Genomic DNA, 72,089 nt, shown 5'->3' on the forward strand with positions numbered 1-72,089 from the left:
ATAGAATAATATTAAAAATTAATATTTATAATTATAAATGAAATAAAAATTCTACCAATTTTATATTTATATTAAAAATTGATTTTCTACTCTCAATAAATTTATACAAATAAAAATATTAATAATAGAATAATTATTTTAGTACTTAAAATTCATGCATTTATACATGTATGTATGTGTGTGTGTGTGTGAATATATATATATATATATATATATATATATATATATTGATATATATATTATAAATAAATTCATACATGTAAAAATGTATGAATTTATTTATAATATATATATATATATATATAAATTATTAATTGATATTTTATTTTACACTAGATAATAACATATTTATTATTTATAAAAAAAAAATTGTTTGCAAAATATTCAAGCATACAATATTATATGGAATCTATCAAATACACTAATTTAAATTTATATAAAAATGATTTCTTATTTCAGAAAATTTATTAAAATAAAAATGTTAATAATGGAATAACTATTTTAGTAATTAAAAATTATGAATTTGTGCATGATATGTATTTTAAAAAATTTTAATATATAGATAAGAAATATCTTAAGTTAAAATTATATATTTTATCAATAAAATTTATTATTTACAAAAAGAAATATATTGTTTATCAAACATTTCAAAATTTAATATTTAGTTGACTTTTTTTTGTTAATGTTGAAAAGTAAAAATAGTAAAATAGAAAATAATTGATATAGTAATTAAAATATAATAATTGCATATATTTTGTTTCTTGGACTTAAATAGAATATAACATAATAATGGTTTTATGCATGTGTTAATTTGTAAAGATCTATATAGTATGAGTCTTAGACTCTTGATTGATGGATTATCAACAAAATTGTATGATATCTATGCATCCCATTATATTAATTGTGGTTATTTTAACCTTAAAGTTAGTGTAATTAATGTATTTATGAAATTTGTATGTATTTTTCTAGCATATCTATGTTTTTTCATATATTTCGTCCGTATCCATGCATTTCCGAAGCGTCTACGTATCCGTATCGGTATTCAAACTGTTTGATATGATACTCGATACCGATATTTTGATCTTTGATCTTTGATCATAGCCGGACCAAAATTGCAGTAGCTTTTTCATTAATTTTGGACCAATGAATAATCAAGGGTCATTTACTAAAACACCCTTCATAGTTTCAAAGATTTACTAAAACCTACCCTATAGTTTGCATTTTACTAAAACACACACACCTATAGTTTACAATCAATTTTCTTAATCAACCTTTTATTAGATGGAAGTGGAAAATGATAGTTTTGACCTTATCATCTTTGGGAGCAAATCTATAGAAAGTAAAAATGAAAACATCAAAATGTGGGAAGAAACTCTATTTAGTAAAAATTGTTATTTACTTAAAACGGAAGACATGCCATTAATGATGAAGAACCCTAGATGCCATTATTCTCTCTTCATTTTGTTGAAGTCAAACATTTTTTGATAGATTTTAAAATCAAACTTTGTTTCTTTTTAGAAATTTGGTATGAAATTTTAGGGGTATTTGTGCCTTTAAATATTTTCTACTTTGTTTATATGATCACAAAAGATCGATCAAATAAGTTGGTTGCAAAACGTAAAGGATACTTTAATAAAATGCTAACTATATGATATATTTTAATAAATTCTTGAAAGTATAGGAGTATTTTAATAAACGACCCAATAACAAATACAAATGAAAACACTTCATTTACTCAGGGTCAACGTTTCGCTGATTCATTACCCCCAAACAATAATATCGTATTTTAAAATGTGTTGGCTTTACAAACTTTAGGAAAAAATAAATAAATGAGAAAAGACAATAACTATGATGCCGGAGGTTTGCAGCAAACAAACCCCCGTGAATTTCGGTGAATGTAGGGTTTATATTTTACAACACGCTGAACCAATCATGATACGCCACATCAGCCTAATAGGACCCACGATTGGTCCAGTACTACGACGATTTGAACTCTGGTGGCTCCCGCTGTGAGACTCGAACTCAAAAAGCAAAGAAAAGAAAAAAAGCAAAGCCCCAGAAAGAAAACCACCAGACAAAACCTTTTCCAGTTAAGTCAGGCCGGCTGCCCCAGGTGGCGGCGATGGCCGTGGTCCGGTGGCGGCGCTGCTAGTATTGCCATTCGCTCTCTTAAACTTTTGAGACGGTACACGAAAGGTATAAACTAACAACTATCTTCACCACGGAAAAGGGAAACATAAACTACAAAGAGAGAATTACACTAAAACGAAACAAAACGAAATCAAAAGTCGAACAGAGAAAGGAAGAAGAAAGAAAAGGCATACTTTGAGAGAGGGAAAGAGTGAAAAGGGAATTGATTCGAAGCCCCCAAGAAGCTCTCAAGCCATCTTTGGAGGGGGGGAATCTGGTCTATGGCATGCCAACAGAAGAAGCATTGCATCGAAGGAACTGGAATTGAGGTTGTCGTCGTCGTCGTCGAGGTTGGTGCTTTTCTTCGCTTTGTATTAGTTGTTCACGCTAATTGGGGTCCCTATTACTACAAATGGAATCCTCCTTCGCCTTTTCCTCCTCCAAAGCAATGGGGAGTTCTTCTTTCTTCCTCTTCTGGTCTCCTCTCCTCTTCTCACTTATCTTCATCTCTCCTATAGGTACGTGCTTACTTTGATTGGCCTTATTTGACTTAGAGTTCTCTTATGGATTAGATAATTTTGCTATTCTTGGTCCTGTTTGGCTTCGACTGTTCTGGACTTCTCAACTATGCAATTTAGTGTTGGGCAGATTTAGGATACCTAGCTTGGGAGGTTTTGATGGATGAATTGGAGATCATGTTGCTGGATCAATATTATTATGATCCAAAGTTTGGATAATTTTATGTAGTTGTCTTTTTTTTTTTAATTTTTAATTTGAGATGATCTTTTTTGTTATGGAGAGAAGTAATTCAGAAGTAAATAGAGCTATTTCTAAATTTAAGTTGTACTAGTACTCATTCATGTAGTTGCTTGTCGGCATCTGTTTTAAATGTTCATAGAGATTCCATTCCCCTCATTTGCTTTTACAGAATGACGAACATAAGATAAAAGAAACATATTTGTTTAATTTGATACAGTTGTGGGGGTTGGTTAACTGGTGTAACAATGGAAATTGTATGGCACTACAGATTTGTGTGACTTATTGTGAATTCCCTGATCTTCCCTCTGTTTTGGAATCTAAGTTTGTTATTTTAGTGTTGCTTCAATAGTTTGAAGTTTGTAACTTGGATAACCTCATTTTGTAAAGAATTCTTGTGGTTTCGAAGATAATAGTGGTTAACAGAGCGATTTCTTTCATTTCTTTGTGCAGCAATAATGACAGTGCAAGCATTTACTGGAACTTATGGAATAAATTATGGCAGGATTGCTGATAATATCCCTCCTCCTGAAAGCGTTGTGACCCTTCTCAAAGCAGCAAAAATCAAGAATGTTAGAATTTATGATGCTGATCACAGTGTCCTCAAGGCCTTTAAAGGTTCAGGCCTCGAAATAGTGGTTGGACTTGGCAATGAATACCTCAAGGACATAAGTGTGAATGAGGAACGGGCCATGGATTGGGTAAAAGAAAATGTTGAGCCATTTCTCCCTGGGACACAAATCCGTGGGATCGCTGTGGGGAATGAAGTTTTAGGTGGGAGTGATCAGGATCTCTGGGAAGCTCTATTGGGTGCAGTAAAGAATGTTTACAATGTCATTGAGAGGCTTCATTTGACTGATGTGATTCAGATCTCAAGTCCGCATTCAGAGGCAGTGTTTGCAAATTCCTTTCCTCCATCCTCGTGTGTTTTTAAGGAGAATATCCTTCCATACATGAAACCACTTTTGGAGTTCTTCTCACAGACTGGTTCTCCTTTCTTCATCAATGCATACCCGTTTCTGGCCTACAAGAATGATCCTGAGCATATTGATCTTAACTATGCTCTCTTTCTGCCAAATCCTGGGATCCATGACCAGAAGACTAATATTCACTATGATAACATGTTTGATGCTCAGCTGGATGCTGCTTATGTGGCTTTGGAGGATGCTGGATATGGAAAGATGGAAGTCATTGTTTCAGAAACTGGCTGGGCTTCTCATGGGGATGAAGATGAAGCTGGGGCTACAGTTAAGAATGCAAGAACTTATAACTATAATCTGCGTAAACGGCTAGCCTTAAAAAAGGGAACCCCATTCAGACCAAAGATGGTAGTAAAGGCATATGTCTTTGCTTTGTTCAATGAAAATTTGAAGCCTGGGCCAACCTCTGAGAGGAATTTTGGACTATTCAAAGCTGATGGAAGTATTTCATATGATATTGGGTTTACAGGACTAATACCTTCATCTGCAGCTTCATCTCTTCTATCTGTGAAGGTATGGGATTCCTCAGTACCTCTGCTGTTTCTTTTTCTATTTAAGTTTTGAAGGTATTGCTATGTTAGATTAGCTTTTTTAAATTGGGAGTCTTTCCTTGATATATTTTAATTCCCCAGGAAGTAGCAAATCCTTGAAAATAAAAGAGAAGAAGAAAAAAAGGGTTTGTTATTTTCTTCTCCCCTCTTCCCCCTTCTTTCACTAGTAATACAATGCTTTGAAACTATAGCAGCAGAATGTTAATAAGATTTAATATTCTAGCTGTTAAATTGAATTTATGAACCAGTGTAGCAGATATTACAGAGTATCAGTCAACTTTCTTTTGCTAATTTTGCACCAAAGGATCTAGATTGTCTTAGGATGGTATTTTTAGATTACTAAACTGCCAAAGTAATCAATATTTCATTCAGAATCAGTTGGTGGGAGATCCATATTAAACAAAATAAAAACCTAGTCAGGCTAAGTAGGAAGCATAAGAAGATAAGAATGCTATAAATGTTTTTCCCCTTATGTTTATAGTTTTATGTTACATAGAGAGGAATGACTAGATTTCTTTAGATTTATATTTCTCCTGTGATTTGGAGAAATTATTTGATGAGTATGGTTTTCCGTATTTATTTGGTCAGACATCCTAGTTGGCCCCATTAAGGACGAGGCTTAGTTGAATTGAGTTGGGTTGTACATCCCATGTCCATGTTAATAACATGCACCCTTGTTCTACAGTGCTAAAGTTGAAATAATTCATCAAATGTCTTAAGTAGCTTGAGGATAAAAAATCCCTACTTGTAGGAGTTTAGAGCTATCCATTGCTGACATGCATGAATATAAAAACAGATGGAGATATTCTTCTTCAGCCAAGCTGGATTAATTAATAAGATCATGGTTATATAATACCATTTTAGTGCGAAGGAACACATATCCCTTTCACTAATTATCCATCTTTTGTGCTCAACCTAGCTGTAATATTAGCTTTAGTATTCTGGATAATATATGATTCTACAACATCATCAATGATCTTGCTCGTTGCCACAGATTCTCTTTAGCAAGTGCACTTGTCATCCAAAAAAGTTTCCTTGTTAAACATCTGAAAACTTATCAAGACATAATCCTAATAATTTATTTTCTAGTTCTCATCATTATCCTGACGTGTTATTCTCATGGTCCCACCTCAGCAGCTTTATGTTTTAGAACTACAATTCAGGCATTCCTTATCAAAATTATGAGTCAGGAATTGTTTTCAGCATTGGTGAATCTACCAAGGAGGCATCCATTGCTATAATTAGTCACTGCCATAACTGCAACCCAGGCCAGGTTATGTTGGGTTATGACCCACCCTAGCCCAACCTGAGGTCTTAAAACCCTCAACACTAACCAAAGGTTTTTTTTTTCTTCTCTCCAACCCGATTTATAAGGAAAAACATTAATTAATTAAAGGAAAGCTACTTGTAGTCTCTCATATCCTCTCTCTCTCTCTCTCTCTCTCTCTCTCTCTCTCATTCTACAGTTCCTGTCCTACTAAACTGTGTACATTCAATAAAACAATGTTGCAAGTGAAAATTAGCATGCAACAAATCATACTTTTTTTGGTATGTTGTAAATCATACTTTTATTTTTGTCTATACAATAAATTCAAACAAACACATTGGCTTCACATGGGTTTGGGTTTCCTGAGGCCTCAACTCCAACCCAACCAGATTTTAGACTGGGTTGACATATCTCAACCCTAATCCTTACTGTTCAATCCATCCAACCCCAACCCTACAGCATAAATCCACTGGCATTCTAGGCTAATTCTTATATTTGTATATCCTACTTTCAGGTAGAACTGATAGGGTCAAAGACCTTGCATTCTAGAATTCCTTGGTGTATATTTGACTTAATCACTACTAATAAAATCCTTTTTAGTTACTGCTAGAAAGGACTAGCCAATCATTTCCAACATCTACCTCCAGTCCACAAGTCCCACCTACCTCATCAACCAATAACATCGACATGGAGAACTCCAAAAATAAGCTGTTGATTGATAAGTATGTGGTGTAATTGGAAATGCTGTTGTTGTATCCATTAGTGTTCATTTGCAAGATGCCAAAATACAATTTATTGCAGTAGTTTCTGTGCATCAAGATGCACCCTAGAGTTGGCTATCTTCCATGGAATTGGATGCCTGGTTCAATTAGCCAACATGCTCTATGTAGCAATGAGGTTCAATTACTATGACATGGGCTGGTGACTTTGGTGATATTTGCACCAATTACACCAATGTTTGCCTTAGTTTTGGCATTGACGTGCTTAAAATAGGAATATTCACCACTATGTTTTAGTATCTCTTGCATGAACTACTCTAGTAAATTCTTGCACTTCATGTTACCTTCTACTTCTCATTATTATCCTTCTTTTATCTGATGTTTAACATCACAGGACATCCAAGCTCGAGGCTGGTTCGGACCGTACTCAATGGTTTTGATATCATGTGCTTCATTGCTGCTTCAAATTTTAATATCATGATTAAATAAAAAATCGGAGGTTTGGTGCTCATTATTTCCTTTCCCTATTTTTTCACTTTTACTGTCAAAATTGGCATGTGGAAGCACTCGAAAGTTTCCAATTTGATAACATACTTGTAACATTTGCATGTATACCCTTTTGTCATCAATTATTGTTTGTAGATGTGACTGGAAATTGCTGATGGTTTTTATTTATTTCAGCAATGTATATTGATCTTGTACCAAACATATATGTCCCATCATGATTCTAGTTCCTTCCAACTTGCATGTTCAATTCAGGCATTTTTAGTTCAACAGGCATAGAGGTGTGAAGAAATAGAACCTCAGTCTCTGTGAGGGGTGATGCCACAGATTGGAATGATTTTGTTCTTCTGTTTGTGTATGCGTAAATAAGAGAGAGAGAGAGAGAGAGTATCGTTCATCCTATATGTTGCTTATAGGATGAACATAAGATTTGAATACCAGTGCATACAACGAGGTTTAAATCCCCTAGTTGTCCTAGGATCTATGACATCTTGGCTCTGCATGAATCATTTGATTAAGGTGGCATGTTGACTTTGAAACAGTTTCTTTTGCATATATTGTTGCCAGTTCTTTCACCATGTGGAAGACAGGTAGGCCAGGAGAGGAAGAGTGGTGGACAAGCTCTTCCAAGTAAAATGATACATCTTAACCATGTTGAAAATGCAGAGGGCCTTCATTTGATCTATTTGGATGTAAGGGTGCAACTCAGGTGGGCTTGGGTTGGGATTTTGTCAAAATTTGAATGGGCCTGATGCAGTGTAAAATCTTAAAATCAGGTACCTGACTTGCACCACTAATTGGGTGGAAATATCTCCTCTGTTGGATCAGTGTGATCATAGATCAACTATCCTATTGATTGTAACCTTCCTTAGTTCCATTTTTTCCTTATTCAAGATGCTTCATTGTTTAGTATTTTGGTGGTCTGGGTATCATTCATGCAGGATTGGTTATTCACTATTGGTCCTTGATTGGTTATTTTTCCTGCATCTTCCCACCCAGACGAGGTATCATATACCCCTCAAAATAAAGAGCCTTGGGTACTAGAAGAAAAGCACCTATACCCAACAATATTAGTGAATACACAAAATTGTGGTCTTTTTATTTCATTTTCATGCAAAACCAAATAATGGAGAAGATTCTTCAAGAGTCTCAGGTTTGAGAGGAATGTCAACAAATCCCAGTACTAAAGGAAATTACGTGAAAATACTCCAAATACAAAGTATGGAAAGGTGTCTATAAATTTCCCACCAGGACGTACTCCCCAACCTAAAGTAATGAGATGAGGGAATACTATATATTTTTCCTGTGTAAAGAGTGTTTTTCTTTACTTTCTCTTTCTTTTTCTTTTTTTTTTTTTCCTTTTTCTATCACTTTGTGAAGATTGTTATAATGGCTAAAGTAGTTAATCTTTAATTTTCCCTTTTTTCTGCTTACTTTTCCTTGTAGAAAGCTTACTTCCAGAAGAACCATTTAAGTTCCATAAAAAGGAGGTTATTCTGTAATATGAATGTAAGCTTGAATTTCTGTTAGTTGAGTTGGTAAAGGAGGTAGTGGGACTGAACAGGTTCACATCACCCTTTCTCCATTTGGGTATGAACCCATTGCATGTCAAAAGAGTCTTCTTTATCAAGGGTTGTAGGATCTATTGAATTTTGAGTCTGTAAGTCTTTATTGTTATTTTTAAAACATCCTACTATTTCCTTTTAATTATTCTTTTTTAACTTCAATTTTTATGGACAGCAAAAAATATGTTATTATCAAAATGAAACATATGAAAGATGTAGAGTATTAGATCAAACTTCTTGGTTAAAAGGGAGAAAACTCTGATTCTCAAAGAGGATCTTAGTAGTAGAGATCAGAAAACTATTGCAGAAGTTTTTGTGACCTTATTTAAATATATACAAAGAATAGCAAGGGTGATTAACATAGTTGGATCAAACAGGGTCTTAAAATTTATGGAGTATTAATATCCCTACTTTTATTGGTACAAATATGAATCACTAATGTCCCTATTTGTTCTGCTGATTGGATTCTGGGTTAACACTGCAGTTTAATGAATAAATAAGTTTCCTAACAAATTGAAGTCAACAAGAAACTGGTAATACAAATAGATAACCTATATAGAGAAAGCTGATCTTTGATGCATCTAACTCTCCTATTCCTACCCTAGACAAGACCTTGTGCAAATCTGTTGACAAATTTATGGATCAAATTTGATGAGCCATTCTGAATACTAAATTTATTGCCTGTGTTATGTTGTGCCTCAAAATCTGGGTGCCTCTAGAGCCATCATTTATCTGATCAGAGCATTTGAACAAGTACCTTCTCTATTCCAACGCACTTGAAACCTAAGGAATACATCAAATGCACTGGATAAATACCTACTTTAGTGGAAGTATCATCTATGATCGGGTAAGTTTTCAAAGATGACCCCCTAAAAATACTTCTATTGACTAGGGACAGCACAAGGATAGAAGAAATACCAAAATTTATGGTGGATTCCTCAAGTTGGTGAGCCTTGGTGAAATGGTTAGGTTGCTCCTTTGTGACCTGTGTGGCCAGGGTTCAAATCTTAGAAACAGCATCTGTGTATCTCCAGGGTTAAGACTGCATACATCTGTCCCTCCCCAGACTCCGCATTGGCAGGAACCTTTGCACTGGACTTCCCTATGGTTGATTCCCCAGGTTGTTACTTCTGCGAATATAAATTTTGCAATTTTCTGTTTCGATATTTTGATATCTACTGTTTTCATTTTATGAGCATATTATATTATTTCACCAACTGAAACCTTTTTAAATATTAACTGGTTGAGAATGTCCAACCAGACACAAATAAGGGGCATATCAAAAGCACATCATCATCATCCATGCCTTATCCCAACTATTGGGGTCAGCTACATGAATCCTGTTTTGCCAATTTGTTCTATTTAAAGCCATATCATCCTAGCATATCTATTAAAAATCACTACTTTTATGTTCAAGGATTTTTCAGAATAGTCATCTAATAGGCTTTACCAGCTAGCTTGCTGGTAAAGTCTCTAGCTGGATGCTGGTTGTAGTGGAGACCTGGGATTGAATCCTGCCTTCACCAGGGTTGGGAGGTTTAGGGGTTTACTCTGGGGAAGGGCTACCAAAATACTGAGCATGGAAGTTTTAGGGGGGAGTTGCTACCCCATGGTCATTAGGCAGTTCATCCTCTTAAAATTCCTAAACAAGCTTTTCTGTCATTTTTAATAAAATATTTAAGTGACTAGAGCATCTTGTTGTGTTAGAAGACAGATTTAAAATTGCTAAACCTCTGGTCTGAGTGCAATTTCAAATCTTAATTGTGCTGTTTGTTTGACACAGCCAATTCTATATAGGGGTTTTTATTGATTTCTCCATTACCTACAAGCACCTTGGACATAAGGCATGCTTAGTGGTGCAAGTCAGGTTGCTCGATTTGAAGAATTTCAACATTGGGCTCAGTTTTGGGTTTGGACCTATTCAAAATTTAGCAAATTCTCAACCCAACCCGACTTAAGTTACACCCCCAACTAGATCATTTAGGCTGAGTTTGGTTTGAAAGAAAAGGTAGGGAAACCTAAATCAGATCATTTCCCTACCTTTCTTTCAAACCAAACTCAGCCTTATGGTATGTTTGGTTGCCACGACCGGGATGAAAAAAATAGGAATATTCACATAAGATTCCTATTTTCTCTTGTTTGTTTTGGTCAAAACAATGGGAAGGGATGAAAACTTACATACCAAAAGTAGAGAGACACGGGGTCTCACCAGATTGGTGCGACCCTGCTGAGAAACGAAAACAATGAGAAGTTGGTGAGAAAAAAATGTCGAAGACGACATCTCCATTCACCTCCAACCACTGTCGAAGGCGACATCTCCATTCATCTCCATTTACATGTCCCTATAATCAAATCTCCAACCACTGTTTTCTTCACCTCTAACAAATCTAAGACCTCTGTTTACCATCTCCATTTATGTTTTACATTTTTGAGCCATTTTGTATTTTTTTCTTTGAAAACTCATTATCTGTTATCTTCCAAGTCAAGCTTCAGACTCTATCGTTAGGGTGTTTGATGCGTATAGATTACACTAGCAAGTGCACTAGCCGATCAAGTAATACAATGATGAGTAGAGTATCGTTCCTACGAGGATTGATCCAACAACTACTAGTAATGAATCAGCTGTTTGTTATCTGATAAACCGAAATATTAAACAAATCAAAACCCTAATTCCTAATTAGCAAGCTACCCTAATCAGTTTCGGATCAATCCACCTTCATGCAATGAGAAGAAAAGTTGTATGTAAATACTAGCAGATTCGGTTCAGCAATTAAACCATTAAGTTATTCAATTGATGTGAAATTCAGCCATGGTTTGGCGAAACCCTAGTGGCATGGGTAATCTCTCTCGAGCACAACCCACTCTATCTATGGGTGACAATTCCTATATCTCTATCAAGAATTTAATCCCCATAGATGCATTAAGAACAGTTTTTAATTGCTAAATTCTTTCTCAACCAATTCAAGCAATCCAAGAAAGAAGAACAATTCGGCCAAGATTATTCTAGCAATTAAAAATCCTAATCAAGAAAGCCCAAGAAGGAATCCAATCAATCGAATAACATAACAGAATTACTTACATATTTGAATCAGCACTTAACATGGTTCGAATACTAGCAAGAAAGAAAGATTTAATGACAAAATCCATTAAACCCTAGCTAAATCTAGGTTACCAATTGCATAGAACCAAAGAAGAAGACAAAGATTGATTCTTGAATCAATTTTTGATCTCCTTGGTGTGATTCTTCTTTAATTCGCATTCAACAACCTCCTTCTTTCTCTAGCACTTCTCTTATTCAGTTTGCTTTCAGGGGTTCAAACCCTCATCTCCTCCTCTTCTTTTCTTTTTATATTCTTCTCTTTAGCCTCCAAGAGAAGCCTACAAAATCTCCTAAAATTTTTTTAGATAACAGTCTGTAAGTCTGACTCATCAAGAAAGAATTCAAAAATCAGATAAAACTAAGTTCTCGTATAAGTGGGAGAGTGATGAATTTCTTTATGAAAACTTGAAGGCTAAGGAATGGCTCCAGCACATCAGCAGACAACAGCGCGGTTGCAGATAATTCGGGCCCGATTTTGACATCGATGCAGTCCGTATCTATCAAAACTCAAAACATGAAAGTTGTATAATTTTTCCTTATCTTTCCAACGCATCTTGAATCATCTCAATCAGAGTCTGGATGAGAGAGTTATGCCCAAATTACGACGCAGTGCCGAAACTGTCCATAATTACCCGATTAACCTTGCTTTTCACTTAACGCCTCATTTCGTGTTCTAAATCAAAATATAAGAATAATGAGTCCATTTAGGCACTAAATAAGTATAAAAGACTAAATATTAAGGGATAAAAATATGATAATTTTCATTCTCATCAGTGTTTCATCTCCAATGAAGTTAAGACATGGAATCTCTTCCGTTTTCTTTCATTGAACCTTTTCTTTTTGTATTTTTTCTCAAAAACCTCATTGTTTTTCTTCCTAGCTAAGCTTCAGAACCCCAACTGCCAAAGAGTCCAATCACTGTTCTTCATCTCCAATGAAGGTAAGACCTATCCATGCTCTGTTTCTCTCCGGTAAGCTATCTTTTGTATTTTTTCTCTAAAACTTCATTGCTTTTTTTCCCATCCCTGATTTCTTAACCTTTCGACAACCAAATGTTGGTAGATCTTCTTAAACCTCTGTTCTCATCGTTGCAGATCTAACAAGTTTATAATTTTTTTCATGATATATTGGTTAGGTTTCTTAGGCATCCCTGATTTCTTGGTCATCACCATCATTGCAGATATGCTAAAACCTCTATTGAAGATTTGTTATCATTGAACCTCTGCTATTAAGTAGAACGATTTATTGTTGCAGATCTAAACCATGCTAAACTTCTGTCATCATCATTGATAATGGTTGAAGGGGAATATAGGAGACAACCATGAGTGTTCATGTTCCACCGTTGTTAATGGTTGAAGAGGAATGAAATCTAGCATCTTGCAAAATTTTCTCAACAATCAAACACTGGAAAACAAATTTTGCAGAATAATTGATCTCAACAACCAAACATAGGATGTCAAAATGAGAAAATAAAATTTGCTTTCTCATCCAATCCCTTCTTATCCCACTATTTCTCGGCAACTAAACGGACCATTAGGGAAGAAGCTGTAAGGAAACGTTATAAGAAGCTCCATTGACTTGGATGTCTCTCCTGGCATAACATTGATTGGCAATTAGGTCCAGGTCCACCGGTTAAACCATGTTTGGTTAAAATTCAGCTTCAAAGAATACCTATTTGAAAAATGAGTTTTGAGCCAAACATGACTTTTTTGGAGCTAAATTTTTTAGCTCCAAAGAATCAATACTTGGAAGGAGTTTTTTGAGCCCCAAAAAAGAATTAATTCTAGCAATTTTCATAAATTTTAGAATCACAAATTTCATAATCTTCTAAATGAATGCCAAAATAGCCTTAACTTCCCTCGTATTTTGTGGAGTGGCTGGCTTCAACATAGAATCTCCGCTTCCCAAGCTAAAATAAACCCTTGTCATGGCGGGGTGTCAATGGTATTCTAAAATTCGATTTTGAATTTGAGATTCGACATAATCGAATCGAATTCGGATATCCTATTCATACCGATAGCTAATCGGATTCGAATTTGGATATGACCTGATTCAATTCGATAAATATCCAAGTTCGATTGATTATTTAATTCTTATATATAATATATAAAAATTTTAAATGTTTTATATAATTTATATATATATATATAATTAAATTATATAAATAGTTTATATATTTACATAAATAAAATATTTATTAATTACCTAAAATAATTAATTAGTCGAATTTGAATCGAATCGAATTCGAATTCGAATATTAATTTTCAATATCCATCGGATATCGAATTTTTTAATCAGATTCAAATTCAGATATTACCTTATCCAACTTAAATTCTTTCTATTTGTATCCCTAATCATGGAGATAGGTCCAACAATTACAGCAGTATCAGCGTACTATCTATAGTAGCAGTATCAGTAGTAGTTCCCACCACTGTAGCCGAACCAGTAGTCGATTCCACCCCGGCACCCAGGGTTGCGTTAGGGCCAGAACCCCAATACTTTGGTTCTTTAGTCCCGAACCGGATTGGGTGTCGAAGTGTCTCTATGTTGAGGTGGTTTTTGGGCCAAGGTGGCTGAACACCCGAGCTTCGAATGTTGCGAGCCGGGATCGTTTGCCTGAGTTGTCACCCCTCGTGCCAAATCACCCTTCATCAATTGCCCCCCACTCCCCGTGCCAGGGGTCCTGATTCAGTTCGGGGAGTTCATGACGAGTCCAGGTGGGTTATGAAGTCTAGGCGGCTTGGAGGGTAGAGTGCTTGCGCTGCTTGCAACCCTCAGAAGTTGAGCATGTATTTCGCGACCCCCATGAAGGCTTATGTGGTGGACACTTGGGGGGCAAAGCCCTCGCATAAAAAGTGTTAAGGCAAGACTATTATTGGCCCACAATGAAGGCAGATGCACTCGAGCTCGTCAAAAAGTGTGACAGGTGTCATGCCACCACCAACCTACTGTTGATTTGAAATACCTCACCAGCCCGTGGTCCTTTGCGTAGTGGGGAATCGACATCATCAGTTCTTTCCCGCCAGCAATAGGCAGAGGAGGTTCTTAATTGTAGTAGTAGATTATTTTACGAAGTGGGTGGAAGTCGAACCCTTGGTAACTATCACAGCCCGTAACATACAGAATTTCTTCTAGAAAAGCATAGTATGCCGCTTCGGACTACCCTGGGTGCTGATTTCCGACAATGGGAAGCAATTCGAAGATGTTAAGTTTCAAAACTAGTGTGCCGAGATGGGAATTCAGCAAAACTTTACCTTGGTGGCACACCCCCAAGCGAACGGACAAGTAGAAGTAACTAACAGGGCGATACTTCGCGGACTGAAAGCTCGCTTAACTTGAGCCAAGTGATTGTGGGTAGACGAACTGCCCAGTGTCCTTTGGACCTACCGAACTATTATCAAGACTACAACGGGTGAGACCCCCTTTAACCTCACGTATGGCACATAGGCGGTGATCCAGGCAGAGATCAAGGTATCCACATTACAATTGGAGGCTTATGATAAGGAAACAAACGATGACGAGCTCCATACCAACTTGGACCTAGTAGAGGAGGTGCGAGACCTGGCCTACATTCGGACCGCAACCTGCCAGCAGAGAGTAGCTCGGTACTATAACGTCCAGGTCAGAAAGCAACAGCTCCGTGTCGGCGACCTGGTTCTTCAAAAAATTATGGTACCTGAGCCCGGCGTAGGTAAGCTCGGACTAAATTGGGAAGGTCCATATCGTGTAAAGCGGGTATTCGGGGAGGGCACATACGAGCTCGAGACTTTGGAAGGGAAGCAGGTACCTCGAGCATGGAATATCGATAACCTAAAAAGGTACTACTTATGAGCCCGTGACTCCAAGGCAAAATTTCTCTAAGTCTATGCGACCACTAAACTGATAAAAAAAGACGATTGACTGGAGAGAGGACTGTGAGTCACTCCCAGAAGCCTAAGGGCTATGGCACCGAGCTGACAAAAGATCTCGGCACTACAATAAGTCCTAGTTGCCTCTTCGGCATAGGCAGACAAGTCCTAGTCGCCTCTTCGGCATAGGCAGACAAGCCCTAGTTTCCTATTCAGCATAGGTAGACAAGTCCTAGTTGCCTCCTGGGCATAGGCGCAACGATCCCCAATCACCTCCTCGGCTTAGGCAAGTATGTAGCCCGTGCATAGACAGGTCGGGTATATACCCTACAGTGTCTATCCACCTCGGCATACAACAAACACAAGGATTGTTCCTACTTGGAGTCCAATTCGCTAGACTGGTACTTCGGGATAATCAATTGCCTTTAAGTATGTTAGACAGTTTTGTATGCCCTTAGCTTCAATCATTTTGATGTACTTTTGTTATTTAGTGGAAATAAATAAAGTGCATGTTTGATTCATGTTGTTTGGTTTAATTCTGTGTAAAACCCTAAAACTGGACATTTGTAGAGACTCATGTTAGTTTTAAATGTTCACAGCCGTTGGATAAGTCTGGGGAGATTTATCCTGTCAAGGCTGATACTGGTGTGCCACCAAGTGTTGGGATGGCCTGTCTCAGCCATCAGGGTAAGACCCGAGGCACATACAGCATGGGATTACTTGAATCCTTGAACCGGACCAGATTTCCAGTCTTGCCCTGGACCTTGGAGATAGATGGGCAAAACTGGAAAGTTACACCTGACCCCTAGACTCGATTATGACACTTCACTAGGTGCTGGATCAGGCTGCCTTTGATATGCCAATTAGTGAGATCCTTAGTGGGGATCAAAACCTGGGTATGTTGGGGCAGTTTGAGAATTCATCTGAGTGGGTGGTCATAGTGACAGAATCAGCCACTTTGTCGGACAAAGGGTAATGATCGGGAATGCACTCTCTCTGATGGAAACCAAACTGCCGGCAGTTGATTTCAATCGTTGGAATTTTGTTTTTGCAAAATTAATATATTTACATATATATGTACGGTTTCAAAATGTTTGCAAATGGTTTTAATTCCCGGGATCCATGTGAGAGGAGAGTGCGGCACTGTTCCTTGCAGCCGAGGGAGAGGTCCTCTCTTGTCGGGCAGTGCTTGATCATTAAGGGCTGAGAGGTTAAGTGTAAGACTATTTAGGATAATACCTGATGGGCTAATCTTGCACCTGCCCACAGTCCCTGGGTTTTTATAAGATGGCTTGGCCCAGGGACCACTTAATGTAAGTGTTGGGCCCATAGGGTTCATACGATGGACTCAAGGGGTTCATTGAGATTTTCAGTGAATTTGGCTGGGCCTTGTATTAAAGGCTGGGCCGAACCCATGTGGCTGGTGTGCAGATCAATGCTTGGGTCCCACGCCATACAAAGAAGCCCAACTGGGCAGCAGATTGGAAACTAATTAAACACTGAATACTTAATGGGCCAAAAGCCCATTTCGAAGTGGGCTGATATGATCACCCATCAATGGGGCGAATTTGAGATTGAAGTTAGCAAAAAGGATTGGGCTCTTAGCCTTATCCACTCTTAGAGACCAAATTCAAATCAGATTTGAATCTGGTAACCTCCTGATAAGATCAGGAGTAAGCTAACTCTATCTGGGAAAGGGATTAAGATTATCCCCTATCCAAATACTGATTTGGATTGGGATAACTCCTAATTAGGAGATTTCTTAATCAAGAAGAAAAGAGAGGAGATTTTCGAATGAACCAATAGAGAGAAATAAGATTTCGATCCAAGAGGTTCTGGTAAGCAAGAAAGGTTCCTGCGAATTGAGATTAGATCTCATTCTCTCCAGAAAAGAAAACAGTTCAGCCTTTTCGTTTCTGGAAATCTCCTCCTGCCGCCGCCATCTGCATTGTTGCAAGATTTGATCTTTGCAGAAAAGAAAGTCAAGAAACCAGTTCTTGACATCAGTCTTGCAAGAAAGACTGAAAGGATTCAGTGTTTAGTACATCCAGGGGATTCTTGTGAAGGATCCAGTGTGTAGGACGCACCCTGCTGGTTCTGTTCCATCCACAGCTGTGTCATCTTCAGCAGGGACAGATCTTGGAGCATTCTTTGGGCGTGAACACCAACTTTGGGAGATACTGCTTCTCCGGATCAGGTATAATCCTCCCATTTATCTTTTGGTACAGATCTGGTTTGATTAGGGTTCAAGTAGATCCTTGAATATTGTATTCTAAATTCAGGGAATATGATTCCCAGTTGGGAGAAGGTAGGAAATTTTTGAAATTCGCCCCACCCATTCCGCAACCTTTATGGCGTCCATTAGATGGATCCTACCATTCTTTCAAAGTAGCCCGTACATAGACAGGTCGGGTGCATACCCTACAGTGTCTATCCACCTCGGCGTACAACAACGTAAGGTTAATCCCACCTGGAGTCCATCTTGTTAGTCTGGCACTTCGGGATAACCAACACTTAGAAAATTTTTAGAAAGATTATGCACAAGATTTTTTGAATCATTATATTTCATTAATATAAAGGTTCCGAGTACATGCTTACTATAACCGGGCTCAGAGGCCCGGGACATACACTATATGGGGGGGGGGTCCAAGAAAAGAGGCATGTTTAAACATCAGATCTACCAGAATCCCCTCCAGCAGGCGGGTCGATCTCCATGTGATCCTCCTCCATGTCATCTCAGCCTGCCTCCCCTGACGGTCTCGCCTCGAGAAGTTCGTCATCGCTTTCTCCCTCAGAAGAGTCAGGTTCCTCGTCATCCTCCTTTGCCATCTTAGGAGAAACAGTGGACATGGAGACAGATCCGAAGTTGAGCTCGGGAAACTTCTGGCGCATCAACCACTTGCAAAGCTTGAAGTCCGACCGTTACGAGCCAGAGCCATACTCGACCTAGAGGTCGTGAAACTCAGGGGACTCCTTGAACTCCTTGGTGGCACGATCTCTTTCTTGAATCCTCGCCTCTTGAATGGCGGTGTCGAAGATCTCGGTGCGGTTATTTGATACAAGATTAGCTCCTCCTGGCTCCGAGCTCCATTCTTGACTCTAAGAACTTCACCCTGAGCTAAATCCAGATCGCAGTAAAGCTTTCGAGCATTCTCTTCGGCCTCCCGAGCTCGCTTCAAGCAGATCTCAAATTTGTAGACGAGCGAGTGGATAGCGGATCTCACCTAAAAAATAGAAAGCAAGCATAAGTGTCATTGACAGAAGAATAAGAAAGTAAATGAAGGGGCAGGTTACTTACCACCATATAGTAGGAGGCTGCCCTCCCTCCGAACTGGCTTGTTGGCATGTCAGCCCACTCCGCGACCTCCGCAGGAAACACGACATCCTTGCTCTTAAGGAGCCCGAGCCTTGGAGTCATTATGCTCTCCCTTGCTGAAGGGGGCTGAGGCTTGGGCACCGAAGTACCTTCGGGCTCGCAAGGTGGGGTCCCCTCATCCTGAGCCTCGTCCAAGTCAACAACCGGGGGCTGGGGACGAACCTCCTCCCCTGGGAGCTTGGTAGATGGTGGCTCTGGTGCTGCGACCTCGGGATGCAGGAACCAAAGAGGTGGCCTCCTCTCTACGGGACCTCTTCAAAGTCTTTCTCTTCTTCCCCCTTTGAACACTCCTCAAAAGGTTAGCGGCGTCAACACCTGTCATAGCTTCTGCAAGAGAGAAGAAAAAGAGTTAGCTGCAAACTGAAGTAAGTGCGGAAAGGAAAAATGAGAGGTAATGTGTGTGCCAAGGTGGAGGCCTACTAGGAGGACTCAACCCAGCTCGTACAAGCTTCTCCTTGGCCAAGAAATCTTCCATCTCAAGGCCGAGGTCCTCCAAGAGTAGATGACCGCCCTAGCCTCTGCATCCAGCCTCACCCCTGGGTCCTTAATGGCCACTCGCCAGTGAGTCGGGAATGACCATCCTTCAGGGTTCCGAATAAAGAATTACCTCCTCTTCCAGGACGATATCTTGTTCGGGTTACCAAACAGGACCTTGAACCCGGGGCGAGGTGAGATATAGTAGCTTTGCTGGGTGTCCCCATGCAAGCAAGAAGAGTTCTTTTTAATGGAACAAATCAAACTAAAGATGTCTAAAGTAAGAGGTCAGTTATACTCGTGGAAAAGTGAGACCATACCAACAATGGTACGGATGGAGTTCGAGTGTAGCTGGTCAATGGTGACGTTAAAGAACTTAATGATTTCTATGATGAAGGGGTGGAGCGGGAAGCGCAGCCCAGCTACGAGCTGCTCCTCAAAAACTGCAAGTTTGTAATGATCGTAAACCCAAGGGTACTGACCCAAAGGAATGCTGAAAGCAAGAGTGTTGGGGAGATGGCAACGAGCTATCAAGGACAACAATCTGTCCGAGGTCATCGTTGAAGGGCCGAAGTTTTCCGGATCCTGACCTCGAGTAGATGACGAGACCCCCTCTTCGGAGGTTGACCGCTCTACTTGGGGCTCGGGTTCCTCAAGCCTAGATGGCCCGACATCAGGTAAAGGCATTTCTCCTAAAAGGTTTAAAGAGGAGCTCTCTAGCGAAGAGCTAGCCTCACCGATGGGAGCTGAGGACCGCACCTTGGCACCCCGGGCTCGCTAGAGTCACTAAGTATCCTATCTATGCTAGCACTAGACATATTGGACAGGAAAAGGGAACAACTAGTGAAAGAAGACGATAACAACCTCGGACACAAGGGAAAAAATGGCGAGCTGAAAGACTTCGACGCGATATCAGGAAAGCTCAGTTACACGACTTATGGCGAAGGAAATGGGCCCTTCGGTCCCCTATTTATAGTCCACCACATTTGGCAATCAACGGTTGAGATCTGTACGATCCGACGACTCCCATGAAAACTGGCTGCACGCTACCCGAGGACAAAATTGGTTGAGCGCGCTCTTTGGCGTCCGTGGAATTTATAAACAGTGTGACATCCACACGTGACCGAGACGTGATCTAGGTCATTTCGTGGTTGAGCCAGATGATTGAACAGGTCCGACCAGTGATTCGCCCTTCAAGTTGCCTAGACTTCGTGCCAAACCCACCTGGACTCGTCATGAACTCCCCGCACCGAGTCAGGACCCCTGGCACGGGGAGTGGAGGGCAATTGATGAAGGGTGATTTGGCACGACCTAGCAAGAAGGGGACATGTAAACGCGATCTGCTCGAGGGGTGACAACTCAGCCAAACGAACCCGGCCCGTAGCATTCGGAGCTCGGGTGTTTAGCCACCTCGGCCCAAAAACCACCTCGGCATAGAGACACCTCGACACCCAATCCGGTTCGAGACTAAAGAACCAAAGTACCAGTTCGGAGCTAGAGAGCCGAAACACCACGTAATCGATTCGAAAGGCCTTCCCAATGGACACCGAATTTCTCGAATCACGACGAGACTCATCCTAGCTCTGCCTGAATCAGAGGTAGACGATAAACCTTATCAACACATTGCTCTCCTTCAAAAACGGAACAGATCTTATCTGCACAGCCCAGAGATCCCGGAGCTCTTTCGTAAGGCCCACGACTACTCCATTATATAAAGACACAAAACCCCAAGGCAAAGGTACGCGTGATTATTTTACTCACTAGCATTCAAGCACTTAAGTATTCAGCTTGCATCCACAGTATAGTACTGACTTAAGCATCAGAGTGACCTCATCGAGTTAGCTACCCCGGATTCTCTGGTCTACTATTTTGCAGATTGATCCAACTCGCCGCACAACTGAAATTCGGATGATCTTCCAGTTAGGAGTATCTAAATCGCACACCATCAGGTTATATGATAATATGATATGATGCACACATGACAATTTTCTGTCTATTTCCTCCTACGAAGGCTAACGGAGGTGGTTATTTGATACAATTGTCGAAGTTTGGAGGGTAGAAACATTTTATAGTTCAAGTGGAAAAAAGACACCTCATAGTTCAAGGAGATTTTAGGAATTTATCTATAAAGAATAGTTTTTTTTTGGGTGAACAAAATAGGATTGGTGATATTGAGCTATGTATTCACATGGGCTGCATATTTTTTGTTGATTTATCTTGTCACGTCACAAAGTCTGAAAGTAAAATATTATCCAAAAAGGTCGCATTTCTCAATCTTCTTGTCGTTTTTACATTTCAGGGGACCGACCGCATTGGTGGGGGAAGAAGACTCAAGGCAACGTTTCATGACTGGGACTCTCCGGCCACTGGATTCCACAAAAGATATCTCCAATCATCTTCTGGGTAGTCAATGAGAACATATATAACAACTCCTACAGGCTGGATGGTCGTCATCATCACTGATTTGCCTTCATTTCTGACCATACTCTCCTGGGCGGAGGGCAGTTGAGCCTTCAACCAAAAGCTTGTTTTAGATGCATACTGATAGGAGCTTGAAAAGGGTGTCCTTCGTATTTTGGATCTTGGATTTCGTCCTCACACAGCCCTTGCTTCCGTGCATTGAGAACATCTCTACATTTGTACATTTTTATTTGTGGGAGATATTCTCAATGCGCAACTATAAGAGCTGTGAGTACAGTGAGAGGATGAAATCTAAATTCTGTATTTTGTAATTGATTCATATTTCATCATCATCTACGCCTTGTCCCAACTATATTAGGTCAACTACGAGATTCCTGTTTCATCATTCTGTTTTATTTAGTGTCATATCCAGGGTGCTTAACTTAGTAATTGATTCATGCTTATAATATGCAATTCAACCTAGGCAGATTGGTTCAGTTCAGGATCAATCTCAGTTGTCCTAAATCCTACCAACAATCTGGATGTCCCCAGTCAAGTTCTCAATGGGTTTGATGGGTCAATGGTTCAATTGCCCAGGTCAATGGAATGTGGACAGATACAACAAATTTGTATAATATATCGGATTAAAAATTCACCCAAACCGGAATTGTGACCGGGTCACCCACCAACTATCAGGTCCAAGAATGGTTGGAAACATTGCTCTAGGGTTGCCTATTCTTCCCAAGGCCTTATATTTTTCAACCAAAGCACTATTGTCATGGCCCACGGAGCTTACCTGGTTGGGCATGGTCATAATAATATGGGCTTAAAACACATACCTTGAGCTTCAAGAGGAAAAATCTTACATGGGTTCTTCAAAACTTTGCTACGGGAAGAAATATAACAAAAATAGATATGATTATGAAAGAAATGGAGCTCAGGCTGGATCAGATTCGTAGAGCTCTAAACAAATCCCAATCCAAACCAAGATTAGGTCCAAAGTATCTAGATCAAACCCAATCTAGTTGGGCTGGTTAGGTTGAAATTGCACCATGCAAAGTTGTACGCTTGTACCTTCAATTCCTCTCCCCTGCGCCTACCACACTCGTTCGATCTTTGTCGTGTGACAAAAGAAGTGGAGGAAAATTGTGGCTTTGTCTGCTCTCGTCGTCTCTTTGGACAAAACAGAAAAAAAAAAAGGTCCTTCAGACTCTAGAAAGTCATCGTTTTTTTATTCATTTTTACTCATCTTTCTTGTAGAAAATGTTTTTTTTTTTTTTTTTTTTTTTATTCTCAACAAGAAAAGGAGGAACTTCTGGAAGTTCAACCGAGCATTAATGCCGCGTTCCAAGCCGTATTGATTGAATTCACAGGAAGTTTCGGATCACATCATTAGCTTGTGGTGGTGATTGTTAAACGACTTGAGAGATTTGGGACTCTCTCCTTTCTCTTTTCACTTTACACACCCCTTCTTTCCTTCATTCACTTATCAAGGATTCAGGTTTCAACTCAATTAATGGGGAAAAAAAAACCGGCTTAGAAGAGACTCAACTACCAGGGATAAAGCAAACCCTGTTAGAACTTAGAAGTCAAGTCCATAAGACGTAGCACCAGTGATTTCTCTCTAATTGGATGGGAGAGAAATTAGATTCATGTCCAGTGATTTTTCTCTAATTTTTTGGGAAGTCACTTATACGGAGTAAATGCATTTATTTGGATAAGTGTTTCTTGAAAAATATTTAATCGAATAAATACATTTACCTATATTCTTTTATTTTCCAGTCAAATAAGAGAATAACCATTTTAACTATAAAAAACCATTAAAATGGACAATTTTATCCCATCAAGTGATCAATAACTTCTCCCAGGTGAAAAACTTACTTATTCACGTGAGAGATGGATAAGCAGAGAAAATAAATTTTTTAAACCCCACATAAATATAAGAAAAGAATATAAATATCTTAATAATGAGAACCAAAATTTCATTGACCAAATTCCCCCACTGTCAAAATCTAAAAAACGAACAGGCCCTTAGAATAAAACCTCTGAATTGGAACTTCAGTTTTAATTGTAGCCTTTCCACACAAAGAAAACATGCATAGATGATAGAACACCAACCCCAGAATGAAACCTGGCCGAGAGGTTCCAAACTACAGTTCTAGCCTAAGAAGGACAACCTCGGCCATATGTCGATTCAGAGTTTGGTGTGAAAGATATGGAGATAGTATAGATGACTATCTTTGTTAGTTCTACGTATAGAAAATTAGAAGCCACAAACTGTACTTAGACTAAGTGAAATGGTGACCCAGGTGATGTAATTCAGAGTGTTGTCTGAACGGGTTTACTTTTGTTTATTTGTTGGAGTTGGCGAGAACTCAAAATATGTTCCGGTCCTCCCAGGCCTATTGGTTAACAGGCTGATCTAGTCCATCTATTCACGAGTATCCTTTCACTTTATTTTCATTTGCTTTTCAACTGATCAAAGTTTCAATTGGCTTTGAAACTTGTTGCAAGCATTGAAACAGAATGATCATTTTAATTTCATTTGAAGCATGGTTTTCAAAACCAGACTGGATCGGATGGTCAAACTGAAAAAACTGGAAATCGGTCAGATGACCGATTTTGTTTTTCCTCAAAATCAGATTTTTGTCAAAAAAAATATTAAATTTGATCAGTAAATCATTGATCCACATGGTTGAATCGTTTGATGTATGGCTTTGACCATTTTTTAATTTTTTTTATTTTTTTATCAAAACGAATCAACAATTCAATTCGAGAACCGAACCCCTGACCAGTTCATTGTCCGGGTCAGTTTTAAAAACCTTGATTTGAAGTTTTGATCTGGATTGAGCCCTACCGGCTTCAATCGAAAGGAACTTAATTTGATCCAAGATGTTAGAATTTGAGAATGTTGCAAAGAGTCTATCCTTTGTTAAGTTTGGATTGGTATTGTGTTGGGTCACATCGGTTTCTCCCAAGTTCATAATAGACTCACGATTCAGGACTCTTGGGCAAATGCTTCTATTTGAACCGTGCTCATAAAAAATTTCTGGCTAAAATTTTGGCCTAGGTTATCAACCCATTACTGAATAAGTGCCATTTGAACAGTTGAACTACTAATCTCTAAGACTTTAACCTTTAAAATATGTGATTCTTTGTCTTTCTCCCAATGTTATAACTTCTTCCCCCACAAAAACATTTTGTAACATTTCTTTTGGGAGACCTATTCTCAAACTCATCATAACTACCATTAACCATTGTTTAATCCAACAATAAACTAAAAATAATTAGTGATCTTTGAACATCATGTATCTTCCCCTCTATTTTCTCCCTTTTATTATTGTTTTAGTAAATGTAATACACTAAGGGCACGTGTTCAAAAAATATAAAAAAGGTAAAAACCAAAAAAAAAGAAAAGATATTTAGATTATAATTTTTTACAGTATTAAAAGTTTTAATTTATTGATTGGATTTAAATGTTAAAAAATATAATTTTTTAAATATTAAAACATTTGAACAACTGTCTGTCTCTAAGTATTAACTTTATATGGTATGATGCTAGTAGATTTAACTTTCATGTAGATTATGAAGCTTGCAAGATGGATCAGATTTGAGTTAGCAAACAACAAAGGTAATTGAATCTACAAAGGTGCTAAACGATGCTGTGGTATTTGCTAATATTAGCATTCTTGGGTCCATTTACTCAAAAGATGAGTTAGATTGGAGCGTGGAGACCCAAAAGCCAACAGCTTTTTATTCGGGATTTATATTTACATGCTTGAAGGCTCATTCTTATTGGGGATTCAGCAATGGATCCCGCACTAATAGGTAATAACCAGTAGATATAAACTGACACTGCAATATGTAATAAAGGGCCGTAAAAAGATCAAATCAAATGGGTTATAAATAGATCTAAATTTATTTAAATTCGAATTAAAATTGAATTTTATCCATCAAAATTATATTGGAGCCAAAGTCAAAATGGATTCGAATATATTGCCGAGGGATTTTGAATAATATTAATAAATTAAATTAGATAAAATAAAAATATTATAAACTAATAACTAAACAACTTTGTCATTGTATTTACTTAAACAAAATGAATTGAAAATAACTTGTATGAAATTTGAACCTACGACAATTTAGTAAAAACGCAAAATTCAATCCAATTTTACTAGTATATACAATATAAATCTTAAGTATATAAAAACTATATATTTAATTTGATTTAGATTGGATAAGGATGGGTTCATATTTGACCCAATTATGAATGGATTGAATTCGGATCAGGTTGAATAGAATCAAAATCGAGACAAACATGTATGTTATTTTTACATAAGCGGTGAAGCCATTTGATTATGTTCGGATTTTAAGTTTGATCGAACCACTTAGGTTCAAATCGAACCACTTAGATCTGGATCAATCTGGTCGAACCGGTTCAATCAATTGTGGATTGACTTGGACCGGACCGGACCACTACTCTATTTTGTTCTGGTTGGTCAATTTTGTTTCTTGTAGATAGAAATGTTAAAGGTAATTTTGCAATAAATAATCATGGGCCGATGATCTTGAACATTCCCATTTAGTTTATGCGATCATGTTACTACTTTCAGATGGCCAAACAAACACTTACTAATGAAAGGTCAGTTAAATAAATATATTGCAAATTATAAGAGGTATTTTAGTAAAATAAAAATTTTAACTTAGGTTTTAAGTAAATCCTTGAAACAATAGAGGGTATTCTAATAAATGACCCCAAAAAGTCCGTTTTTGGTGGAAGTGTGAACATCTTTTTCCGACTAAAAAAAAGAGGTGGTGGCAGGCAGAGGCTTTTTAAAATAAGCTTATGGAGATAACATTACTACAGAACTTTAGGAGGTCCACAGTCCACACACACCTACCCTCCTGGTTTGTCTTGAGCAAAAAAAAAAAAAAATGCAAAATCGACCCTTTCTACCAAATACCATTTTTTACGTGCCCCTCTTGGTACTTGGCCTGGTTCAGTTCTATACGATAAGGGTGTCAATGGGCCCATCCAATCCAAAATCAATTTGGATGAATTGGATGGATCAACAAGACATTGAATTGAATCAATTCAGACTTAATGATCCTAAGTTTTTATTAGATTGGATTGGATCTGATCCATCCATAATAAATTTATATTGGATTGAGTTGAATTGAGCCAATATCTAGTCCATTGATATAAGATAAGAATATAGGTGCCAATGGACCAGGTTTGAATTAAAACTGATCTAAATTAAAAAATGAACTTGAACAGATTGAATGATCCAAACATTGAATTTGGACCTCCAAAATGATCCAAAATATTTATTGAATTAGATTGACCTGGTCTATTTGTAATAGATTCACACTGGACTGAATCGGATTGGACCAAATACAGTCCAATCTACACCCCTACTATAAGAGTTGAGGGAGATTTCAACTTAAGCCACACCCCTAGCAGTAGCTGCTATATTTTGGATTGACAGAATTACTACAGTATTCAAGCCAAGCCATTGAGGCATTTATGACATCAATTCAGAGAAATTTCAGCCTCCTTGAGCCATTAAACCCCTTTCTAGATACATCCACTTGCGAGCTATACCCTTAGGCTTGTAAGCAAAAACCTCCCTTAGAAAAAGCCTACATTTTCATTTATGGGGGATCTTGATTCTCAGCTCAAAAGTTTTTAAATAAAGCAAAAAAGACCTCCATGCAGTCTGAGTCTCCTCATTTGGACAGAACAGAGAAATTTCAGCTTCCATATAGAAGGGCTCTTATGACATAAAAAACCAGTGATTTCCGTCTTCTGCTGCGGTAGGCCACACTCTTATAACCGATGCAACGCCCATAACCTATCAACCATTGAAGTCAGTCAAGAAAGTAGATCTTACGAGCCTTTGTTGAACGAACACTCTGAAAGTCCAAATATTACGCCGAGATTCATATATAGCAAAGCCGTGTTTAGGTCAAAAAGATTTAATTCAATTCTGTTGATGAAAGTGTAAAAAATTAAACCTTATAATGAATCAGGAAGAAAGGAGCCGGCCTTCCGCCTTCACAAGTTTCAAACAAAGCCTATAAATAGAAAGGAACCAGCCTCCCATTACCACTCAGCCATCTCTGAGGAAAGTTTGAAGAGACAGACACAAACAGAGCAGGGGCGACCTGACCAATTTGAACACAGAGGGGCAGGGGAAGGGAGATATGGCTACTCGCGTGGGCTTATTTGCTTGCATTCTTGTTGCTGTTACCGGCCTTCTGCTACAATCTGCAGCGGCACAGACGACCCATGTAGTCGGAGACACCTTGGGTTGGACGATTCCTCCCGGCGGTTCCATTGCCTACTCTACTTGGGCGTCCACCCGCACCTTCAGGGTTGGAGACATTCTGGGTATGCTTAAAAGAAACGAGATTACAAACATAAATCCTTAATTTGTTTGATCAAATACGTTTCTGACTCTGTACTTGTTGCAGAATTCAACTTCACCAGTGGAGTGCACGACGTGGCCCAAGTGACAAAGGAAGCATTCGATTCCTGCAATAGCAGCAGCCCTATCGGCTCCGTTCAATCGACCAGCCCTGTGAGAATCATCCTCAATTCCACAGGCGAGCACTTCTACATCTGCACCTTCATCCAGCACTGCGCGTTAGGCCAAAAGTTGGCCATTAACGTCACTGCCGCTACGGCTCCTGCTCCCACCCCTTCCAGATCACCGGCAACTTACGTGGTCGGAGACAGTTTAGGTTGGCTTGTCCCTCCAGGCGGCTCTATTGCATACTCCACTTGGGCTTCTGAGAAGACCTTCATGGTCGGGGACACTCTCCGTAAGATTCTTACCTCTCTTATCTTTAATGGGTCTTATTCTTCTGACCTTTGGCTGAACAATTAATTAATTAGATAGATAGATACTATGGTTTTCAGTGAATCAATCTCCAATCTGATTCCTCCTCCACAATGTTTCTGTAGTGTTCAACTTCACCACTGCGCAACACGACGTGGCGGAAGTTACCAAAACAGCTTTCGACAACTGTGATGCCAGCAGCACTATCGGTCCCGTTCAAAGCAATGGCCCGGCCAGACTCAGCCTCACCTCAGTGGGCCAACACTTCTACATCTGCACATTCAGCCAGCACTGCGCGTTGGGTCAAAAGCTGGCCATCAACGTCACAGCTTCCACCACCACCGCCACTCCGCCACCATCCAGCACCACCGCAAGAACTCCACCATCCAGCATAGCTAGCCCTCCATCAAACGGCCCAACCACAGCTCCAGCCCCCACAGCAGGAGGAACAACCCCTACCCCCAGCTCTGCCCCAATATCCCTCTCTGTAGCTGGCTTCTCTGCAACTTTCTTGCCCATGGCCGTAGCTTTCATGTTCTAGATGATGCTACTAATAGTAGGCTAATATCCCTAAGATTTTGGACTGTGCTTTGTTGATTATCTCTCATACATAGGCCATATCCCTCTTTTGAAGGCCTACACTACAATGCCAGACCAGCCGTGTGATTGATGATTCATTTATGCATTTTGTACTGATGAATAAAGTGTTGCACTTTGAGCTACCTACTATGTGAAAAATGGAATAATATGTAAAAAGATAATAATAATTAGTAAAATACGTAAAAAAGGAACACCAGATAGCCCAGTTCTGTTGAATGACTACAGAGGAGATGGTGATTACCCGCTTGGTGTGAAATTCATGCACAAATAATAATTCTTCCTAAATCAACCAGACAACCACAATTACTTAAAGAGAAGTGGCTTCATTACTAGCCCAGAACAAGAAAGCTAAATTCTTGGCCCAGCAGCCCACCGAATTATTGAAGCTTCACCTTATGCATAGAGGGTTTGAAATTTTCAAGAAGTAAGCATCAGTTTGAATAAATAAGAAAAAAATTACAATAACCTCTATTAGAATTATAACTTGGTTGAAAAAGGAGGAGATATGATCAACGCAGGATCTCTAAATGGCTATTTTCAGAAGATTTTAACATTTTATATCACCAACTCTCCCCACTAGGTGGTAAAACTTGGGCTGACTAGTGTAGCCTGAGAGAGACCACTTTGTGTAAAATAGAAATGCTAAAAGGGTAGGTCCATATGCAGCCTAACCCTCCAAAGTAAGGCTGCAAAGAGATCGCGGCTTGAATTGAATAGGACATTCCAGTGTTTTAAGACCAGGCCCAGAGCTTGAACTGTTTCCCACCTGATCAAGAGATCATCTGTTAGGATCATATATAGAAGATGTAGTCTCGGAATCACACACAGCCGGGATCCATATAAGCCCGGCCAGGACTTATGTTTTAGGCCCAGAATCTAGGTTGGGCTGGGCGTGGGCCTAGGCTAAAGCCCTTATATAAGTAAAACCTGGCCCGGCCCAGCCCATAAACACCCGTACTCCCAAGTCCCAGCTATAGAGTGGATTGGATATAAACCTAACGTGCCCTTGGCATTTCTTAGTACAACGTGGTTGCTCTTAGACTTGAACCTGTGTTCTCATATTTATCAATCCAAGATTTTCTCGTAACATTCTCATATTTAATTGCAATAGCTCAGTTTTGGGTAGGAGATGAACTTAGCTTTCAATTTACAATTGCAACATCTAAGACCTGACACGAGGGTAGGGGTGTCAATAGATCAGTTTTGGGTTGGATTCATTAAAATCAATTTAGATGGATTGGACAGACCAATAAGACATATTGGATTAGACTAGTCTAGAGTTAATGATTCAAAATATTCATTAGATTAGATTGGATCTGGTCCATCAATAATGGATTTATATTAGACTGAACCGGATTGAACCAATATCCACTCTATTAATAGAAGATAAACATACAGGTGTCAATAGATAAGGCTTGAGTTGGAACCAATCTAAATTAAAACCAATTTGAACAGATTGGACTGTTCAGACAAAGAATTGGACAGGTCCAAAATGGTCCGTAGTATTCATCGGATCGGATTGGACCTGATCCACTGTAATGGACTCAAATTGGACCAGACCCGGACCAATTGATGCCTTACATGAAGGTAGCTCTTTATAAACATATTTTCTATTTATAGTAATTTTTGAGTGGTATATCTGGGTGATTCATTTGAACAGCGCGGAATTAGAGTGGCGAAACAGGATTCGTGTAGCCATCCCCACAGGATTTTTTTTTTTGGTATTTGATGATGCGCACCATATTAATACTCCCCCGCCCCAAAGTAGGAAGTTGTAGGAATCACTGGAGTAAACTAGTTAGCATATCAATTAGACCTGTACACGGGTTGGATTTTTCCTCTACATTAACAGAATATGTTTAGGCCTGAGCCCGAGCCCAATCCCAGCCAGAAATTTGAAAAAAAGATTTTTCTTTTTTTTAATTTAATTAAAAATTGTTTTATTTATATTAAAAGACCTCAAAACCTAAAAAATAATGAAAGATCTCATTATTACTTGAAAAAGAGAAGAAAAATAAAAAATATATATTATATATGCTTTTTTATTATATAAAATATATTTTTATTAATATAATACATATTCAAGTTGGGCTTTTTGAAAAAGCAAGCCTAATCTGAAAAAAGGTCGGGCCTAATAGTTTAAACCCGAGTTTGAGCTCACGGGCACGAAATCTTGTCCAAGCCTAACTTAGATCGGGCCAGGCCAAGCTGAGCCATCGGACTACCTGGCCCATGAACAGGTCTAATACCAACTGAGCCACTCCGTCGGTACTCGGTTGGCAACCCCAGATTAAAGGCTTGGATGATGATGGTGGTCCATGAATCTTTTGTATTGAACCACTGAAGTTTAGGTCTTAATAGTTAAGCCGAAATGGGCTTCTACCCTTTTTTTCCTCTTTTGTTTAAATGAGAATTGGGTTGGGCCTTAGTGAGCCAATGGTGTTAGAAGAGCATCAGTCCTTGAAGCCGAACTGATTTGACCTGTTTGACGTTTGAACCAGGTTGACTGGTCTGAACCGGTTCAACTGAAATGAACACTATCTTCAACAAGCAGGCAGACTAGCTGAACGTTGAGTGCTAGATCAAATCCACGTGTTTAGCTTGTCGTGCCCTCTATCCACGTGGCCTGCAACATTTTGGGATTACTAAAGGATTTTCTTTTTCTTTCTTTCGTTCTTTTCAAGGCCAAAGCCAAATTCCATTTAACCAATCTCAATTACTAGTGACCCCAGAGTAGAGTTAATGGAATAAAATTCAGCGGGAGTATTGATCCAAGAGTAAAAAGGATGTATGAGATCAATAGTATGAGCAGTTGAGGTCCTGTTTGGCAATATTTCCATATGTTTTTATTTTTTTAGAAATTCTCACATGTTCTTGTTCTTTTAAAAATTTCTATTTTAGAATAAGAATTTTATTTTTTTGCTCTTTAGGATTAATATATACGTTTGGCAAATTGTTTTTCCAGAACAAATTTTTATTCTATAGGTACAGAAATAACGTTTAGATAATGAAACTATTTCTTAACATCAGTTTTACAAAGGTTCATAACACATAACAAAGGACAATCTTCATGATATTCAACATATAACAAAAGACATAACAAAATACAACGATGGGATAAAGAAGAAACCCCACCCATTCAGCATAACATATGATCATTGATGGGATTAGAGGAGAAATTACACTCATTCGGCATAACATATAACAAATGCAAACAAAATAATATAAGAAAAACGATTTCAAATCGCATCGTTAGAGATTGTTTAACACTCATCTTTGCAGTGGGAGCAAAAATGAATTCGGGTGAATCTGGTCGAAGAAAATGTGAGTTTAAAACAAAGCACACAATACAAAACTAGGTACAGTGACGAGACAACATACTTGTTGGCGCGTTCCTGGTTGGAAATGTCATCGGTGCTTTCTACCGTTCGCTCGCTATTCGAAGCCAAGGAAGTTCCTCCTTCCTCTGAGATTTATAGTGGCAAGTTGGAGTTCACTATCGAACAAAAATGTTTGGTAGGGTTTTTTTCTATCATTTAGTGCAAAATACCCAAAATACCCCTTCTCTCACGTGGGAGTCGCTAACATGTGTTCGTTAATAGGGGTTAACATCATGGGAACCGTGCGTTTCCTAGGAACACGTTCTTTGGGACCATTGATTTTTCACTCCTTTTGGGTGTTGTTCACATGCGAGAACACTTTTTTTTTCTTGTACCAAACACATTTCTGCTCTGTAAGAACATCGAGAACGCATGAAACATTCTCACGGAATTTGCCAAACAGGGCCTGAATTATCCTCCCTGTTTACATGAGAATAAGAGGTTGACCCAAACACCGAGTGTAGGAGATCCAGGTTCCTACCTTAGAGGTAAATACACCATCAACAATAGGGTTATAAATCTTAGGGTTTGGTTTGCAATTGAAATGGGATTTCATTCCAAAGGGAGCTGGAGGGAATGGTCATTCTGTCAAATAGGGGAATGTCAATCCAGCAAGAACAAGAATAAGATTCCGATTTTTCCCAACTAAACATTTGGAATTGGAATGTGCTATTCTGATTCCAATGCTAGACCCCTATTCCTACAAACCAAACGGGCTCTTAGAGAATTGGATGATTGCCTCTCACCCACTTTTCTTTGCACACTTCAAGAATCCAAGAAATACATTACTCTTCTTATGATGCAGCTTGGGTCAGGCTTGTTGGTTAAATAGGACTGTATTTGGTCCAATTTGATCCATTTTCAAATGGATTGGACCAAATCCAATCCAAATCCATACAAACCAAGTCCAGTCTAGTCCAAATAAAATGTAAATGGACTAGATTGGGTCCAATCAAATCCAAATTGAATCAAATACCAAAAATAACATGAAAAATTTATAAAATATATAAAAAAACTACACTACTTGCTACAATCCAATTCAATCCAATTAAAATGTAAATGGATTGGATTGGGTCTAATTCAACCCAAAGTGAATGAAAAAAGTACAAAAGTACTTTCATAAAATTGCTTTTAGAAAACTAATTTAATAAAAGTGCTTTCGTAAAAGTACTTTTATTAAAATACTTCTACAAAGTACTTTTATAAAAGTACTTTCGTAAAAGTATGTGCTTTTATAAAAGTGTTTTCATGTAAAAGTAGTTTTATAAAAGTGCTTCATAAAAGTACTTTTCATAATATTATTTTTATAAAAGTGCTTTTGTAAAAGTTCTTTCGTGTAAAATTACTTACTTTCATAGAAGTACTTTTCACAAAATCACTTTTTATAAAAGTGCTTTCGTAAAAGTATTTTTATGCCGACTTCAGTTTTGATCAGTTTCAAATTGGATAAGAGTTTGGCCTCATGGTTGAATTATTAGGAATTTGATTTAGGTCCGATCAAACCGATAAGAATTTGGACTAATTTATTTTGGATTGGCCCAATGGCCCCAATCAAATAATTATAACGGACCGCTCAAATCCAATCTAATAAGGTTTAGATGAGATTGAATCCAATCCAAAACCAGTCCATTAACACCCTTATGGTTAAATATGACTTCATCTCTTGGTTATATATATATAAGACCTAGGGTATCATTTAAAACCCTGGATCCATCTTTCACATTTTTCACTTGTTTTAAGAACTCACGTGATCACTCATAAAAAAAAAGGTCACGTGATCATTCACATGGTTCCTAACAGAAGTTTAATTAAGTAAAATGGTTAGAAACTATAAGAGTATTTTAATAATATGTAAGTTAGAGGGTAGGTTTTAATATAAATGCGAAACTACAGGGGTGTGTAGGTAAATGATCCAATTTGTGGTTCCCACTTATAATAATGAACAATCCTACTGTTTTTCTTCATTTTTTTCTTGGTCAAATAAAGAACCGTTGGTTGCTTGAGAATTCATTGTGGATTCTACCATATTACCCAACCTGACTGATTAGTGGAGCCAAAGGACAGAACCAAATTTGTCGTTTGGACCCAGTTTAGCAGACAAACTTGAAAGATGCTTACCTTCTTTATTAAAATTATTAAGCCGCAAAGTGAGAGGAGGCTCCATGTGTAGAACGTAAAAGTTGTGTGTATAAAAATGTGAATAAAATCTATGGCATCTGCATGTCATTTTTGTGTGGAATATTAGGGAGTCTTTTTGAAATTGCCACATCAGCCAAAAACAAAATTTTAACTCGTTTTTGTTTTAGAAGGCAAATACAATTTGTTTTGTTTCAAAAAACAGCACACATGTTTTTAGAACCATTACAATAATGGTTTTTAAAACCAAAAAAAAAAAAATGTAGCGTAGAAATTATATGATTTTTGGAACATTTTGAAATTAGAAATTCAATAACATGTTTCAGTTTCGAAAACAAAAAACACATACACACAATCAAGAATATGTTTTTTGTGTTTTTGTTTTGAGAGTAGGAAATATGATAACGTACTTCTATATATATATATATAATTTCATGGTTGTAATATATGTACATATATGTTTTAATTTATCCTAATTCTAATTTAATTTTTTATTTTACTTTTCAATTTTTGATAAATAAAAAAGCAAAAAAATGGGGATTTGAGGCTGAAAAAAGGGAATTAAAAAAAAATAGTGGGGCAAAGCATTAAAAGACACTTACAATGCATGGATCTTGAAAAGTTACTCGAAATCAAAAAACAAGATCACCCCAACTAAATAACGAAATGCAAAGTTATGGCCTCCAAAAGTTTTGATATACAAGTAATGTGTAATCCATGACCAATTCAATGATTCAACCACCTTAATTGGATAGATTTTGACCAAGTCAACAATATTTTTGAACAATTTTCAGGTTTTAGAAAAATTAGACCCAGAAATTGTCTAGTATATAGCATATGTATAAGATAAAAGGATAATAACATAAAACCTTTTAAGGCAAGTACTTTGGTTTAACTTGTATGATATGCACATAAGACTGGGGGTGTTTATGGGTTGGTTCCCTTTGGTTCCAAGGTAGAACCTAAAACCTACCTTAGTTTCAAGTTTTAGGTACCTACCCTATTAAGTAGGGGTGAAAATGGATCATATCATGATCCAATCCGATTTGACGTCTGATCCTATTTCGTCGAATCCGGATCACCCTAGTTCAGATGTTTGGATCAGATAATAGGATTCAATCAGAAATCGGATCAGATTTGGATCACCCCTATCCGATTTGATATATATGCTATATATTTATTTATATAATATATAATACATATATATAAATATATATGCTATTTATATATTTATAAATATATTATTTATATTGTTTTTTATAAATTTGTTATATTATTTATTTTTGTTATAAAAACATGTATATATGTGATGAAAATAATTAAAAAATACTTGTATTTTTTGTTTTTCATGATTTAAATTGGTATATTATATTTTGCTTTTATTAATTTATTAATTTTTAAAGAAAACAAATTGGATCAGATCATATTCAAATACCTGACTTCCCGATTAGATTCAAATTCAAATCCATGTCTATCAAATCCGATCGGATCTTAGGATTGGATCAGATATGCAATTAACAGTGTTAGATCAAATTTGGATATACCTTGATTCGAATCCAATCCGATCCATTTGCATCCCTACTGTTAAGATCAATTCTATCCTTGGTGGTTACGACTACGAGGTTAGTTCTAGGTTTACCCATGAAATCAGTTCTTATAAAAGTTATCACAATCATAAAATGTTAAAACTCGGCTTTCAATGACAATATATAGTTGAAAACTTATATTACCTTTGTTGATTAAATTGAGTAATTTAATGTATAGATTATCATAATATATTAATATATAGTTCAAAACTTATCTTTGTGATTTAATTTTTGTAAATAGTACCTTTTACATTACTTATTATACCCATTCAACTATTAAAATGAAGAAATAATATCAATTCACTTAAGTGGCTTAATGGTCAAGTATCATAAATGTTGGGCTAATGCATAGGTTTCTTAAAAAACATTCATTTTACCCTTATATCTATCACTTTAGATGAAAATCTATGCTATATATACAAGTGTGGATGAAGAACTGTTCTTGCACGGCTGCTTTGTTTTTGTACCATACCAATGCTTCCGTAGGTAGTTGCTTTTTAACATTTTTCATTGATGAACGATGATAAGAACAAATGTAAGTATAATGCATCTGCATTCATTAAGGTGCAGATACCAGATGTTTCTCCTACCCCGTCCCTTCTTCTTGAAAAGAAAACAAGCCAATCTGCAATAATATTAGGATCCAGTCTTGCATCTCTCTTTTTGTTTTTATTGTAGTTTGCATCTTAATTATTATTTATAGGAAGAAAAATGAGGAGGATGATTTACATCAAGTACCAGGAATGCCCAGGAGATTCTCTTATCAAGATCTCAAAGATGCAACAGAGAATTTTTGTAAGAATCTTGGAGAAGGAGGATTTGGATTGATTTTTGAAGGGACTCTCGGAAATGGCACAAAAGTTGCAGTGAAGTGTTTGGATGGTTTGGATCAAGTTAAGGAATCGTTAAAAGCTCTTTCGATGTAGGAAGTAGGCACGGTATGAAATTGTTCCTTCTTCTAAATCAGGTCCCAAGTTCATGCCGATTCCTTCCCCTAAACTCAAAGGTAACGGGAAAAGGTTGGTGTTGGTATTACCAACATTCACCCCATTTCCCTGTTCATAGCTCCTAAAAACCATTTTGACTACTGGTGCCTAGTTTTGATGAATACGATTCAAATACCTATTAACAATTCAGCAATTGAACTGAAACAGACTATTTTCACATAGACAAAAATCAGCTACAAATGATCATCACCCAAGCCTTATCAACGTAGGGCTAAACTCTGCAAATGAGATGTTAACAAAAGTGACATGTCTATGAAGACGAATCGAATCGGATCTTAGGAGCTATGAACAGGGAAAGAATTGTCCAAATCGTTAAATATTGTAATCAACCAAATCTTGGAAATATCTCAGACAAGACCTCTTTAGATTTGGAATGCCAACAACTTTGACAACAAAATAAATATTGTTCCAAATGAGGAGACCAAGTCAATAATACACGACGACAGTGATGTCTCTTCACATAAGAAGAGAGGTGGTAAATATTCGTATATATAATTCTTGGGTGTAGTATATAGGCTTCGTAGAAAAGTTGGGAGTATTAATTGTTGAGTGAGATATGATCTCCAATTCGTCATTTCTGCATCTTTAATTTTAAGCATGTTAGATTGCGACATGAAGCGTGGAAGGGGACCAAAAGACCAGTAACCCTATAGCTCGCCAAACTTGGTTGGCTATACGTAGCACAACCCAAAGTGTTATATATTTCATTTCACTCGACCAATTGTCGGGTACACTGACATCTCATAAGACATTGATGGTTCACTACACCAATGAAAGAAAAGTATCAAGACAAATTCCTTCACGCGCGTCAATTGTTGTGGCGTTAATGGTCCAGTTTGTTGTGATGATCCAAACTCCTGTTCCTATCATGCATGAATGACGGGTGGGTACACTGTATTGCTTCACGTGTGATTGATTGATTGATTAAACATGCTGGGTTGATGATTCTTCTTGTGCTCCGCTGCATTTCTCATATCCCATATTAATCTAAATATTATAAAGAATTTTGCAAGGAATTCCTGTTTTTCTTCCTTACATGGGCAGTTTAGTTTAGAAGACATCCATTCCTGCATAATTGTATAGAGTTCCTTGTCTTTTGTGAGTTCTGGGCTTATTCCCAGATTTGCTGATAGCCATACACTGATCGAGCATAAGGACACTCAAAAAAAACACACGTTGCCAAGTTTCTGTTTTGATCCTGCACAGAGAGCATTTTCTCTCATCTTCTGCAATAGCGCGCCATTTGTGGGAATTTTACTTTTTCATGTGAGATTCCAATCCCATTGGTATCCCGAAGATGAGGCCTGTTTTGACATGAAGAAATTGTAGCCGGTCTTAACCTCGTACTCACCCGATTTTGAACTCTTCCAGATGATTTTATCTGATGAGAGATTAGGGTTTGATGAATTTCACTGTGACAATCCACCTAAAAATTTGATTCAATTTTCCTACTATCCCATTCTCCCGACATGGTGATGATTTCATTCACCTTTAGACTCCTTACAAGAGTGGCAGTTTCGGGTTTTATGTTTGGGATGCCAGGGAACCCATGGATCTGAAATAAACACTTGTGCCGCCCCATTTTTGATCTGTCATACTGCATTTGGTTTTATGATATCCCATAGTTGTACAATATTTTTCCACCATCCTGAATCCACTTGTTTCTTTTTTCGGGAGTAAATTGACTGATTTTTAATATATTTTATCTTTATTGCCTCACCATCAATGTGGTATGTAATGACATGTGTCGAAGCTTTTAGGGATAAGTTTCTTAAGGATGCGTTTGGTTTGACAGAAAATAGGGAATTTCTATGATATTAGAAGGTTTGTTTGTTGATACCTAAATTTTCATTAATAGTCAGAATTTCACTAAATTTTCGGAACCCGGAATGTAGCAGTGTTGTACAACTCATATTAAAGAGATGGACACCGAATTGAGAAATTGTAAACTCTACTCAAATTTTATTAACCATTATCAAATCAAAAATCAGAATATACAGGGGAGGGGAGGACATAGCCTGCCTTGCCCCATGCCCAATACAAAAAGCACTCATCAATGCCCTCTCAAAACCCACCCCAATAAAGAAATTAAAAAAAAAATACAATCAGATTTAATCAATTCTCAAATTTTAAACTTTGGTGGGATATAATTAAAAGTTGCATTGCTTTTCAAATTCACACCTATTGCAATGGTTAAAATAAAATAAAATCGTTTAAAATTAAAAAAAAATCAAATTCAAATGGTTAAAAATGATGATCAAACAAAAAAAAAGATAACCTGTGGTACACACACATGCATCCAATTCAATTCAGATAAGGTGTAAATTCAATTTTAGACTGATATAAAATATGAACCGGTTCATGAAAATTGAAATCAGTTGTTTTAGAATTTTTACACCAATCATGTTTGATTGTTAAGGTGTAAATTTTGATGACTTGTTTACGGAATTTGGAACACACGCCAGTGTAAATATAGCATATAGCTACAACTTGTAGCTTTAGCCTGCTACAACCTATAGCTTGCAGCAGATGCATCATCGGCTCCTTCCTCCATGCTTCTCTTCACAGTTTGATCTACTACAACATCGAATGAGAGAAAGAGAAAGAGAGAATTGGAACGAAGAACCACCAGAGAAAATGGAGGAGGCGTAAGAGGCCGTTCGGGCTGAAAGGAGGAGGCACAGCTCACCCACGGTGTGCCTTACCCTTCCCTCCGACAAACCATGGCTGCTAGGGGGATTTATTTTAGTGGCTGCCATCACTTCACCTTGCATGCTAAAAAGAAGCCTCAAGCTTCCGTTAGGGGTGTTCACGGTTCGGTTAATCAAATCGTGGGGCTTATTTTGTAACCAAACTGGTAGTACTGGTTCTTGGAAAATCAGTAACCGAAATCTATCAGTTAACTGGTTGACCGGTTTGATTAATCGTTGGTTTGGTTCGTCAGTTTTTCGGTTTTTTAATTTTTACAATATATATTATAAAAATATATATAAATCTATAATAAAAAATTATAAATATATATATAATATTATATTTTAAATAATAAATAATATATCGTATATTATAAACATACATATTTACATATATTCTGCATATTTATTAATTTATAATATATAAAAATATAAAAAATATATATAATATACATAAAAATATATAAAATATATAGAAATATATGTATACCGGTCGATTCGGTTAATTGCCAGTTTTCTGTACTGGTTAACCGAAACTGAACTGATACCTTCAGTTTTTTGAGAACACCAAACCGAAACCGAACCGGCTGGTCCAGTTAACTGATTTTTTTGTTCAACTTCGATCGGTTTTTTCAGTCGATTCGGTTTTTCAATTTTTTTTTTGCTCACCCTTAGCTTTTGTGGTCGATGTGGTCAACGCCACCACTAGGAAGGCCGACTTTTCCACCACTAGAGCTAATGAAGAAATGGAGAAGAGAGACGTTAGAGTGAGAAGAATTTTACTTCGATGGTAGAAAGGGTAAGTTTTACATCGATAATTTTGATGTATTTTTTACATCAATTATAGGTGTAAAAATATTTTAAAAAGGAGTTTTACGCCGATTTATGGTGTAAATATACACTCTATCCAAACACTTGCAAAATCTAACCTGGGTGTAAAATTTACCCCGATTCGATTTTACACTTCAAACAAACACGGCCTATGGGTTCCGACTCTTTTCCCAAATAACATGGGACAAGAACTCTTAACATGCTTTTAAAAAGTTACAAGAAGACAAAAACAAAAGCCAATAAAGACAAAGGCAAAACAAAGAGAGGGAATTTAGATTTTTGGAATTTAAATATTCTCTCCAAAACAAAAATCTGACACACATTTAGGGTTTGTCCGTTTTCTCTGTGAGGTCTAACATTTGAAAGCATGGTTTTTAAAACTGACCTGGAGATCGAACCGGTCAATGATCCGGTTATCGGGTCAAATGGTTCGACTATTCGAATCGAACAGTCGGCCCATTTTGACAAAAAAATAAAAAATAAAAAACGGTCAAAACCGTTCAAACAGTTAATCGCCCGGGTCAGCGGTTTGTTGACCAAAATCATTGGTTTTTGAAGAAAATCCGGTTTTGGGGAAAACCGGAACCAATCACCTAACCGGTTCTCGGCTTTTTTGGTCTGACCGTTCAGTCCGGTCCGGTTTTGAAAACCATGTTTGAAAGTGCAATAATTATATTAAGAGGTATATTGGTATTGGTGAACTTTTCTTTCGTCTAAACTCTAAATACAAAAAATGTTGTTTTGAATTATGAAAATGATCAAATATCTATTTTAACCCCATATATGAAAGTTTGTGTTTATCTTTTCGGGGTTATCATTGGAAAACAGAAAGTTGTTTGATTGCATTTTAAGAAATAAGAGATAAAAAGAAATGAACAACTATTTTTCTCTTAAAATTAAAAGATTCCTTTTAAGATATAAGAATTAAGAGGAAACTAACAAACCCTTACTGTATTTAGATCTCCTATCTACAAAAACCCTAGCCACACCTATCCACATGTCACTACAGCCTCAAATTAAGAGCATTTTTCATAGGGAAAATCTATGATACGGGAAAAAAGTTTTGACCAATCAATTATTTTTCGGATACCATATCTTTTTTCGTATCATAGTCGAACCCTTTTTCATATTTGCATGTTACCGTTAATGGGAAGATGTTCCCCGTACATCCATAGTGAGACGTGGGTCCCGTGGCTAATTAAGATTAGTGTGTAGGAGATTCGAATTGACCTTTACTCTATACCCTATTTGGCAATTGCGTGGTCGTTGGCCTACCATTAATTGACATAATAACCACTACTGATATCTCGTCATGGCTGGCAGCGCAGTTAAATTTCCATTTTACACAGCTCGATGCTAATGCCACGTGGCATCTTCTGAGTAGTGGTTGATTTCGTCTATCATTGGGGTATAATAGTTGGATTCAAGAAAATAAGAAAGACACGGTAAATTAAGGAACCCTGTCATGGGAATTCAACAAAATCTGAGTAGTGTTTGTCTTTTATTTTCATTCAAACCCGACATAACGTAATTGACTTGAAATTCAATAAGATTAATTATTTAGGTTGGGTATTTTATCAGTAGAAGCTAAATAAGGCTCCATTTATAATAAGAAAAACATGTTTTAAATTTATCTGGATTCGGATCTAAAATGGGCCCAACATTATTATAACTGTATTTGAAAAATCTTGTAATTTTAATGAGAGAACGATTTTTAGATCTGATACGTTTCTAGAAGAATAGTAGAGATAGACCTATACACCTTCCTCCCAAGTCAGCCAAGAACTTGTCAGGAAGGCTCCAAAATGTGGGTCTTGTGGGTCCGGCCCAACAAGTTATTATATATACGAGAGAATTTTAATAAATTTAAGAGTTCAATTATATTACATGGTTCATTTGCTTTTCAATTATTCACATTTCATGTTTTTTGCTTCCTATATGGTAGACTTCATGCATCATACATTTTACTTAAATTTAGACCATGTAAAAACAATGTGAATTGTCTTCTCTTGTTATGAATTTGAAAACAAATTAAAAACATCTAACTTAAAAATAAATTCTTTTTTATTAAAGAAAACACATAAAAACATGTAATCTTGATTGTAAATGTGTTTTTATTTCTAAAACTGAAATAAAAAAAAAAAACATGTTATTATTTACCTTTAAAGAAAGAAACCAAAAACATGTCATTGAATTTCGGGGTTGAAAATCATATTTTTGTTCAATTAATATATCTCATCACTATGATGGTTTTAATAACGCGAATTCTGTTTTGAAACAAAACCGTCGTAAAACAAAGAATATAAATTTATAATGTCAAAAGGTATCATAAGAAGAGCTTTGACCAATCACCCCCTCCCATGGTGAATTTTGATGAATACCACTTGATTGGTTACCAGTTTTTAAGTTATAATTTTTTCGGCATAATAGTCGAATCTTTAAACAAAAACACAGTTCAAACAGTATGTTTTTTTTTCTTTCTTATGCTGCAATTTGAAAACAAATGGAAACAAAAACATTCACAAACAACCCTTAATTGTTACTATCAATCACTAGCCAAGAATCAAAAATAACGTAGCCAAGGGATCTTATTGATCAAAAAAATCTTCCAACTGCATGCGTATGGAAAATTAAAGAGTGAAAAGAATCTTATCCGTTCAAACCATATATATAACTGATGTTGAAAGGGAATTTGGACACTTTGGCAACCCAAAAAAACAACGGATACTGTGAAACCACCACCTTTGATTACTTCTCATTCTTTCCTTATAGTCTTCAAATGAACCTAAACAAAATCTTACTAAATCTTATTTTCTTTTCTCTCTAGACTGACCATCTTATACGGCATATCATCTTCTGATCTCGCTGCTTAAGTCTTTGATTTCTTCCGTGCTAGATTTAAACTGGCTCCCTATACAAAGTTTCAACCCTTCTTCATCCCCATGCACCTATAAATACCCCCACCATCCCAATACATCTCCTGCATCAGTCAATCACCACCTTATTCTCGTACCATCTCTCTCTCTCTCTCTCTAAGCCCATAAAAACAGAACTCATCAGTCATCAAGTGTATCATGGGTAAGAAGAGCAATCCATTTCCATCCTTCTTCATCCTGATATTTGTTACAAGTGGTCTGCTGTCTAGAACAGCTAGTTTGTTTCCATCAGACCTCCAATCTCTCTACATTGACACTAGGCTCCGTTTGGACGCCAAGGCTAAAACCTCGGCCTCCATTGATTATGGTAATATCACCCAAGTTATTCCGGCTGCCGTTCTCTATCCGGAGTCACAGGACGACATTGCAGCACTGATAACATTCTCTTTTGAGTCTCCAGTTCCTTTCCTTATAGCTGCAAAGGGCATGGGTCATTCAGTCAATGGACAAGCAATGGCTCCTGATGGTGTTGTTGTGAACATGAGATCACTGAACAATGAAGAGAACGGAAGTCGGATTAATGTGTCTAGGAGCACTACATCAATGGCGATTAATTGGTACGTAGATGCTGGTGGGGAGCAGCTTTGGATCGATGTGCTGCGTGCCACCCTTGAATATGGCCTTGCACCAAGGTCATGGACCGACTTCTTGTATCTAACTGTGGGTGGGACTCTATCTAATGCTGGTATAAGCGGCCAAACCTTTCGTTATGGTCCCCAGATCAGCAATGTCTATGAGTTGGACGTTGTTACAGGTAACTCCATAGCCATTTAAGTGTACCTACTTCTCATTTCAGATTTGATTCAAACACAAACATGCAAACCTGGCTACATGACCAATCCAGTACTGAATATATAGATATATAAGATCCATGTGGTATGTGTCCATGCATAAGTGACATGTTCATTTGTGAATGGGTATAACATAGTCAGGTCCACACACTTGTGTTCGCAGCAGATCCCATATACATATATCTATATATTGTCAAGTATACGTCACATCTAGGAGATTGCTAGGGTGACGATATAATAGATGAGATGGTCGCTCGGTGTTCCTCCAAAAATCAAAGCACAAGGGCATGTAATGGCAGACTATGGTAAGGTTGGTGGACCTCATGTGCATCCTGCTATGTCCCCAATACTAGAAAAAACAAAAAGACCAAAAAAAACAAGAGAGAGAAAAAAACACATAAATGCCTAAAGTGGGGGCCTCAGTGATATTAAGCCATATATATAAACGTTTTTCACATTTATTTTTTACCTTAAAGTTCAATGTTTTGGTTTTGTCAGACTGGCCAGACCGGATGGTTGGACCATCAGAATTGAAAACAGGCAGCCAAAATAACCAACCAGCTGGTATTCATTAAATTCAAATAGCCTTCACATTGCTGTCCGGTTATGCATCCGGTCTGAGTCTGCAATTAATAAATTAAACCAATACGCACTAAATCTAAATGTGTGGATTGTTATGATACAGGAAAAGGAGAGTTAGTGACCTGCTCCAAACACACAAACTCAAAGCTGTTTTATGCAGTATTGGGAGGTCTTGGCCAGTTTGGCATCATCACTAGAGCAAGAATTGCATTGGAAAAGGCCCCAAGCACGGTATAATTCATTCATCATTAAGATATCAGGGCTTATAGAATTGTGTAGATGATAATTTAGCCTAATTTTATACTAAAGTATACATTTAGATAAGGTTTTAAGTATTGGGCGTATCGTATCATATCGTTGGATTTTTGATACATTTATTTAAAGGTTTTTCAAGAAATTATTTTTTTATTGATTAGATAATATATATATATATATATATAAAGTGAAATTTTGAAAGAAAACTAAAAGAAATAAAATGCATGGGGTAAAAAGTATCCACACACCCCTGCCAATACATTTGGGTGTATTAATACTTTAAACCATGCATTCAGAATAAAGGCCTACTCAATATTGATCCCAGCTATCAAGGATAGGGTATTTGGAAGGGAAGCAGTTCTAACCTTTGGCATTTTTTATATTCAAACTCATATTCTTATGCTTGTTAGCTCCAGATTTTACCATTAAACCTAATAATTAATGTCTCCCTGTAGGTTTATTGTTTATTGTTGTCATCTATATATATGTTGTAAAATTGCTTGCAGGTGAAGTGGATGAGTTTGTACTATGTAGACTTCTTTGCTTTTACAAGAGACCAAGAAATTTTGATCTCAACCCATACAAGTCATGAGAACAAGACATTTGATTACATTGAAGGTACCCTCGTTATGCAACATGACACATCAGATGATCCACGAATAACTTCCCTAGCAAAACAGTATGGCATTGTTTACACCATAGAAGTGGCCAAGTACTACGACGATCTCACTATCAACCAGGATACGGTTGATGAGGTATGTCTTTTCTTAACTGTAATTCTGTAAAGTAAAAAGGTCATGTTTTTGTTTTCATTTATTCTTGAAATCAAGGTTCTAAATATCGATACAGGTTGAGACTCTGGACGGGGTGTACGTGTTGGCCTGTATCTTTGGCCATTTTTATTTTTTTTTTTAGGTTTTTCAAGCTAATCTTAGTAATGTAAATTTTGTTTTGTTGTATTTAGACTTAAGTATATACTTGAAATATTATTGGATTGAGGTGGATTCATATTTGATCCAATTATATACAAGTAGCTTAATTAGAATATGTAATTAGACCGAATTTAAAATTCGGACTAACCATTTGCAGACATACTAATTTGGGAATCTTTAGTGCAGGAACTAAAATTGTTACTTGAAGGGTTGAGCTTTATTCCTGGCATGATCACCACAACAGATGTCTCCTATCTAGATTTCTTAAATAGAGTTCGAAGTAAAGCATTGAAAGTCCAGTCACAAGAGCAGGGAGATGTTCTTCATCCGTGGCTTAATCTCTTTATACCCAAATCTCGGATCTTTGATTTCAATTCTGGTGTTTTCAAGGGAATCCTCCTGAAACAGAACAAGACCGCTCTAAACCGTTTCTATCCCATGAACCGAAACAAGTAAGCATATATGACCTAACGAATGTCACTATCAGTAACCATTCAACCTAACAGCTTTTAAGTTGTTAGGTGAAGTCCCTGAATATATTTTTATTCTCTAATGCACTACCTTACACAAAATTCTATCGGATTTGAAGCATCAATAGGCACATGTCCACTCATATCTTGTGCAAAACTTACTTAATTATAATAGGAGCAGCGATCACTTGGTCAAATAGGCTATGATACCATATGAGAGAATCGTTCAACCTAACAGTTCAAACTGTTAGCTGAGGATTCTGAATATGCTTTTATTCTCTAATAAATAGTTACTACCAACTGATAGAACACAAGGATAGGGGTGTCAACGAACCTGTTTTTCTGGATGGATTGGACGGATCAATAAGACATTGAATTGGACCAGTCCATCCATTATGGATTTATATTGGATTGGGTTGGATTGAACCAATATCAGGTCCATTGATAGATAGAAGATAAGAATACACATGTCAATGGACCAGGTTCAGGTTGAAACCTATCAAAATTAAAATCAGTTTGGACAAATTAGACAGTTTAAACATAGAATTAGACTGGGTCAAAAATGGTTCAAAATATTCATCGGATTGGATTGGACCTATCCATCCATAATGGACTCATATTGGACTGGATCGGCATGGACCACATCTGATCGAATTGACACCCCTACACAAGGGTATTTAAAAAAGAAGGGTGATTAATTATGTACGCTCAATTAACACCTCAATGTGCATTGCAGGTGGGAAGGCAGGATGTCTTCAGTGATTCCTGATGAAGATATATTCTACCATCTTGCACTACTGCGATCAAGTGGGATACATGATCTGGAGTTTTTTCAGAGACAAAATAGAGAAATACTGGAATTCTGTGACAAGGCTGGCATCGAGATTAAACAATATCTTCCTCACCACGAATCCAAGGCAGAATGGATCAAGCATTTTGGGCCCAAATGGAACACTTTCAAAGCCAGGAAAGCCATGTTCGACCCAAAAGCAATATTGTCACCAGGGCAAAGGATTTTCAATTCCTTGTAAGAAAATTGTCTGTGCCATGAAATTCTAATGTATAGCAGGCATATATTTAAATCCAATAAAATCTCCAGGGACATTTGTTTTCTTGGAGATAATCAGTCAGTCGGGTAGTTGTATCAAAGAGTTGAAAATTTTATTTTTGTTGGTAATAGTAGTTGGGTTTGAACCATAATTCCACTATGGTTTATTTCATATCTAACTATAACTTTTTGGGGTGATAGTTTCTAATTTTTACACTAACATTCTTTGTGCTTAATGGGATTGCTTGGTCAAAGTCTATAGTTTGCTCTCAAAACTACGTGTTTGGACTTGGGACTTTTCTTCCAGTATAAACCGAATAATGTACAAAGTTTTGTGAAGGTTGATAGAAAAGAATAGAGAAACAGAAAGTTGAGGGTAAGTATATTTGAGTTTTATGAAAGTTCTTGTGAGCCTTCTCTCAGCTTTCTTTCTCTTATTTTCTATCGAAGTTTTGTGAAGGTTCTTGTAAACTTTCTCTCAATCTTTTGTTTTTCTCTTATTTTCTATTAAACCAAAGATAGTTTAAGGCTTGAAAGACAATCACCAAAGTCAGCAATTACTGCAACTAATGGCATATAAGACTTTCACATGGGTAGACCAAAGGATGGTCTTCGGCCTTCCTATCGACCATCAATCAAGTTCCTTCTTTCTATTATCTAGAGTTTCAATCTATCGAAAATCTTCTTTTTTTCTATATTTTGGGTTTGGTAATTTGTCAATCATCATGTTGCATCATTTATTAAAATTTCAGAGTTTCAGTGACTCTGAAATGATACACACCAATACATTGCCATATTTTAAAACTTATTAAGGTCTCAACTATTTTATAGATGATATAAATTAGGCCTTACCGAATCTGAAACATGTTTAAATAATGGGTAAAATATAAAAACCTCCCTTGAGGTTGACAATCATAAAAACCTCCCCTATGGTTTCATTTTCAGAAAAACCTCCTTTGTGGTATACCGTTTTTATTTTTTTATTGTCATGGATAGAAAATGTTGGTCTAATGCATTAGTTTTTTTAAATACCCATTTTACCCTTACACCTATCAATTTATATGAAAATTTACTAAAATACCACCAAAGAGTTTTTCGCTTTTAATCTAAAAAATCCCCAAGTTAGATAGAAAAGAACAAAGTAATTTTACTTTAAAAACATTAGGCCTAGTGAAGTTTAGAAGGGCAAATCTGACCTTTTAAATTATATTGAAAGATTCCCTTAGGGTAATTTCGTAACTTTGAAGTCTTCATTATTAGAACAAAAGTTTTTGGTAAACTATAAGGGAGGTTTTTATCAAAGTGAAACCTCAAGGGAGGTCTTTATGATGATTAGAAACTTCAGGGGAGGTTTCTATATTTTACACTTAGCATAAACCATGGATCCTATTTCCAACACAAGAAATTGAGATAGAGGAGTTACTTCCTCCTAATGCTGTAAAGAGTTCGGATTTCCTCCTCATAGAATGATCCTTACACCGACTTCATAGCAAGTTTCAGCTAAGCTTGGATCTCTTGCAAGTAAAAACTTTGCACACAAGACCCAACCGCACAATGGGAATATTTCCCATACATGTTTGTTAAATTCATGGGGAGATATTCCCAATTTATGTATGGATTCACATGATTTAACAGTGTGTGTGCAAAGTTTTTTGCTTGCAGGGAATCTCATCCCATTGTAGCCGCACATAGGAAAAACTGCCCATACTAGTATGCTTCCATTTGAGCTCAGATCGATTGCAAGCAAAAATTCTACTAACATAACATCTCACAACACATTGGAAATATCTCTCATACATGTATGTTAAATTCGTGAGATGTTCCCAATGTATCGCTGGATTCCCATGCTTTCAAACTGTGTAGAGCTTTTGATTGCAATGAGTCCTAGTTGTTTTTCTTCATTGGGAGATCTACTCTCAATACATAGGTGCAACCTACTGTCAGGTGTGTAAGGAGGAAATTCAAATTCGTTGTAAAATGGGTAGAATTGAATCAAATATAAGGTGGAATTGTACTATGGGGCCAGTGACAAAAGACCCCCTATACTATGGGGTTAGTGACAATTACCTCCCTAAACTTTCATTTATGACAAAGACCCCCTGAACTTTCACTTTTTGACAAATACCGCCTTAACCATTAAGTCAGATGACACAATGCGTTAAGTTACCAAAATACTCACCTAAACTATACTTATTTTCTTTTCATCACCCTTTTCTCTTAAACTCTAATTAACCAAAAAACACATCCATTTTCTCCAAACAAAACAAATAAAATAACAAGAATCATTTCACTGATACAAAAAACAAGTTTCTTTAAATTCTTGTTTCATTACAAAGACATGAATGTCTCTCTTCATCTTAAAATATAAAACTATTCACTCCTTTCTCTAATAAATAAATAAAAAAAAACAAATGAAACTTTAAATTTATATCTATCAAAGAAACCTCTACCATTCATTTGAATTTTGGATCCAACCAGAAATTTGTAAGGATCTATTAGGGCAATTGATCTTTACCAAAAAAAATTGTTAGGGCAACTGAGAGGACTTCAATATTATATTTAGAAAACTAATCAAATCATAACTCACTCAAATAAATAAGAAAAAAGTAGTCAATGGATTTAAACATTTTAAATAACTAAATAAGAACCTTTTTCAAAGTTAATTGACAAAACTTTAACAGAGGGGGTAATTGTCGTAAAGTAAAAGTTAAAGAGGGTCTTTGTCGCAAATGAAAGTCTGGGGAGAAATTGTCACTTACACATAGTAGAGGAGGTCTTTGTCACAAATGAAAGTATGTGGGGGGTTAATTGTCACTGGCCCCATAGTACAAGGGGGTCTTTGTAACTTACCCTTATTTATATTTGATTCGAATCAAATCTATACTACTATAAAAAGTATGAATAGATTCTAAAATTTCTAAAATTTTTCTTGACCAAAATACCCCTTTTTTTTGAAATATGACCCCTCTATTGTGAGGGTAAAAAATGTAATTTGGATACTATTATTCAATACATTTAATTCCCTCTCATTAAAACTCACATTTAGACTAAGTTTGGTTTAGAGGAAAAAGTAGGAAAAAAGGGAAACCTTTAGAAACCTTGTATTGGTTTTCCTATCTTAACTTTCCTTTCCCTACTTTTTCCTTCAAACCAAACACAGCCTAAAGGTATTGACTCCCATTCACCCTCATTGAATCATATATTTAAAGAATTTTTATTTATTCTCATCATTAAATTCTATTAATTAAATCCATACATAATAAATTAATAATTCTAATAACATAGAAACTTATACTTTTAAAATCCAAATGGAAAAATAGTGTTTTCTTTTAGGTAGTGGTAAGAAATTAAACCATTTTAGCTTAAATGGGCTAACTCATGTTGCCACAAATAAACAATAAAATGAAAAAAAAAATAAATAAAATGAAAAAAATTTAGAAATTGAAGAAAATTTTGGAAACATTTTTAACATCATACATTTGACATATTAAACAATAATAAGGGTGTAGAACTTTCTTTTTGACTAAGCTACCCCTATTTTTGAATTTATTCCCTCTTTAATTCTGAGGGCTAATAATGTAATATCATTTACATTTTTTCACATCATTTAATTCCCTCTCATTAAGTCTTATATTTAAAGTATCAATTCACATTCTCTCACATTAAATCTTGTATTTAAGGTATTTTTTATTTAATAAATTCCAATAATTAGAGCTTTATCAAATGCTTTTTAACAATATGAAATCCATGTTTTTTAAGGGGTAAAATTCTAAAACCTCCCATGAAGTTTCTGACCATTACTAAAACCCCCTTTAAAGTTTGGTAATTGCAATCACCTCCTTCTAAACTTTGTAACACAGTTGCAAGTAGACCCCTTCTCTTATAATCCTCAAAATCAAGAGGCATGAAAATGTCCAAAATAACCATGTAGTTAATTTGACTAAAATGTTTATTTTCAGAATTTTCTCTTCATATTAATCACTACCCCAAACCCTTCCAATCTCTTATAAAGTATCAATTCACATTCTCTCACATTAAATCTTGTATTTAAGGTATTTTTTATTTAATAAATTCCAATAATTAGAGCTTTATCAAATGCTTTTTAACAATATGAAATCCATGTTTTTTAAGGGGTAAAATTCTAAAACCTCCCATGAAGTTTCTGACCATTACTAAAACCCCCTTTAAAGTTTGGTAATTGCAATCACCTCTTCTAAACTTTGTAACACAGTTGCAAGTAGACCCCTTCTCTTATAATCCTCAAAATCAAGAGGCATGAAAATGTCCAAAATAACCATGTAGTTAATTTGACTAAAATGTTTATTTTCAGAATTTTCTCTTCATATTAATCACTACCCCAAACCCTTCCAATCTCTTCTCTAAAATTGATTTATTTTATAAATTTTCCCTTCACATGAATCCCTCAAAGTTGCAGCTTAAGCTTCTTTCTTTTGTTGTTGTTCATAAAATTTGTATTGTTTGTTATGCAAGAAACAACCTCAATAGTAACTGAATGGGTGTTTTGGACATTTGTGTGCCTCTTGTTAGAGGATTCTAAGAAAGGGGGTCTACTTGCAACTGTATTCGAAAGTTCAAGGGAGGTGATTGCAATTACCAAACTTTAGGGGAGATTTCAACAATGGTCAGAAACTTTAAGGGAGGTTTCAGTAATTTATCCTTCTTTTATAATTAACAAAAAATAACAAAATTATTTTTCCTGGGTAAGCCAGTTCAACCATCCCAGTTAATTGGGTGAATCCACAATACCATAATTAATAATAAAATAATTAAAATAGTAACAAATTCACATAATAAAAAAATGTAGAAAAAATGGGCCATTTGTCTACTATTTTATATTAATCATATTAAAGAAAAAATAAGTGTCATAAACAAGAATTGTTTTTATTGATAATGGAAATGAAATACAAATTTAAAACCAACCAAAAATGAAATTGATTTCCTATTTGGTCTAGGTCAACAATTTAACTTTTAGGTCAAATGTGTCAATATTTGATGTATAATTAAATAATAAAAATGAAAAATGAAAAAATACATAAATTTTGCAAAAAAAAAACATTTGGGTGCATCTCTAATATTGTATATCCACCTTATAAAATAAAAATGAGTGCCATAAATAAGAATTACTTTTATATACATGAAGATATAAAAAATATAATTTGAATTTAGTTCATTTTTAATTGTGAGGGCAAAACATGTAATTTGAACTATTATTTTTCACCTCATTCAAATCCCTCTCATTAAGTCATATATTTAAAGTGCTAACGCCCATATGGTGAAATAGGATGCCGATTCCCATTCTTGGAGGAATGGCCATTCCAAGCTCCCCCTGCTCCCTACAGAATGGGATTCTGATAAAGGGGTGGCATAAATGATTCGGAATTTTTTGAGGAACAAAATAGATAAATATTAAAATTTTGTGACAAGGCTGGCATCAAGATTAAACAATATCTCCCTTACTATAAGACCAAGGCAGACTGGATCAATCATTTTGGGCCCAAACCGAACACTTTTAAAGCAAGGAAAACCATGTTTGATCCAAAAGCAATATTGCCACCAGGACAAAGAATTTTCAATTCCATACATGTAAGAAAATTGTCTGTGCAATAAAATTCATATATAAGTATATTTAAATCCATAAAAAACTCCAAGGACATTTCCTTCTTGGAGATAGTCATGTATGTCAAACCCAAGTGTACAGTAGTAGATGGGACTGCATAAAACTCAGTACTAATGATTAGAAGATCAAGTGGTTTACATTATCTTATATTTGTTTTATGTGAGTTTGGAGAGGCTTCTAGCAGAATCATGAGGAAGTTTGTATGAAAGAGTTGAAAACTTTATTTTTATTGGCAGTCAGGGTTGTACCCTAATTCATCATCCTCCTCAAGCCTTACCCCAACTATATCTGGTTGGCAACATGAATCCTGTTTTTCCATTACACTCTATTAAATGTCATATCCAATGTTGAATTAATTATTTTAGGCGGTGTTTGGCATCGATGTCGTTGCTTTAGAAAATGCATTCTTGTCTGTGTCACATAAAAAACAAATGGTGTGTCAAGAAACGATGCCTTTATTTAGAACCATTGTTCTAGAAAACAGTCATGCATTGGAATTGGGGAAATGGTGGCTCAAGAAAATGTCAAATTTGGTGTTTTCTCATTTTCTGAACCATTGCTGCCAACTGTACCATGACATGGCATCATGTAAACGATTGGATATATGTGGACCAATGCGGAAAACAATTATAGAGCATTGATACCAAATAAAACTGGTGCCTTTCCCCAGAAAATACCCTATGTGGCAGCATCGATGCCAAACAATAACAGTCCTTTTGGTTGCTGAGAAAGAAATGGGATGGGAAGCATCTTTAAGGAATACTCTTTTTGTGATGTGTTTGTTTTGAAGAAAAAACTGGGATGGGATGAGAAAGATTTGAGATGCAAGTTCCCAAAAGCCTTTATGTGAAGTCACACCAAAATGGTGCAACCCCACTGAGAAAGGAAGCAAGTGAGAAAATTGTGTCGAGAGCACCATTCCGAGTGTCATCTTCCTTTCACACGCCGTTCACCAGTCTTCTTGCTGGTGCTATCTCTGGCGACTTCTTTTGCTGATAAGTTCAGATTTGCAATCCTCTTGCGATTTCAGTTCACTTTTATACCATTTTTGTCTCCTTTCATTGAATGAGTTCCCATTCAAATCTGATCATCCTCTACCTCTATCTCTGTTCGTCCAAACCAACTTCCATTGTCAGAAAACACCTGAACTGTCGTTCAAGGTGTTCATTTGAACGTTGGAGCTCCAGATCTGGCTTTCGGTGTTTGCCTCGTCCAGATCTGGCTTCCGCCCTTCCGGCGTTTGCCTCGTCCCTTCTTCCAAGCCTAAGGATCTCAGCTAATCTCTGTTACAGCAGTTATATTTTTTATTTTTTTTCTTGATTCTTACTCCGTTAATGCTCCATTGGTAAACTATGCAACTTACTCTATTAATGCTCCATCGGTAAACTGTGCAACTTACTCTGTCTCTTTCTTTTCTTTTCTTTTTTTTTGTGTATGATTTCTGTATGTGATTGTACTCAAACGTTTTTTATAGGATCTGATATTTGCCTTTTGATTACATAAAACGCATCTATATGACATCCTTTCACTAGACTTGAACCACAGAGATTCCAAAATAATGTTCTGAATTGCAATATCTGAAAGAAAGATAATGTTACAGAAAAATGAATTAAAAAAAAAAAACCAGAAAGATTGCCTGAATGAATTGAAAAATAAAGCACAATTCAAAAGTAAGAATATGCTTCAACGGTTCAACCATATGTCATTGATGCTTGTGATGCTTTTCAGTTGAATCTTGCAACATTGCATTTATCGTAAGGAACGTTCTTCCATCATACCCAGCCTAGCTTTAACATAGCTTAACCGGTTAATGTATGCATAGGTTCTAGGAGGTTAGGCTAGGAAGACTATGAGTTGGTTCACTTTGAACAACGAATGCAATGTTGGTAGTTTGTTGATCCCTATACGTAAGAACCATAAAACTTATTTTTGTATGAACAAAGAATGATGGTAGTTTGTTGGTTCACATTGAAATAGGACATAATTTTTTTTTCCTTATTTAGTTTGGCTTGTTCATCTTGTGATGTGGGCTTGGAGAATGCATGAATTTGTTAAACTGGGATGGATCCAACAGTCTTGTAAAATTTTCTCAACAATAAAACACTAGAAAACAAGTTTGGCAAGATAACTGGTCTCAACAACCAAACACAGGTGACATGATTGAAAAAAAATATTCCATCCCATCCCATCCTTTCTTGGCAACCAAACAGACCATAAAAAGAAGTCGTTTTCTCAAAAAATGGTGCAACAGATACAACACCATTTTCTTAGATAATGGCTCTGAAGCAACACATCGGTGCCAAACACCAACTCAATCTATGTCCTTTTTGGTCTACCCCTAGCCCTTTTAGCCCCTTCAATTTGCAATAGGTCATTTCTACTTACTAGTGTTGTTGGTGGTCTTCTATGCATGTGACCAAACCATCTACCTTCTCTCTGTTTCATCACCTATTAGAGCTACCCCTATGCATTCATTCAAATAACTTCATTTTGATCCTATCCTTTCTAGTCTTTTCACTCATTCATTTCATCATGTACATATTTGCCACACTAATTTTTAGACATATTGTTTCTTGACTGTCCAACATTCTGCTCCACACACCATAATTGGCCTTGTAACTATTTTATAAAACTTTTTCATTCAATCCAAGTGGTATTCATCAAAAACATAGGACTTTGGATGAACCCCTCCATTTTAACCATCGCACTCTAATTCTATGGACAACATATTGTTATATCTCAATCTTGATCCCCATTCCTAAGTGTGTCCTTATTTCCTCCTATTATTATTAAAATTATATATCATATATTTTGCTTTTAGTCCTACTTATTTTAAAACAATTGTTTCTAGGATAGTGTACATATAGTTAATTTTGCATTTAATCTTTCATTAATTTCATCAATTAAAACAATGTCATCGATCAGCGGACAACAAGCGCTATGCAACCTTCTCTTGGATAATTTTAGTCAACTCTAGGGCCGCAAATGAGTCAAATCTGATATCATTTGAATCCAAATTCAATCAGGTAATAAGAGCTAGATTCGGATAGTGAATGATAGGTTTCTAAAATTTTTTATTATTTTTTTATATTTCTATATCTATAAAAATTATTCTTATTTGTCATACATTTTTTTGTTTAATATATGATATACATTATTAGAGATGTGCCCAAATGTTTTTTATGATTTTTTTTGTATTTTTTATACGTTGTGTATTTTCATCCTTTTAAATTTGTATTGTTATTTAACAATGACATCAATGGTTGACACATTTTCACCCAAAGGTTAAATTGTTGGTTGGCCACCAAATAGGAAAACAATGCCATTTTTGGGTTGGTTTTAAGTTTGTATTTTATTTATATCATTAGTAAAAACAATTATTCTTTGGTACATTTCTTTTTCTTTAATATTGTTAACTAATATAGGACTCGATGAAAGAATGAGATTTAATACCCTAAATATAATAATTAATGAGAGAATTGAATGAAGAAAAATGTAATTGTTCAAATTGCATTTTGTACCTTGCAATTAGACAGGGACCAAATTAAAAAACAAGGGTATTCTAATAAAAAAATATGATTTAATGAATGTTAATGAGAGTTATTGCCCTAAATATAATACTTAATGAGAAAGATTTGAATAAGTTAAAAAAGTGAAGTAAATTAGTTAAATAAAAATTACACTATCATTCACGCTTTTAATAGTAGTATAGATATATAATGGATCGATCAAATCAAAGGTATATTTAAATTCAATTCGATGACTAAATAGATTGAATTTTCTTATTCAATTCAAACGTATACTTTGACAAAACACCATAATTAAGACATTTAATATTGTAATTTTCTAGAATTTTCATTGCACATAAATTACCCTTTAATCATTGAATTTCTTGGGATCAAATGTGTACTTTGACAAAAGACTGTAATCAATACATTTAATATTGAAATAGTCATTATTGAACCATAAAAGTCATTTATGTAAATAAATGCCGCCTCATCCTGCCATTAAAATTCACCCAAATAAAAAGAAACATACCCTCACTTTTACATACATCATTGTAAATGTAAAATTAGAAACAGAAAAGTTAATTATAAATAGGGAAATTTCTGATACGTACCTTGTACCTTGTACTTGGGAACAATTTGATAACTGGTGTTAAGTTTTCGTCAGTTAAAAGATGAAAAAGTCTTAAATACCCCCAGCTCTTCTTCTTCCTCCCGCCTAGTCCCCCGGTGTTTGCACTCAAGAACAGATTATCCACCCAAACATATGGCTTTATTCTTCACCAACTCCTCTATCACTTCTGCTTCTGCCTTCATCACCACGTACTCTTCTTCCTTCACATCCTTCCTCAATCAGTCTGACATCTCCAAGTCAATTGACAGTTCATCCGTGGAGACTGTCTCTATCTTGTAAATTTCGAAATCCCGATTCCTTGTTGGGTAATTCCTCTCAAACCAACCAGGGCTGCCACCGTTTCTCTCCGACAAGCCAACATCGATGAAGACGCGACGTGGGTACCCTTCGAACGAGTCCCCTGTTAAGTACGGCAGGAATTTGGTCCTCTTCAAGTACTTGCTCGACTCCAAATGAGCTCTTCGCGGTGGTTCTAGGAGCACATCTTCGAGTCCATCCAATGCCGCCTTCTTGGCTTATGAAGGGAACGCACAGAGGCGCCTCTTAATTGGCCAAAACACTCCAAGACCTCTGTAAACCCTTTTCTTTCGTATAGATCTTTTCAGAAGGAGAAGTCTAATTTGTTGGGCGAAATTTCGATCACCATGTCTCAAACTTCGTCGGAAAACTATGACCGTCTCCTTCATCAGTATCTCAACAACTAATCATCCATTCGAGATGCTTTACTTGAACCCCTCCCCCAACCGTTGTCTCTCGAATCAGCATTTGCCCGTCTAAATCTCTCCAGAAACCCTTCTCTCTCCAGTCTTCGTTCCTTCCATTGGCACACCCCGCTTACGACGGTGCACCGATGCTAGGAAATCAATCCGTTAGCAATCGAACTTCTACAAACGAAGGCTTGCTGTCTTTCTCTTTTCATCAATGCAACAAGCCGCGATCGAGTTGCAACAATTAAGGCTACAAGACGCCGTCTTAGGCCAGATCGCTGCGTTTATGCGGAACCATGACCGTAATCCTACTCTTCTTGACACTTTGGATTGTTTCTCCCCAACCGTTTTCAGCAACAATCCACATATGAAGTTCTTGAACCGTAGAGAAGGATTAGACGTAGTGGCATCTCAGAATGGATATGGGGGACCTTGTTGTAATCGTCATTCTAGGAATCAATCCTGCTTTCAGCGGAGGACACCATCTACACGAGAGTCCACGAAGCGGAGGCCCTCTTCTTATGCAAACGGGTTCCACTTAGACTCTGGCGCGAATTGCAGAACAGAAAAGATAGATGGTCCGACGTTAGAGCTGGAGAATTCGAATATGGTGAGGGCCCTGTCATGTAGTCGCCATCTTCATCATGAGTACTCGTCTTTGGAAGAATTAAGGGGATGGATAATGGAGGTGGCCAAGGATCAAAATGGGTGTCGTTTCTTGCAGAAGAAATTCGAGGAGGGGAGCGAAGAGGAGATAGAGATGATCTTCTCGGAGGTGAAGGACCATGTGAGCCAGTTAATGGTGGGCCCTTTTGGGAATTACCTTGTTCAGAAGCTTATAGAAGTATGCAATGAAAATCAGAGAACAGAAATTCTTCACGTTGTTACGAAAGAGAAATTCGAACTTGTTGCCATATGCCTTAATCCTCATGGGTACCATTGGTTACTCTGTTATTGTTTGAGAGAAATGTGAACAAACAGATTCAGGGTCTTGACTCTTGACAATGGTGGCTTCCGTCAGGTTCCAAGAATAAAGTCATATGTTTGGTGGATGAACTTCCTGGAGTGCAAACACCGAGGACTAAGCGAGAGGAGGAAGAAGAGGTAGGGGTATTTAGGACTTTGTCATTTTATAGCTGATGAAAATTTAACATCGGGTACTAAATTGTGGTAAATTAAAGGTTTGAGTATTAAATTATCACAATTTAAAGTACGGGTATTAAAAGTTTGAGTATTAAATTATCACAAGAAATAATAATTAAAGGAACCAAATTTAATTCTAATAAATCCCGTACCATTATAACATTTATTTTTTTAGTAATTTCACTAAAACATGGGTTCCCTTTTTAAATTGTCTCTATTAATTGAAATAAAATGCCTATTAAAAAACATTTCAAATCCATTGCAATTTAACGTCATAAGGGATTTTTAATTCTAAGTCCTATACTTAAGGTGTTAACGCTCGTTATCTATGATCATAACCTTTATTTGAGGTTATCTATGACACGGTCATATGGTGTCATCGTTGAACCATATGGGTCCATTAGTTTCATGCCAATCAATCCATATACTCATTTAATAATTAATAATTAATTCTAACATTTATTAATAAACACCCACTAAGAAAATAGAATATTTACTTAAAAATAAAAATGCATATACTCATAACAATCAAGGGGGTGTGGCCTGGTGGCTAACTTATGGTTGTTAATTATTCATAATTAATTAATGATATAGAAATTAGACTTAAATACAGGAATAATTAACAAAATTAATGAGGGAGAATTCAATATTAAATATAAATTGAAAAGGGGGCCCAAAATAAAGTGTATTGAGCTATATCGGACTGTTTTGGGCACATATCAGTTGATACAGACCCAAAACAGTCTGATACGGGCCCCTATTTATGCAATACATATGAAAAGAAATGACACAAATCATTTATACATGTTCCACATATCGGGTTCTTGTCGAAATGATATATATAAGTCAATCCGGCCCGATATGTTGCGATATTTTGAACCTTATACACAACCATTGGACACCAATACTCAATTAGTACAAACTGTTAGAGAGCCATATTCAATCGGTACAAACCGTTACAATTCCATATTTAATTGTTATAAACTCTGTCACAAACATATATATTAGACCATTATAAACAGATACTTCGACTGTTACAAACCATACTGAGGAACTTTTACAAATGTTTTTGGGTTTATTTGCTTTTGAAATTACCACATCAGCAAAAAAATAAAAACATTTTCTTGAACTCTGTATTTGTTTTCAGAGAGAAAGAAAAGTTAATTTTGTAAAAAAAAAACAGCACATGTTTTTTAAACCAACAAAATATTTTTTTTAGTATATAAATTATATGATTTATGGTGCATGATGTTGAATGATCGTATGAAAACATATTTTTGAAACCAGATTCAAGAACATATTTTTGGTTTCAGGTTTGAAAAAAATATATATATACACAACCAAAAATATATTTCTTGTATTTTTATTTTAAGCTATGGAAATAATCTTTTTTCAAATAAGATGGTTTTGATTTATTTTTAAAACCGGGAACAAGAAAAACAAATGTTATATACAAGTGGAAAAAAAAATTATTTACATTATATTTTGTTATTAAAATAGGTCCTAATGTTGTGTACAAAAAACATTTTAATATTGTCATGCATTAATTCAGATTGGATGAGACTTCCATAATTTGGATTTGGATTTAACTTATTGGATTCTGACAGATCTGGGCCCATAAAAGATCTGGAAAGTAGAAACCCCCTAGAAATTTAAACAAATCACATTCTATCATTATACCACGATCATATAATCCTAGATTAATTTTAATGCATTAAATGCAAATTAGTCAATTAACAATACTTGGAGCCTGTTTGGGATTGAGCCGCTACAGAGAAGCAGCGATGATTGAGTGTGCGTGCTCCGGATATGCAGGCGGGATTAGATCCCAAGTCCCTTCTACCACCGGTAGGAAACCTTATCTACCCGCGGGTTGGCATTTTGTGGATTTTTACAGGTTTTGTTTGGATTCGGTGTAAAATATCATCAGTGTAAAAGTATATTGATGACGTTTTACACTGAGCCATATAATAAGTGAAGGTTGCATTTTCAAAATTGTGACAAAAAAGTATAAAGTTTTATATCGATTTAAAACTTTATGGTTAATGAGGTTTTACATCGATTTACGATGTAAAATTCCATTCCATTCAAACGCCAATAAATCTAAACCAAAATGGAGTTTTATATCGATTTTCATTTATACTCCTTCCAAACACCAACAAAACCAAACCGATACAAACTTTTACATCATTCTTGATTTACACCAATTCCAAATGCAACCTTATATTTTTCATATAGAGCCCATCTCAAAACTCAAGAAGAAGCTGCTGTGCCAACGACCTCCCAAAAGGCACTTAGACGGGCTTAACTAAATTCTCTCTACCTAAATGGTTTTGATTGACCTAGTTATCCATGTGGACATGCCTACTTGGTGAAATACCGAAATTGCCCTTCCTAACACTAATAAAAGTCAAAAGGAGAATTAAAATAATCTATTTCAGCTCAAGTTAATTGAATTATTTCGATTTTAAATCAAACTCACAGTGACTGTGTTTTAGGGTTCTTGTCTGAAACGCTTCTAAGGTTTGAAATTCCCAATAAATCTTGACCCAAAGAGGGCTAACTAGATTCAGTCAAATCCTCTATTAGGAAGGTCTTGAGTCCAATTCCTTTATAAATAAAGGCAAGTACTCAAGCTGAAAGCCCTGGTTACAATCTGCTAAACTTGTAGGCATGCCCACTTGTACCTCCAGGAGTAATTGCGTTTGCTGTGAAGCTCAAACAAAGGAGAACCTAATGCCAAAGCAAAAAGAGGATTGGAAGCTTAGAAGAAACTAGAAAGCATAACAACCACCTTCGTAGCAGTTAACAGAATGCCTACCTCACTTTGTTGAGGTACTTCTCCCAAATCTGCTCAGTTCTTAGTTTGCTTTTTGGGTGTCTAGTACACAAATTGCCACCCAAACATCTAGATAATGGTAATGGTAGCCCTTGGCTTTGATCCTTTTAGCATGAAGAACTGATCGAAGGCATGGTCACGTGCCATGGTTCTTCATTGCCCCATGCCCAAATTCAAGCTTAAGGCTTGGAGATGATCCAAATGAATGGATAAGTGTATGGGTCCAACTTGAGATTGGCCAACCTTAGTTTTTGAATGTGTTCAACTTGATGAAATGGTTTGGGCCTAGGTTGGGCTTGTTGACGTTCCATAATATCGGCCTGTTTGGTTTGTGAGAATAGGGGTAGAACAGAATGGTCCATTTTGATTTCAACTGTTAGGTTGGGTGGAACCGAAATACCATTAATGTCCACATTTGAAAAAATGGCCGGCTATACCCTCTCCCTCTCTTGGAATGAAATCCCATTTCAACTGATTTCAACTCCTGTCTATACCAAACATACTGAACCAGTTCCAATTTTGATTATGAGGGATTGCATATCCGATTCCAACTATGAACCAAAAGAGTCCTACTACACCTATATATTTGCACGTTGCATCTACTCTAATATGAGTGATCTATTGGCATTGATATGTGTTTTTCTTTTATTATACTTCTAAATTGAACTTAGAAAACTAAATGAAGCGTGCAGGTATAAAACATGAGCAATAAGAACTGTAAATTCACTCGGGCCAAACCCAAGCCCTCCAGCCTAGGCCAAAGGTTGTATTGGTTTCATCTTGGATATGTCTCAGACTAGGCTTGGGTTAAACAACTCAGGCTATGACATCAAGTTGGGCTGGGCCTAGGCTCAAGATTTGAGCCTTGGTTAAGGAACTCAATTTCTATTATTTAACTAGTTTCAATGTGGAAACTCAACATCACATCAGAGCTACAGGTCACTGGATGGAACATGCCACGAGTGCAGTATATACTACAAAGAACAAGTGACCACACAAAACAGAAAAATAAAAATAGAAAAGTTTTTCTGTTTCAATGTGTCTTATCTTGAGCAATTGGTCCCACATATATTGCTCCTCAGAAAGAAGTTTTGGAGCTATTGAGATATTCCTCTCTCCCCTTTCTATATTTGTCTATCTATTTCAGCCTAGCAAGGTGCAATGTTTTGAGTTCACATGTTTGCATATGAAAAGGTTTCTGGTCACTTGTCCATATCATATCATATCATGGATCAGAAACTTTTGCTGATTTGCAGTGAACAATGTCTGCTCCACTCATCTGCCTCAAGTATTGTTCATTTCTCATCAAAACTATCTCCTTTAGATGGCTGGAAATATTGCAAAGAATTTACTTGTTGAGAGTCCAGTCTCAGGTAATTGGCTTGCTCAAGTTGGGGGAAGTTTGCAATGCAATTTTATTTATAAATGCATGCAAGTGCGAATTAGAATAGTGTAAATTTTGTGTTTTGATTGTGCTTTGAATCTTTGGTTGCAGCCTACTCCATGACCCCATCTGACATTTGTGGAGAAAAACCCAAAAGATAAGTTTCATTGAGGTCTATGGTGGATGCAGAGGGTGGTTCGGACCTGACTTGTATTTTTTATGGGCTTGACCCGAATATGTCATGTTGCTTAGGTTGTGTTTGGAAATGATGCAAATGGAGTGTAAATCTCGGTTCAGGGTAAATTTACATTTTGGTTCATTTTTGGCTGTGTTTGGCAACACTACATTTTTGCATTGACAAATGTCAGACCAATGCATATTTACATTGATAATAAGATGTAAAAGTACACTAATAAAAAGGAAGTAAATTTGTATTCAAGTGGGCTTTTGATAAAAAAAAAACATATGCTTTATTGAAATTCGTGTTTGTATCCATTACAGCTAAAAGTCTGTTTGGTAAGATAAATTTGTCAATGCAAAACTAACTCAATTTTACAATTTATATGAACCGTTTTACATTCTACATATTTGCATCGTTTCCAAACACAGCCTTAGGGTTATTTTCTTATATTTGTATGTTTGCATTTGCTCTCAAACAGAACATGAGAGAGGGTGCTTTGGGTGTATTGGGATTTAGGGTGTTATGTGAGGGAGAGGTTCAAATTTGTATCCTTCATTGTCATTTTCTGTAATGGATTTCTACTCTTCTGTAATCAGATTTAGTCAGTGCAAGGCCTAGCCTTGCATTGGGAATATCCCCCCATGAAATAAATCACATAAATACAGAAATATTCCCAACGCAAGGATGTAAAGGTTGTTCGAACGGGTCTTGCACTAACTGAAGCCAATCTCACGCCAAAGGCTGAACCATATTTATCTATGTATGCTCTATTTTTTTTTCACTTTTCTTGCTTCTCTCATCTTGTCTTGTTTCGATTTATTGTACCATTGAATCTGTAATTCCTGGGCTTTGTACAACACTCTGGTTCACTTTTGCTTTGGATTTCCCTTATACTTGTTTTAAGTTTTATTTTACTGTCATTTATACCGTAAACATGATGCTCCAAGTACATGCAGAGGCGAACGGCTGAGATCTTTATGTATCAAACCTGCATGCAAAGAGAGAATAATAGCAGCTGCGCAGTATAGGATCCGGGGCACCAACCTCTCAAAGAAAGTCTAAGAGATAACTGCTTAATTTAATTAGAGACGAAGCTGAGAGGATATTTTCCCTTCTTAATAAAGAACTTATGTCGTGTGAGAAGCACTTGGGAGTGATCCCTTATATAGTTGCTTCTCCAACGTTAAGTTCACTGTTATTAGGAACAAACAGTAACTAGAATAACCAATTGAGATAAGTGTTCTCCAACAATAAAATTCATGCTCCATCAGATTTGAGACAAGTGTCTCATGTTGACCAATGATCTAACTACTTGGTCATCCAGTCTACATTGGGTCAAATGGATATCCATTGACCCAATAAGAGTTGGAATATGGATTCAAATAATCCAACAATATTGGTATTTCCATGCATAAAAATATTTTTAAATAAACAATCAAATAAATTTGTTTTTATAGAAAATAAATAAATAGGTAATTATTTAAAATGAATGATTGTGTGTGAAAGTGTTGCATAGAGATAACCATAAAATAATCATCTTCCATCAACATGTGACTTGTCACATGGCTATTGGATATTCCAACATGTTGATGATTAAACGAGGGCCTATGACCACTCTACCATCAAAACAAACAAAACAAAGTAAATTTGGAAACAAAATATACAAAATTTGCATTCACTTCATTTGCAATTTAATACTTTGCACCAATACAAATAAAATTACATATAGGAATAAATTAGGCCTAACCGCCTAAACAACTACTTTTAACGGTAATTCCAAGTTTCCAAGCTACATAGCATTAAAGAAAATTCATTTTACCAAGAAGACAACAACATTATTAAAAGACCAATGAATTCAGGAAGCTGAGTTTGGGCCTGAAAGTATTGGTGTTTAGAATTTAAATTATTATAGATGTGGAATGGAATTCAGAATTCTATAATGTATTTTTCCCAAAATTTTATTAACTGATGTACCTTTCTTTTCTTGGAATCATGTCATCATGACATTGACGAAAACTCGGACAAGAAGATATTATTGCTCTTCCTCCAAGGCTCTTACTTCTGATGCAGACAATTCGTCATTTCATATTTGGCACAAAGACAAAGTTTTGGTTACTTTCATCGCATAGCATTTCAAGTGTTTGTACTGGTGTTTTGAGAAATCTTTTTCATCTGGTTTGGTGTTTTACGCTCAAATCTCCAGTTGGTATCTGAAACCCAAAGCCAACCACCTCCATTAATCCATTTCCTTTCTCATGTGAGACAAATTAAGTACTGCACTGGCTTGAGCTTCTTCCCTTGCTCCATGTTCAAAGGATACCATCAACCGTTCTCTGTCACTGATTTCTTGATGTGCACGCCCATTTATAGTAACTGAACCGTGGCTTTACTTTCAAACCTAAAACTTATTTTTTATTGTTTTACCCTTTCTCATTATCTAATCACTTATCATCCATTGTTTAGGTGATTGAGTAAAGTTTAGCTGAATGTTTTAGTTATTCAACAGACTAATCAATGAAAAGATTCTATATCAGTATTAAATATATGGGGTTCGTATCTTTTACGGTGGAGCCCAGAATTTATTACTAGTGTGGGAAACGTTTAGCTAATCAGAATTCATGCTATTATCAGTTTTGGAACTAGTAAAATGGCTTTTTTAATACAATCTTTTATAGTTTTGTCAATTATAAACATCTTCCATACTTATATTTATTATTCATAGGGAGATACTACCAATACATGGTGAGATGTAGCTATAAGGTCCGTGTGAAGAGCAGATCCCAATGACAAATGAACATACCAGATCCCAATGCCATATTTACTCGCGATTGATTATCTATCCGTTTTTACACAACGTGGCAAGCAGACCATCCAGGCTGACATCAATATGGCTCTAGTTATACTCTATCCGATGATGACTACACGACCAAAAGTAAATAGTGAAAGTACATATACACATATATACACATGAACCATACTCACATATCATGGTTAAAAAAATGAACTATGAAAAGAACGACCTCTTTTGCACTGCAGGATTCCAAAAGAATTGTCATTTAAAAAATAATATTAGCATTGTTTTGAAACCATACCACCCCTTTTTTAAACCATGAACCGAAGGTCACTCTAGTAGTTGAGATGATCAGTAGGTGTCCCTCCACATATCTCCATATATGAGGCACAAGTAAAATCTATATATCGACCGGCTCTCTGTTGTAAGTAGGGTTGGCAACGAGTTGAGCTCTTCATGAGCTATTCGAGTTCGATTTGAGCTTAATTCACAAGTTCGATTAAGAAACGAGCTGAACTCGAACCTAATAGAATTCGGCTCGTGAGGCTCGCGAACTAGCTCAAATATATATATATATATATATATAATAAAAATATTATAATTCTTTTTTTTTTAATTTCAAATAAAAAATATTTTTATATATAATTTTTTATTTTTATAAAATATTTTTCTCAAAATCGAGCTCAAAGTTCTAACTCGAACCTTATATTATTCGGCTCAACTCGACTCAAATCCACTCCTAATTGTAAAGTTAATGGACCATTCATGCACCCTATCTGTCCCTACCCCCTTAATCCCTCTATAAGTGTAAACTATAATTATAATACTAATACCCAAAAAAAAATAACATTGTTTGGAAATGCAATTGCAAATGCTAGGTATAAGTAAATGAAAAGGAATGGTTAGATTTTCCTCAATGAACATTTATACTTCGTTTTCTGAATTAAGCATTCATGTTTTTTAATTTAATATTCATATCTATTATGCTTTATTGTGTAGGTTATGTTGATCAATAGACTATAGTTTTATTAGATAGATGGGTTTGTTACATGAGACATGGCATAAAACTCGCTGCAAGGTGATGAAATTTTTCCAATAATGTGCTGTGTTTGGTTAGAGAATAAGTGGAATTTTATTCCAAGTACTCCCGGCTCAATCCCACAAAATTCAAATAACTAGTCCCCTTTGGAATCCGCTCCACCATGTCTTAGTCCAAATATCATAATGCTGCATTTACATTTTGGAAGGAGTATAAATACAAATACTTAGAGAGCATTTGTACCTCGATTTGCATTGTATATTTTTGTATTTGTATTCTTTCCAAACTAAGCCTTAGGCTGCATTTATATCCCAATTTGCGTTTGAGAGCATTTGGTTGTCATACAAAAAAGTAATGATTAAGATGTCAAAAATGTTTTTTCCAATATCTTTGTATAGTGAGAAGAGCACATTATTGTACCCATTTTTTACATACAAATTTGTGCTCTTCTTATAAGTAGTGTGTTTGATAAAAAAATTTAAGACATTTAATGATGGGGCCCATGTTTTGCACCTATTTCAAACAAACAGAAAGAATACAAAAAACGAGTTACACTTTTGCATTCATGAACCAGAAAGAGAATATTTATGCAAAATACATATTTGCGTTTAAATCGCAAATGCAAAAGAAAAATGAGAAAGAAAATTGTAGGTAAATTGTTAAGGAATTTTAGAAAATGTCTGAAGGGTGTAAGAAGTAGCCAAATCCACCAACCTCCCCATCACCCACCACCCGCCACCCAAGAAAGCCAAAGAAAAAGAAAAAAGAGAAAGAAAAAAAAAAAAGAAAAAGAAGAAAAGTAGAAAACCTCAATCTGATTTTGACAGACCTCCCATATTAGAGTGGGTATGCTATCAGATTCTATACATTTCATTATCATGTAGCCTCTCAGAAGAAAATGATGTAATGGACAGGACATGTACATTGCGATCGGTTGCAAAGAAGAAAACAAGGTAAAAGAATAGAAAGATTTCTCTTGGGATTGAATAGGAAAAGATTTGCTTGGTTTCACTTTCCACTCTTTACCTCTACTTTCTCTTCCCTTTGTTGTCGGAGAGAAAAATAAAAGAGGTCGAAGGGAAAATTTATTTCTTGTTTTGTCTCATCATCAATTAATATTATTTCCTCTTTTGATTGCCATTGAAGGAAAACAGTCACTCCTTTTTGGATTTTCTTTTCCTTTCATTCATTTTCTTTTCAACCAAATACAGCAGCTTCTTGTAATTTCAAAGAGCTATTATCTTCTAACCACAGCATTACCTGAAAAGGTTAGAAATATCCATAACACTTAAAAGAATTGATTAGGCATTAGAAACAGTTACAAGATTGGCTTCAGTCAGTGCATGTCCTGTTCGAACAGCCTTTTGCACTGGGAATATCTCCTTACCTATGCATCTTATTTCATGGGGAGATATTCCCAATGCAAGCCCCCAAAAGGCTGTTTGAACGGGCCTTGCACTGACTGAAGCCGAGTTGAACAGTTAGACACTAATTAAGCAGTTGGTTAACGGTCATTAATCCATTAACAAGACTCTCAAATGGATTAGACATTCAGAGAATGACTTAATTAAGCAGTTGGTTAACGTCATTCATCCATTAACAACATTCTAATGGATTAGACATTAATTAGAGTTGGACAAGTAGTTTGTTAAACAGTCATTAATTAGTCCATTCTAACAAAGCTCTCTCTCTCTCTTCATTGATTAATGGGTTAAAATGGAACAGATATAAATAAGATATATCTATATTCAAATTTCATCCATTGGTATTCAGATTTGTATTGAATGCTATCCATCAAATTCAGGTTGGATATTACAGATCACTAATAAATTAAAATAAAAAATCCCATAATATTATATATTATTAGTAATATGAACTCGAAATAATTTTGGCATATACATCATGAATAAAATGAGTCAAAAATAACCCTTACCAGACAGATTTATGTAGATACATGCATATTTATTTTAAAATGTCATATTCAGATAGAATCAAAATGTTTTCTAGTGGATCCACATTAAACAATTGATTGGCTTTCGAAAACAAATTGGATTTGGATTGGAACATGGACAGATAGATTCTGTTTTCATCACTAAAATAATAATAATAATAATAATAATAATAATAAATAAAATAATAATAATAATAATAATAATAATAAATATGCATGTATTTTGATGAAGGATGATTTGGCACGACCTAGTAAGAAGGGGACACATAGACGCGATCTGCTCGAGGGGTGACAATTCAGCTAAACGAACCCATTTCGCAACATTCAAAACTCGAGTATCCTACCACCTCGGCGTAGAGACACCTTGATACACATCCCAGTTCAGAACTAAAGAATCAAAGTGTTAGTTCGGATCTAATGAGCCGAAACGCCACATAACCTGCTCCAAAGGCCTCCCCAACGGACTCGTCCTAGCTCTGCCTGAATCGGAAGTAAACGATAAACCTTATCAACATATTGCTCTCCTTCAAAAACGGAACAAACCATAACTACACAGCCCGGAGATCCCAGGGCTCTTTTCGTAAGGCCCACGACTACTTCATTATATAAGGACATGAAACCTCAAGGCAAAAGTACGCGTGATTACTCTACTCACTAGCATTCAAGCACTCAAATATCCAACTCGCATTCATAGCATAAGTACTGACTTAAGCATCAGAAAGACCTTGCCAGGTTAGCTACCCCGGGTTCTCTGATCCACTATTTTGCAGATCGGTCTAGCTCGCCGCCCAATTGGAGTTCGGATCATTTTCCAGCTAGGAGTATCTAGATCGCGCACCATCAATTGGTGCCGTCTGTGGGAAACAATCGAAAGGTCATCCCAACTTTAGTTGCAATTTTATTTATCCCAATGGACTCTTCCAGCAACGCTAGAAAAAGTATCGAGATGAACGTTATCGGGGGACAAGATCAGCAATCAACCTTCTCCCAAGGCCCTACGATATGCATTGGCCAGTTCACTATTCCTCTTACCGTGGCCGGAGTTCCGTTACTGTTTGTGCCGTAGGGTGCTACGCAAGTGAGCGTCCCGCTTCCCCAGTGGGCGCGACCTTCTCCAAGCCATCTGTGGTCCCTCCTGGAATCGGGCACCCCCAATTCCATGACCTCGTCCAGTGCGTCCGAGCAATAAAAATCCAGATGCAGCAGGTCCAACAATTTCAACAGTACTATCTATACCAGCAGTATCAGCACCAGTTCCCACCACTACAGCAACATCCGATTCCACCTCGGCACACAGGGCTGTGTTAGGGCCAGAACCCGAATCGGCCTGTAACCAGCCAGAACGCCAACCTCGGCACACAGGGCTCCCAGGGGTCAAGTTTTGCCTCGTGGGAGGAGAAACGGCCAGCACACTCTTCCAGTCTCACAGGGAAACTTTAGGAGAAGGTCCGGGGATAGTCAGCTCAACAGGGCCAATCCGCCTCGACACTCCTAGCAGGAAAAGTGACGACTCGCGAGGAGATAATAACCAGCTCGGAGTTCGGGGTGTGAACTTGAGGCAAGACCCCTCCGTCCCTCGCGATAGCCAGTGCGAACCCCATAACCAAGAGAATCTAGCAAGAAGGAACCAGGATCCACCTCGCAATAATGCTGAAATACCAAGCAAGACTGAAGTCAGCAGTACCAACGTCGAGCCGGTGAAGAAGCAGCAGCGACGACGTCGCAAGACACGCCGCCCCTCGATCAAAAACAGTCTGCCGGCGAAGCCAGACCAGCAAGCAGAACAAGCCAAAGAAAAGGAAGAAGTGAGCTTGGTGGCTACGAAGACCGCGCCTCCACTACTTTGCCGGTCATCCCCACTATCTCTCGAGCTCTTGGCAACTCCAATGCTGAAAGATTTCAAGGTGCCCCCGTTAGATAAGTATGACGGGTCATTCGACCCCAATGATCATGTGGATTCTTTCCAGTCTTAGATGCACCTAGCTGGGGCTGATGGGTCCTACATGTGTGTGGCCTTCTCCACTACGTTTAGGGGGGTAGTCCGAACTTGGTATCGGAACCTTGCACCGGGCTCCATCGAAAGCTGGTCCTAATTTGCCGACCTGTTTATAGCGCACTTCATTACCAGTAAGAAGTGCCCAAAATCGCAAGAAAGCCTTCTGAACGTGATTCAGAGGGAAGGAGAATCAATCCGAAGCTATATAAAGCGCTTCAACGATACTTGCTTGCAGATGCCAGACCTCGATCCAGTGGTGCGGCTCACTGTGGCAAAGAAAGGAATCACCCATAAAGAGTTCAAGTGGCACGTGGTAGCTAACAAACTGAAAGATATCACCGAATTCCTCAAGTTGGCAGATCAGTTCATCGGTACCAAGGAGGAGATCAACCAAAAGATCGACAATCTACCGTTGGAAAAGAGGAAGAGAGAGAATGAAGGAACAAGCAATGGTGGGCAGAAAAGAAAGAAAAGCAAGTCCCCGAGCAAGGGAAGAAGCAAGTCAAGAAGCCAGTCCCCCT

General features: G+C 36.7%; 3 protein-coding genes across 5 annotated transcripts; all 3 read left to right on the plus strand.

The window, feature by feature from the left end:
* Positions 1-2,017: 2,017 nt before the first annotated feature.
* On the plus strand, positions 2,018-22,034 carry LOC104595409 (glucan endo-1,3-beta-glucosidase 14-like). 3 transcript variants are annotated; one of them, XM_010256137.3, is made up of 4 exons: positions 2,018-2,648; positions 3,340-4,379; positions 6,798-6,902; positions 21,570-22,034. In XM_010256137.3, exons 1-3 carry the CDS (start codon positions 2,543-2,545, stop codon positions 6,882-6,884), a joined length of 1,233 nt encoding a protein of 410 aa, XP_010254439.1. In that variant the 5' UTR covers positions 2,018-2,542; the 3' UTR covers positions 6,885-6,902; positions 21,570-22,034. The 3 variants fall into 3 exon arrangements, with proteins under 3 accessions (XP_010254439.1, XP_010254438.1, XP_010254440.1); XM_010256136.3 differs by lacking the exon at positions 21,570-22,034 and having other exon boundaries at positions 6,798-7,119; XM_010256138.3 differs by lacking the exon at positions 21,570-22,034 and having other exon boundaries at positions 2,019-2,480; positions 6,798-7,119.
* A 5,725-nt stretch (positions 22,035-27,759) lies between these two features.
* LOC104595410 (blue copper protein) lies at positions 27,760-29,237 on the plus strand. The gene is made up of 3 exons (XM_010256140.3): positions 27,760-28,064; positions 28,148-28,498; positions 28,641-29,237. Exons 1-3 carry the CDS (start codon positions 27,878-27,880, stop codon positions 29,054-29,056), a joined length of 954 nt encoding a protein of 317 aa, XP_010254442.1. The 5' UTR covers positions 27,760-27,877; the 3' UTR covers positions 29,057-29,237.
* Positions 29,238-43,727: 14,490 nt separating this feature from the next.
* Positions 43,728-47,911, plus strand: LOC104595411 (cytokinin dehydrogenase 3-like). The gene is made up of 5 exons (XM_010256141.2): positions 43,728-44,435; positions 45,158-45,285; positions 45,816-46,064; positions 46,428-46,693; positions 47,448-47,911. Exons 1-5 carry the CDS (start codon positions 43,820-43,822, stop codon positions 47,740-47,742), a joined length of 1,554 nt encoding a protein of 517 aa, XP_010254443.1. The 5' UTR covers positions 43,728-43,819; the 3' UTR covers positions 47,743-47,911.
* Positions 47,912-72,089: the final 24,178 nt, after the last annotated feature.

The sequence above is a fragment of the Nelumbo nucifera genome, chromosome 2 (genome assembly GCF_055504915.1).
Source record: "Nelumbo nucifera cultivar China Antique chromosome 2, China Antique-T2T, whole genome shotgun sequence".
Taxonomy (NCBI): domain Eukaryota; kingdom Viridiplantae; phylum Streptophyta; class Magnoliopsida; order Proteales; family Nelumbonaceae; genus Nelumbo; species Nelumbo nucifera.

Coding starts and splice junctions, on each gene's coding strand:
- LOC104595409 (XM_010256137.3), top strand. CDS start 2,543: ATGGAATCCTCCTTCGCCTTTTCCTCCTCCAAAGCAATGGGGAGTTCT. Junction 2,649..3,339: donor TATCTTCATCTCTCCTATAG/GTACGTGCTTAC, acceptor TTCTTTGTGCAG/CAATAATGACAGTGCAAGCA. Junction 4,380..6,797: donor CATCTCTTCTATCTGTGAAG/GTATGGGATTCC, acceptor TTAACATCACAG/GACATCCAAGCTCGAGGCTG.
- LOC104595410 (XM_010256140.3), top strand. CDS start 27,878: ATGGCTACTCGCGTGGGCTTATTTGCTTGCATTCTTGTTGCTGTTACC. Junction 28,065..28,147: donor CAGGGTTGGAGACATTCTGG/GTATGCTTAAAA, acceptor TACTTGTTGCAG/AATTCAACTTCACCAGTGGA. Junction 28,499..28,640: donor CATGGTCGGGGACACTCTCC/GTAAGATTCTTA, acceptor ATGTTTCTGTAG/TGTTCAACTTCACCACTGCG.
- LOC104595411 (XM_010256141.2), top strand. CDS start 43,820: ATGGGTAAGAAGAGCAATCCATTTCCATCCTTCTTCATCCTGATATTT. Junction 44,436..45,157: donor TGAGTTGGACGTTGTTACAG/GTAACTCCATAG, acceptor GTTATGATACAG/GAAAAGGAGAGTTAGTGACC. Junction 45,286..45,815: donor TGGAAAAGGCCCCAAGCACG/GTATAATTCATT, acceptor AATTGCTTGCAG/GTGAAGTGGATGAGTTTGTA.